At 36.8% G+C, this 72,089-nt stretch overlaps 2 protein-coding genes across 4 annotated transcripts; both read left to right on the top strand.

Moving 5' to 3' along the window:
* The first annotated feature begins 19,699 nt into the window (after positions 1-19,699).
* On the top strand, positions 19,700-31,164 carry LOC104602049 (lysine-specific histone demethylase 1 homolog 3-like). Its single transcript, XM_010265605.3, has 9 exons — positions 19,700-19,863; positions 19,982-22,913; positions 24,761-24,902; positions 25,147-27,453; positions 27,700-27,793; positions 28,269-28,756; positions 29,132-29,863; positions 30,018-30,092; positions 30,324-31,164. The coding sequence occupies exons 2-9, from the start codon at positions 20,107-20,109 to the stop codon at positions 30,387-30,389; spliced, it is 6,711 nt and encodes a 2,236-aa protein (XP_010263907.1). The 5' UTR covers positions 19,700-19,863; positions 19,982-20,106; the 3' UTR covers positions 30,390-31,164.
* A 6,158-nt stretch (positions 31,165-37,322) lies between these two features.
* On the top strand, positions 37,323-46,649 carry LOC104602047 (V-type proton ATPase 16 kDa proteolipid subunit). Of its 3 annotated transcripts, XR_016077615.1 has the most exons (4): positions 37,323-37,525; positions 37,644-37,929; positions 45,922-46,025; positions 46,149-46,561. XR_016077615.1 is itself a non-coding variant. In XM_088890239.1 (3 exons), the coding sequence occupies exons 1-2, from the start codon at positions 37,447-37,449 to the stop codon at positions 37,931-37,933; spliced, it is 369 nt and encodes a 122-aa protein (XP_088746365.1). In that variant the 5' UTR covers positions 37,324-37,446; the 3' UTR covers positions 37,934-37,962; positions 46,149-46,275. The 3 variants fall into 3 exon arrangements, 2 of the variants coding, with proteins under 2 accessions (XP_088746365.1, XP_010263904.1); XM_088890239.1 differs by lacking the exon at positions 45,922-46,025 and having other exon boundaries at positions 37,324-37,525; positions 37,644-37,962; positions 46,149-46,275; XM_010265602.3 differs by lacking the exon at positions 45,922-46,025 and having other exon boundaries at positions 37,327-37,525; positions 46,149-46,649.
* Positions 46,650-72,089: the final 25,440 nt, after the last annotated feature.

Genomic DNA, 72,089 nt, shown 5'->3' on the forward strand with positions numbered 1-72,089 from the left:
TCGAAATTATTGAATAATACTTTTTGTTGCCAAGTTATTTATGGAGTTAGAATTAAGGCTAATGGGTTACTGGGTCAGGTTTCAATATTATCATTCGAACTGGCATTGTGCACTTCTGCATTGAGTTCAATCTGCATGAAAATTGGTACTTTAGAGAAAACAGACATTTAATTGGATTCCTCAAACTGCAACTTCAGATAAACATTAATTCAATCCGATTAGTATATTTATATGCTATAATTTTTTTAGTTGTTTCATGTTTCATATTATGTTGAATACGAAGTTAATTGCTTGCATCACTAAGTATAATGGCTTCCATTAAACGTTGATCAATTGTATTCACTACCAGTTGAGCACACAACCGAACTACTTTTTTGTATTTTTCCTTCTTCCATTCACATTCTCTTCTATTACTTTGAATATTTAACACATATTTTTTTAAATGGGTGATAAGCCACCTTTCTTTTACCTCTCAACGACCTCTGTACGTTTGTTGTCATCGTCTGTTGAGTTAATAGTCGGGTTAAAAATCTGATGCAATATGGATAAGGTGGGACGAGTCTAAACATAATATGATTCCAGATTTTACTTATTATCTAATAGGTTTGGTTTAACTGGTTATATGTATGTAAACCGACACAGTTTCCAAGAGACCCAGGTTTAATGCATTTAAACCAATATACAATGTATTAATGATTTACATTAATTAATAATAATTAACATTAATTAAATCGGTTAGGTATTGAACTAAACCCTGTTTAAATAATTAATGATAATTAATAACATTGTTAATAATAATTATTTAATATTCATACTTAATTCAATTCATTTTCAATCAAACCCAGTTTTAATGTTATATTCACCAATTATATAACTTTATAAATAGTTATATTTAATTAATTGAAAATAGTTGTTGAACATTACTGACTTCAGTTATTTAATTTCAGAATGTGTGCTAAATTAATTATTTAAATAGCAGTAATTATTTCAATAGATATAAATTTAATTTCTTTACTTTTATAGTAATTTTGATATGAGCATTAATTGTTTAACAACAAGTATTTATAAATATTTTCAGTTATTTTGGTAAATTATTACTGGAAAATTAATAATTAATTAAAATGTTAATAAATATAAATTTCAAAACTTAAAAATTATTGATAACTTTTCATTGGAAAATTTATTGAAGTAAAATTAAATTTATTATTCTAATATTGACATTAATGTTGATATTATTAGTAATTTTTTAGCAATTAATAGGTTCTAATAAATCATAAACATTTATGACTAGCATTATTGCTATTACTACTATAATTTTATTATTAGTCATTAATTAATAAATTACTATACATAATTTATGAATTATATTAATTAATTTAAATTTTAAAATAAAATTATAAAAATTAATTCTTTTTCGATAACCATAATCACTTATATTAATTAAAAATAAATATTATGAACATATTAACAATTATTATAGTAATTTTACTAATACTTATATTATCTCACTACGAATACATTTTTTAAATATTTATATAAATTAAATAATCTTAATATTCTAATAATGAATACTTTATGGAAAATATAATTAATTATAATTTACTATTTAACGAATAACTATTTTTTACTGAGAAAAGTTATTACTTATAAGATATCAATAGTATATAAGCACCACTATTTAATATTAATAAAACTAACAAATACATAAATTAATATTTTTTTACTTACAAATAGTTTTCATATATCATTAATAATTATTAGTAGGATTATTGATATTACTATTATTTTTATGATTACTTATATTCATTACAAAATTAATATAATCAAATAAATACTTATACTAATTATACTACCACATTTCTTTATAAAATTAATTCAATTTCAGTAGCCATAATTACTTATATTAATTATAATTGTATATTATTAACATAGTAACAATTATTTATCTTACTTTTACTAATACTTCTATTATTTCACTACGAATGCATTTTTAATGTATTCAAAATACAAAAAATAACCTTAATATTCGAAACGAAATATGTTTAAAACATATAATTTATTATGATTTCATATTTAGATATACACTACATATTTATCAACACTACTTTATTGATTCAACTTATTTGTGTGTTATTATAACAATTTATATATACATTAATGAAACAAGTATTTATTATTTTTTATGCAGATATTTCGATTGATATAGCACTACCAAATTATATAAAATTCATTTTCAGGTACGTCATCCTTACCTATTTATTTAATTAGTGTAATATCTTGATTTTGGTTTTATTGATTGTTAATTATTTGACCTACCAGTTATTTTATATTATTTAGATGCAAATAGGTATATACATTATTCATATGTTATTTTCATGTACAGTTGATATGGATTTAAATGAAAGATAACAGGCCAAGGAGGCTCAAAAATTAAGAAGATTTATTTTGATCCAACGTAGAAATAGAAGAAAATATTTTGATGCTTCTACTACTTCCAGTCGTAGATTATCTATTCCTAATCGTAACATTATTGGTACATAGTTTGACTGTTCATGTTAAATATTACTATACTTTTTTATTTATAGAATTGCAACTAATGAAGTATTTTTCGATAATTTTACAAGAACAAGATAGGAATTCTCAAAATCACAGGAACTTTATATTTACTGAACATAGAAAGGAAGCAAACCAAATTTTAGAGGACAATGCATATGGTACATAAATATTATTTACAATGTATTTAATATAACTACTTTTAATAAATTAATTACTAATTGATTAAGATATGCAGGAGATGATAATAGGAGAAATGAGCATTTGTCTTTAGATGAAACGATAGATGATGTAGAAGAAAGAGGATATGCTCATTTAACTTTATACGATATGCCTGATGATGAAGAGGAAAATGTCATTGATGGCACTCAACACAGTAAGTATTTTACAAAAATTAGATATATAGCCCATTTTAATAGTTTTGATGTCCATCTAAAATATTTGAATTTTACTTTATAGGAAATATAAGAGAAATTTGGGATTTTGGACCTCCTATTGAAGTGTGTACTTACTGTGGAGCAATTGTCTGGTATGAAAAAAAAAATAAAAATGCCAGTAGAACTTCGACTCCCAAGTTTTCAATTTGTTACCAAGTTGGAAGAATTAAACTGCCATATTTACAAGAAACTTTAAGATTTTTTAAAGAATTATTAGATTGTGAAAGATGAAGCAGATCAAAAAAATTTAAAGAGAACATTAGAGTTTATAATTCCTTATTTGCCTTTACTTCTATAGGAGGAAAAACTGATAATAAAATCAATGATGGCAGGGGTCCTTATGCATTTCGTTTAAATGGGCATAACCACTACAAGATTGGATCTTTATTACCATTGCATGGAAAATGACCCAAATTTGCACAACTCTACGTATATGATACATCCAATGAGGTATCAAATAGGATAAATGTAGTAAATGATAATGTGGGTTCCAATGAGTTGGATAGAGAAATTGTTGAAGAGTTACTAAATATGTTAGATAAACATAATGCCCTTTCAAAGGTATTTAGAATGGCGCGAGATAGATTTAATGAAGAAAATCTTATTCCAATTCGATTAAGACTCATTGGTAATCGTCGAAAAGATGACCAGCAATACAACTCACCTACTGCATCTGAGATTGCAACAATTATATATGGAAATGAAGATGAATATGATGCACACTGGGATGTTATTATTGAACAAAGATCCTGTGGTCTCAGGAGAATTAATGAATTGCATCCAAGTTTTATGGCAATGCAGTATCCATTATTATTTTCATATGCAGATGATGGATTTAGAGTAGATTTGTTGTTAACAACTTGGATGAATATGAGTATGCATGAATATTATGCATTTATATTGCAACAAAGATATTTTGAATGACATTAATCCGAGGTGGGCGTTTGTTCTATCAATTTGTTGTTGATGCACAGTCATATATAGAAGAGAACAGATTGACTTATTTCAGGAATAACCAGTCAAATATTTAAGCAGAACTTTATAAGGGTATAAGGAATGTAGTTACCGCAGGAGACACTAATGCATCATTTGTAGGACAATGCATTGTATTGCCATCATCTTTCACTAGAGGCCCAAGATATATGGTTCAAAATTATTAGGATGCAATGGCCATCTATAGATGGGGTTAAACTGCTTAATCTCTTTCTTACATTTACATGTAATCCAAAATGGAATGAAATAAAGAGATTTGTATAAATCATACCTGGGCAAAAAATAGAAGAAAGACCAAATATTATTGCTCTTGTCTTCAAGATAAAATTGGACCAAATGCTGGGAGAAGAAGAATTTCATACGTTTGGGAAGAGTCATTGTAGGTATTATAATTATTTGGTAATTCTATTCATATATATTTAAATCATATAATTTTAGTAAGTATAATATTTTAATTTATTTCTTATTTTCATAGCAATTTATACCATTGAATTTAAAAAATGTGGGCTCCCACATGCACATATTTTGTTATTCTTGCACCAAGATGATAAACTTTCAATACCAACGGAAGTTGATAGAATTATTTCAGCTGAGCTTCCAAATAAGGATAAAGATCCTGAGGCATATGAAATAATGGTTTAGTATATGGTTCATGGTCTATGTGGAGAATTAAACCCAAATACTCCTTGCATGATTAATGAAAAATGCTCTAAACATTATCCTAAAGAATTTTGTAATGACAAACATTTGATGAAAATGGTTATCCTATATATAGGAGAATAAATAATGAACGTATTGCAATGAAGAATGGCCATATTTTGGATAACCGATGGATTATTCCATACATTATTGATTTACTTTATCGGTTTCAAGTACATATCAATGTTGAATTATAAAATCGTTCAAGATCTATTAAGTACTTATTTAAGTACATTAATAAGGGACAAGATAAGGTCACTGTTGTTATTGAGAAAGATGCAGAAGATAATCACTGTGAAATTCGTGAGGTAAGAGAAGTTGATGAGATCAAAACTTATTTGCATTGCTGCTATATTTCATCGTCGGAAGCCTTTTGGAGAATATTTATGTTTAATATTCAATTCCGATTCGTAAGTGTTGAAAGACTATCACTTCATCTCCTTAATGAGCAAACTATTACCTTTAAGGATAATGACAATTTAGTCACGGTTTTGAACATGTTCGATTTGGAGCATACTAAGTTTACTCAATGGATGTATGCAAATAGTATATATGATGATGGAAGGGAGTTTATATATGCTGATTTTCCTACAAAGTGGGTGTGGAATCAACAAAACAAAATTTGGAACAAAAGAAATTCAAGTAAATCAATTGGGAGAATCTACTATGTACACCTAACTTCAAGTAAACGATTTTATCTTAGAATGCTTTTAAATATTATAAAAGGTCCTAGGAGTTTTGAGGAAATCAAAACAGTGAATGGGATCATCTACCCTACCTTTAAGTTAGCATGTTCAGCTCTTAGATTGTTAGATGATGATTATGAGTGGCATGAAGCTATTGAATAAGCCAGGTTGTATTCTACTATTCAAAAATTACGAGAAATATTTGTTACAATTTTTTTATTTTGTAAGATTTTAAACCCTAACGAGTTATGGAATAAGCATTGGGAATTGCTTTCGAATAATATATTATATCATCAAAAAATAATATTAAAAGACAATTCAATTAATTTGTTAAATGAGCAATTAAGGAACTATGCATTACATGAAATTGAAAAAATATTAAACAAGTGTAATAGTTCTCTTAGAGATTTTCTAACACTTCCATTTCCAGATATGTCATTCCAAACTTGGGTTGAAAATAGACTAATTCGAGATGAAATGAATTACGATGTAATTTCTCAAGGATTGCATACATATTCATTGAATGTGGAACAAAAAATTGTATTTGAAGATATCTTATAAACAATCCATACAAATTCTGGAGGATTATTTTTTGTGCATGGAAATTGATGTAGCGCGATTCAAGCACTCCTAGCTAGCGGACGTTTGGCTCCTAGCTGGCGATGGACGGTACCTGAGAAGAGGAAGGTGAAGGATTCCCGGGGAGCTCACCCGGTGGGAATAATCCGATGCTTAAGTTAGAACTCTGAGAAAGTTGTAAGAAATGCAAAGAGAGCTAAGAGTGCAGATACGGCTAAATCAGTTCAATTACCTCCGCCCCTTGGAAATCAGGGCCATTAAATACAAATGTTCTTGTCAAATCGGGTGTAACCGCCACTGGCCCTCTGTTGCAGCCATTATTTGCTAGGGTTGCGCAGGTAACCGTTGTAGAGTACTGCCCAATCAAATGAGAGACACGACCCGGAAAGGACAGGCACGCTGCCACCTGTCGAGAGACGTGGGTGCAGTCCGCTAGGCTGGCAGGGACTGCGCCGTTAGTCAAGAGACGTGGCGCAGTCTGACGGGTACGGTCTTGTCAGATAAGAAGCTTCCTGAAAACGTCACTTCGCTCAATAGCGAGCTGCCTTGTAGCGAGCTATCCCATAGCGAGCTATCTTGTAGCGAGCTCCTGGAGGTATTCCGAGGTGATTTCGCCTGAGATTGCCTTTGAGGCGGTCCTCTTGCCTAAGTATTGGAGAAAGCTGATTACCCCAACTTGTGAGCTGGGATAGACTTAGCTTGGAGTGTTCCCTTTCAGCATACTGGGATCCTTGAGCTCACGCTATAGCGAGCTGACCTGCGAGGACTTTAACGAGCTCGTTACTCAGTTGTAGCCAAGCTATCACGCTGAGTTGTTACTTATGTCGAGTCATGTCCCTATGTCGCCTTCTTAGGAGGTTGGGTCAAATCACCCTCCATCAATTGCCCCCCACTTCTCGGGCTAAGGGTCTCACTCTTTGTGCGGGGAGTTCATGAGGTGACGGGTGGATTTGACCCGAAATTCAAACTGGATTGACTGATCGCATTAAATACATACATAGATGTCCGGCGATTTCTGGACTTCTCAAGTGCCAAAGAGCACGCCAAAACGGCTCTCAGTTTCGGAAGACGTGCAGTCAGCATTACCTTAATCATGGAAGACATGCAGCCAGTCATATTTCAGTTTTAAAAGACGTGCGGTCAGTTTGATTATGAACCGTCGGATAAGCCTTGTTCTGAGCTGTCGGTTTGTGGGATCAATGGCTACAAATAGAAGGGCCCCATGCCTCATTTTTCTCACGCCAACTTGCCTTGCTTTCGGATTTGAGGTCGCACATTTGCCTATACATGGTGATATATCTACATATTTAAGTGCAGACGCAATAAGTCTTTTCTCTGAATCAATTGAGAATCAAGATATTTTATTCCCCACGAAATTCTTAAATACATTGAAGTTTTCTAGAATTCCAAATCATGAACTGAAGTTAAAAGTTGAAATTTCAATCATTCTTTTGCAAAATCTAAACCAAAGTGATGGGTTATGCAATGGAACAAGGTTGATTGTTACTTAATTAGCAAGAAAAGTAATTGAAGCTGAAATAATAACAGGAAATAATGTGGATAAAAATGTTTTCATTCCAAGGATAGTGATGACGCCAACTTATTCAAATTGGCCATTTCTTCTTAAATGAAGGCAATTTCTTATGAAGGTTTGTTTTGCAATGACAATCAATAAAAGTCAAGGACAAACTTTGAATTATGTTCGAATTTACTTGCTGCGACCTGTATTTACTCATGGACAATTATATGTGACAATTTCCTGTGTAACATCAAAAGAGGGTTTAAGAATTTTAATTGAAAATAAGGACAATAAACCAGAAGGACATACACAAAACATTGTCTATCATGAAATCTTTAATAATTTGTATTTAGGTATATTGATTATTAATAGTTACTTCTTAATACTTTTATATATTTTGTGTCTAATAAATTTCTGAAATTAATGAATAGGTGAATGGCAATGTCTTCAAGAGATTATCAATATCTCAATGAAATAAAATCAAATTCTGATTCTTAGAAAATTAAAGTACGACTGTCACGCTTATGAAAGGCACTGGATTTTAAAAATAATGATAAACCATGGAGTTTAGACATGTTATTAATTGATGAAAATGTAAATATACATATTATGCTATATTTTCATCAACTTTAAAATGATTAATATATTTTTATTTGTTTAATTCTTTTGTAGGGAGAACAAATACATGCTATTATATGGAAGAGTTTGTTTTATAAATTTGAGAAATTGTTGTGAGAGGGTTCTTTATATTTTTTCAAAACTTTTAATGTTGTTCAAAGTAAAGGGTCTTACAAAGTTATGAAACATGCATTTATCATATATTTTAAGTGGGCTATCCCGGTTGAACCGATTACTGAAAAAATTGCAGAAATTCTAAGATACATATTTGATCTCATTGATTTTGATAACATCAACATAAATGAAGATAATAGATATCTTACTGGTTAGTAAATTTTTAACATTTTTTCACTTATATATATGTATATATTTATTTATATATTAATTTTATATCTGATAATGTTGTAGATGTAATTGGTAAATTACATGCCATATATGGTGAAAAATCTATTCGTAAACAAAACGGACAAACAGTGAAGCAGAAGAGTATTATTTTGGAAAATAACAGGTAATATTCAACTCCTTATCTATTGTTATTAAAATTACTAATATTGAATTAAATAATTATAGAGGAAAATATATCAAGATCTCTTTATGGGGTGAGACAAGGAGTTTAATTGGGAAAGATTTAATTGAAAATAGATCAAGTGCAAATATTTTAGTTGTTACTTCAATAATGGTAAAGAAATTTCAAGGTAAATTTATTCAATCTCTAAAATTATTTTTCTTATCATTATAATTTTTATTATAATATTGAATGTTAGATATTTTTATAAGTGTTACCTCTCATCAACAAGTGCAACAAAGTTATACATAAATTTGCAAAATGAATGTGTCACTAATTTCTTAGCAAGGTATGATTTGTATATATTGTAAAATAAATTTATTATATTTATTGTTCAAATTAACTTATCTTTTTTGAAAATTTTTTAAATTATTTGATAGTGTTGAATTAAGTTCATTGTCAACAATTGGAGAAATACATACAGCTGAGAATTATTCTTTACCATTAGAAGAGAGAATTTTAAAAGATAGGAAAACCATTTTAGATTTATTTGAATTAAAGACAAATAACACATATAAGGTTTGCATGAATGTTTAATAACATTAATGAATTAGAACTTATAATTATTTATTATATTATTTATTAATATATGATATTTATTGTCATTGGGCATTATTTATACTTACAAAGTATCCATAAACAAGGTTTTACGTGAATGTGGTTGGTATTATATTGCATGTACTAAATGTACAAAAAAATTACAAGACTCTACATCGCATTGCAGTAAGTGTAATATTGATGTTTCGGATCCTGAAGCAATGTAAGTATTTAAATTTTTAAATATAATATTGTATTCTCTAAATATTAATCATTTGTTTTAATTTATTAGATGGAGGATCAAGGTAGAGGCGAAAGATGACACAGGTGTTGTATTTAATAAAGAAGCTGAATTTTTAATTGAATATCCAGTATCACATTTGATTAATGTTTCACTTAAGGTATTATTTTTTCATTTTTTTAGATTCAATATTATCATATCATATAATATTTATTATAATTCCAATTCATTATAGGAAAATGGGGATGAATTATTGTCTGTAATTTTTTATGGAGTGATTGGATCAATTATTGTACTTCAAATCAAAATTTTGTCATTTGATTTGCAATATCAAAATGCAGACCTTACAGTTTCCAAAGTTTTCATACTTGACACTAGTGTTAAAATGAAATATAGTACAAGTGAATCTTCGATTACTGGATCAACTACTACAATTAAAATTCCTCCAAGAACAAAAATTTGTGTGGGATTAAATTCTAATGTAAGATCTTATATGTTATTGATATTACATAGAAACACAACTTTTACATTTCACTGGAATATTAATATATTATTCACCTATTATAACTAGGATATTATAAACAATCAGAACTTTGAAAGTGCAGAGGATTAACCGTTATGTCAGATTGCGAATGGATTTGAAGATTATTATCATTGTTAAAGCAACTAAAAGTATATAATTTCATGAAACCACAATCATATTTGTTAGTAGAAATAGGATACTACAAATGATGTTTATTTTCTTTCATTGTATAACATTTATTCTTCTTTTTTTATCTACTATGCTTTTATTATTTTTAATATAGCTTTATTTAGACCATTTCATGTATAAAATATTCAACCTTGTATGTAAAGTTGTTATTTCTGTAACGAAGACTATGAATTTATATACTGCCATTATCAAGTAGTTCAAAATTGAAAACTAATTCTCTTCAAAATTTATATATATACATATATATATATTGAACTTTCTCGTACTTAATACGGGGTCATTCATTAGTTTTTTATTCATTTTGGGGATTCTATTTTTTCTTTTTCTTTTTAAGTTTTTTTGGTCATATATTTCTTCTATTCACTTTCTTCTTCTCGGCTATTGATTTTGTCTTGTAAATAGTGTCATGGAGGTTTGCTTCTTGTTCAAGTTGATTTTATTTCTAATTTTATATTTTTTTTCCCTTTTTAATGGTTACTTGCTCTTCTTGAACACATCTTACTTGTTCATTCTACATTGATTGAGGCTCTAGGTCATTTTCTTTCTGGAAAGTATTTAGTCTGTATGGGTTTTCTATATTTTTGTTTATATCAACCGAAAATATCTATCTCTTTATCTCTTTTGAGTCCATTTCTTAAATGCTCCTCCTCAAAAAGATCCCTATTTATCTATTTTTTTTAGTTCTTTCAACTTTCTAAACTCTCATTTTTTATCTATAGATTGTAATTTTCTTTTCACTTTTCCTAGGGTAGGATATACATTACTTGTATGTTCTTATGTTGGAGTTTGAAACTCTTAATTCTTAGGCTGCTGGTATTTAGGGTTTGATTGAAGGATCTGAGAAACGGATCTATGTAGCTTAGTACTAAGACTGCTTAATGCTAGTTGAGTTTGATTTCAGTCTTTGTGCTTTGTATATAATTGTGGTTTTCCTTTTTGGCTTAGATTGGTTCTCTAGAATTACCTGAAAGTTTGAGAATCGACGAAATGGGTAAAATAAAATTTGAAACTTTTTGGTTTAATTTCACTTGCAAACATTCATTTACCTAGACATTGTGAGATGCTAGATTTATATAAGTATATTAACCCGGTTGACCTAACATAAATCCACGTCAAACCAAATTGGATCAAACTGATTATTTAGAAACAATTCAAGAGTTAGAATCTTCTAAAATAATAGCATTTAATAATGTTCCAAAATAGCAACTAAGTGCATGCACATTAATTAAGGGCAAAATAGGCAAAAATGAAATATAAGAAGATGCTAGAAGATGGAGGTCCAAAACATTATAGATAGGGTCTCTTACTCATATGGGGCCCACTAAGGTCATAACCATCAGATCTATTTAAGGGAAGAGGAGATCTAGATCCTCTCTTTCTCTCTCTCTCATCGCCACTCTCCACCAAACTTTTCAAGACTATTTGGTTTGAAGGAAAAAGTAGGGAAAGGTAGGGAAATCTTTTCAAACCTTGTATAGGTTTCCCTACCTTTTCCTTCAATCCAAACATAGCCTTAGAGCTAGACCATCCTCATCCTCATTGCAGGCTTGCATACATCATCAAGGGTGAGATTACGTAGAATGTCTTTTATAGTTTTGGTGATTACTTTTCTATTATTAGTTTAAGGATGAGGAAAGCCTAATTGCTCTCTTTAATTGTGCTACTAGTTTGGCTAACAAAAATAAGTTATCTACTAGAATGAGTAAGTAACTGAGACCAATGGGGGAAGGAGGGAGAGAGGGAAGGAGTTGTTACTTGCCATTTGGAGTTTTGGATAATATAATTATAATATAGGATAGTCTCATTATATCTTAACTATTTGCTTTATCCTAAACTAGGCTACTTGCTTTGGCATGTAGTTGTCTAGTTCTTTGGTCTTCTTAGTAGATGGAAATTTGCTTGTAGAACTATTTCTTTCTAAGATGGCAATTTTGTCTTCTTTGGCAGCCAATTTTTTTCTTTTGTAGATGGCAAAGAGGACTGTGTAAATAGAGAGAGAGAGAGAGAGAGAGAGAGAGAGAGAATTCTACAAGCATGGAAATCTTAAAACAAGAAGGGAAACTAGGGGGAAGAAACACAAAAGGTTGCAAAAAATTCAATTAACTCTAATTATTTTCCTACAAAACAAACATGTAAAAAAGGAATTTTCCCATTATTTTCCCTTGTATAGCCAAATGATGGAAAGTGAAAATTTCACATTTTCTCATCCCATCCCACCCAAATCTTCCCACAAACCAAACAGAGCATAAGGGTCCATTTGGTTCATGGGAATAGGGGTCTGGAGTTGGACCAACTATTTGATTGGGTGAAACCGAAATCTGATTCCCATTCCTGGTTTAATGGCATTCCCCCATTTGAAGGAATGGCCATTCCTCCCCCTTCCTTGGGAATGAGATTCCATTCCAGTTGATTTTTCTTCCAATTCTGATTCCCGTATGAACCAAACATGTAAGGGGAATAAAGCATGCTGATTCCGATTCTGGAGGATTTTGATTCCAATTCTAATTCCGACTATGAACCAAGTAGACCCTAAATTCTTAGAGAGGATTTTAAATGGCGAGAGGGTGAGGGTAGTAAATGGATTAAATTTTTTCGTATGGAGGTGTGAACATGAAGCCAAATATATCGACATTATATTAGTGTAGTATACTTGTAAAAAGAATGTTAGTTTCCAAAAAATGCTCACTAGCAATTGTTAATGAACAACAAAACTCAAGGTAAAGTTGTCAATGGTAAAATATATATATAATTGGGTTGGTTCCGGTTCTTGCCTATCTTGAACTGATTCAGATCTGGAATATATATATATATATATATATATGATAGTTTCTTATATTTTTATAGTATTTTATGTTTGAAATGGTAAAATTGATAGATACTATTAGTTAAAAATGTTTAATTTATTAACATATAAATAATTTAGTATTTTTCTATCAATTTTATTAAGAATATATTATCAAAAATTTAAATTATAAGTTATTTTAAATAAACAAATATGGTTTTTAGTATAATTAGATCTAGGACTAGTAGACCTGACTATTAACTAGGAGGGATTCTGGGTCTATGATTTTGTCCTCATTAATAATCAGTTCAGGACTAGGACTACCTATCACAATCCCTTGGCAGCCAGCCCTATGTCAATGGGTTGGGTCTAGTTTGGGAAAAGGTGCATTAGTCTAAAACCAATTATTTAGTTTGTTATATAAATAAACCCCTAACAAACCAATTATTAATGGCTACAAATCTCCTATCCAACTCCAAACTTTTCCCACATTCCAACATACAAGACACTACCATTGTACATTGGAAATATCTTACCATAAATGACAAAGGAGATATTCTTAATGTTTGTAGGTAGGGATGTAAGAAGAATTTGTAGGAAGGAGATCCAAGCTCACTATATGTAATTACCTATGACATCACAACTTGGAACTTCATTTTTGATAATGTAAGAAGAATGGAACCATCCTCGAACTGACCCTACTCGATCTGCTACAGGGTAGGGTTTGGTTCCAAATTCTTGGAACCACCCCCACCCAGGTCAATTCCAGGGTCTAGGGGTTTACCTTACCCCAAACCAACTCGATGAACCAGCCTTGATTGACCTTGGTGGAACCAGCCTTGGAACTGAACTTGCCTCTAAATAAACCCCAAAATATTTTTAAGGATTTAAAGATTTGAGCCCAAGAACTCACGGTTACACAAGCCATGGTCTCACTTGACCATCGAGTTACTTAAGTGATATGATCATTTGTTTTCATTCTAATATTTGTATGTGTATAATAAATAATGTAAAAGGTAATATTTACAAAATTTAATGACAAATTTTCAACCATATATTAATATACTATGATATTATACATATTAAATTACTTAATTTAATCAATAAAGATAATATAAGTTTTAAACTATATATTATCATTATTGAAAAGCAAGGACATGTTTCATTTTTTTTCTTGAAGGGGGAGAGTAAAGAAAGAACAGGTTTATGGGTAGGCCCTAGAACCGGCCCTGGAACAGCCAATGCTAGAACCGATCTTCACAAAGTAAGTTCTGGTTCCAAAATCCTGGAACCGACCCCTATAGGGTGGGTTCCAGGTTCTGCCATGAAACCAAATTGAACTAACCCATGCTCACCCCTAAAAATGATAGTTGTTTAAATGTTTATAATAAGGATGCAAATAGATGAGATCATATTTGAATTGGGATATATCTGAACCCGATATAATAAAACATACCCAGGGTGGGGTGGCAAAGGGGAGCCATTGCCCCCCTATGCCTTAAAAATCCCCATAATATCCATTTAAATCCCTCTTAGATTTTGCCCCCTTCCTATGTTTACTACCTTTTGGCCCCCTATCCATGCTTGCTAGGTTTTGGCCTCCCTTAATAAAAAATCCTAGCTCCGCCCTTGTACATACCCTAGATCCGATCCAAATATTTGATCAGATCTCACAAATGGCAATTAAAATCAGAATCCATTAAGGATGTTAGATATCCAAATTTGATCCAATTGGATTTAATTTTTGAAAAATTTAATAATTATTAAAAGAAAAAAACATAACAATTCATATAAAGAAAAACAAAAAAATACAAGTATTTTTTCAACTATTTTTATCATATATATTAATATAAACATGTATTTTTATAAAAAATACAAAAAGTGCAATATAAGATATTTATAAATAAATAATATATGTCTATATCTATCTATCTATCTATCTATCTATCTATCTATCTATCTATCTATCTATCTATCTATCTATATGTACATATATATATATATATATATAGATATATATATATATATATAAAATAAAACAAAGAAGTCTAGAAATTTTCTCCTTTTTTTGAATTTTTTATTCTTTTAATTCCATGTAATTTTTAAACAAACAATGAGATGCACTTTCCCAATAATCTAAATAATCTCTTCTCCTAAACTACCCCCCCCACCTCCACACTATCCCTCACTTTCTCCAAAATTATCTCTAATTCTTATTTATCTTCTAAATTATCTCTAATTCCTATTTATCCTCTCCCCTACTTTTTACCTATATATATCTAAAGAAAGTTTGGATTAAAAAAATTCAAGAATTATTTAAATATTCTAACAAAATTATATAATAACTAAAATATTTATTAAAAACACAAAAAGTAATTTTATATTTTTACAAAATATATCACAAAATTATAATAATTTAGATTATGCTTTTCCGAACTATCAATTTAAATGTTTTTCAAATATTTAATAATATGTAATAGCTTTAAATAAATAAAATTCAAATATTAAAGAATTTTAAATATTTTATAGATTATATAAATATTTAAATAACTAAATATTTATCATAACTAGATTTTAAATAGTTAAAATAACAAAATTATGTAATAAATTTAAAAGATTTCTTCAAAGTAGAAAAAAAATTATAACATAATATTGAAACTAATAGTAATTTAATATATTACAAAATTAATAATGAAACTATGTAATAATAGTATATATTATGCTTTTATGGATAATTAAATTCAATAAATAATTAATATTTAAAATTTAAATATTTTACATATTATTTAAGTAGTTAAATAACTAAATTTTTTAAATAACAAAATATTTATCATAACTAGATTTTAAATATTTAAAATAAAGAAATTATGTAATAAATTTAAAAAATATCTTGAAAAGTCGAAAAATAATTATAATATAATATTGAAAATAATAATAATTTAATATTTTTACATAATACTATAAATAACTAATTTCACTTATATCAAGTAATAATTCAAGAAAATAACTTTCAAAAAAATTAATATTTATTAATAATAATTTTAAACTCTTAACCTGTATTTATTATATAATTATATATACAAAAATTAATATTTGTTGTATTTTAGTAATTATTTATTACTTTTGTGATAAATGTATTTTCAATTATTATGTATAAATTTATTTTGTTTTTTATTTAATAGAAAACGTTTAATAATTATTGGAGATTAAACTACTACTATTGAAATTTTTAAATTTAATTTATTGTATTTTTGTTCTAACTTATTGATTAATATTTATTAGAGATTAAACTATTATTTAAGATTATACTATTTATTGACTAAGTTAACATATTTTTACTACTTATTGTATTTTTGTAATTATTGTATTTTTTTCATTATTAATATATTTTCAATAAATTGTGTATTTTCGCTATAAATTTTTAATAACTATTGGAGATTAAACTATTGTTATTTATTAGAGATGGGACTATTAATTTAGCTGAAATTATGACTGTTCATGAGTTGGTTCAGTTTGGTCGTAGGCTATTCTGCCAACCAAATTGACTTTGTCAAGTTGGGGAGTTGGTCAGCTGAAACCAACTGACCTTTTGTAAATACCGACCCACTCAGGTTGTGTCGGTTTGGGTCGGTTTTTTGGTTTGGTCAATCAGTTAAAAAAATTTAAACTTAAAAATTAAATTAAATTTTAAAAATTATAGTGCAATTGTTAAAAAATAAATTTAAAAATTAGATATATGATATAAAACATTTTAGACTAAGAAATATGAGAAATATCCCATTTTTTCATATTAAAATTATATTTAAAATATAAAATATTAATATATATCCATGGTTAGGTCATTCAATTTTGGTCGGTTTACAAATAGCCAAAGTGAAACTAATCCAACTTGGTTGAATTGGGAAATTTTTGAACCAAAGCCGACCTAAAATACTAGAAAATTGACCAACTTAAGTCGAGTTGATTGGATTAGTCGATTTCATCAGTTTGATGAATAAACCTAACTGAAATTAATTATTGTTATTTTGTATTATAACAAATTATTAAAAGTAGTATATAAAATTTTAATAATTATTAATTATTTAAAAAGTTGAAAATATAAAACAATTGTACCCTAATGTGTTTCTATTAGGGTCATTTACTAGAACATACCTTATAGTTTTACATATTTACTTAAACATCTCATATATTTTGCAACTTATTTACTTAATCAACTTTTCATTAAGAAGTGTTTGTTTTGCCATTAGGCTCATGATTTTTTATTCCAAAAATACCATTAACACTTTTTTTTTTGTACAGAAAACAAAATTAACCAAATAAAGCCAATAGAGAGGTTGCCATGTCTTATTAAGGGCAAAAATGGTATTTTCATTTTTATTTTCTTTTGACTAAATTTATTTAAATGAACATTAAGTTCAACACTATCATTTTCCACTGTCATGTAATGGAAGATTGGTTAAATCCATTGCAAATTATAAGTAGTGTTTTAGTAAAATGCTAACCATAGGGTAGAATTTTAGTAAATCCATGAAACTATAAGGGGTATTTTAGTAAATGGCAATTTCTATTATTTAGCTTTCGCTTAATAAATCCCGTGCATCACACGGGTCCCCACTAGTATCTATATATAGGTTGGATTAGATAAGATTCTTTCGGATTGCATATATGTGATCCAAATCTTATCTAATTCCAACCAAATCCTATTATCCGATCCGATTTGAAAATATGACAAGGGTTATCCGAATCCAATAAAAATATGATTACATTGGATGATCTACTCCATTTGCACCCCCAATTTATAAAACATGTGTTTTTTTTTCGCTTCGTGGGGCTACACAACAGGGGGTAGCCATCCCCTTTCCCTTAACCCCCCAACCCCTGGTGGCAGCGAGATTTGATCCCAGGTCTCTACTCCGACGAGTCAGAGAACCTACCAACTAAGCCACCATTAGTTGGTTAAAACATGTGTTTTTTAATCAAAATGATCTTATACCTTATCAATTAAATTTTTTTGATAAGTTATATGTTATCAATTAAATTTACTCTTTTAGACCTCAAATATAACATAGTGGTTTGGAAGAGGGGTGCAACTTTTTTGAGTTTGGATTGGGATTTTATCAAAATTTCAATGGGCCCAGCCTGAAATCCGAGCTTGAAATAGTGTAAATTATTAATTTTAGCCAACCCAACTTGCACCCTTAATTTGGTACAACAAAAATCGATCCCAATTCAACAAAAGTTAGATCTAGCATCGATATAATCAGTTTAGACGGTTCGGTTCTATTGGATAAGCTCGACCCATTAACAACACTACTTCAAGGAGACAAAAAAAGAAAAAGAGAGTCATTGGAGTTTGGACTTAGGTGCGGTTTGATTGCACTTTTTAGAGGCCTGAATCTGAAAATGCTACTTTTCAAACCTCACCCCTTGTTTGGTTGTACCTCTTAAACTGGGTCTAAAACTAATTTTCAAATCTAAAAATCACAAACCTTGGGCTGGCTCTTAATGCGTTCAGATGTGTATCAGAGCCAACCTAATGTCCAAAATATCCTTACAATTTTTCGTAAAATGACCTGAGTTACCCTTGATACCCCAAACCCAAAAAACCAAAACATTCAACCTCTCTCTCTCCCCCTCTTTCTCTCTCTCTCTCTCGATCTCTCTCTGCTATGTCTTCTTGCCACCACCGCTACAAATTGCAGCAGCGTCTCTCTCTCTCGCTCGCTCTCGCTCTTCGCCCTGTATTCCCGCCACTGATGCTGCAATCTCTCTCCCCCTATCTTCTCTCTCTCTCTCTCTCTCTCTTCGCCCCCATATTCCCGCCACCGTCGCTACAACTTGCAGCGGCGGTTTCCTCTCCCCATGTCTTCTCTCGCTCTTGCTCTCTCTCTCTCTTTCTTTCTCTCTCTCGCTCTCGCTCTTGCTCTCGCTTTCTCTCTCTATCTCTCTTGCTCTCTCTCTTTGCCCCCTGTATTCCTGCCACCGCCGTTGCAACTTGTAGCGGTGACTCTCTCCCCTCCCATCTTCTCTCGCTCTCCCTCTCTGTCTCTCTCCCCTTCCCTGTCGTCTCTCGCTTGCTCGCTCTCTCTCTTTCTCTCTCATCTGTATTCCCACCACTGCCACCATCGCTGTCTTCTCTCTCTCTCCCCCTAGCGGCAACTCTCTCTCTCCCCCTGTCTTCTCTCTCTCTCTCTCTCTCTCTCCCTCTCTCCCCCTCTCTCTCTCTCCCTCCCTCCCTCTCTCTCTCTCCCTCCTCTGTCTTCCCACCACCGCCACTACCGCTACAACAAGCAATAGTGGTGGTTTGGTACTTCAGTGAATAATAATAATATTTTTATTAATTATTTTAATATTTTTTTATTAAATTTACTTGTGTTATTTATTAATTATTAATTATTTTTATTAAGTAATAATTTTTAATTATTTCATTAAATTTTAAAAATTATTTTAAAATTTATCTGTGTAAATTATTAATTAGTAAATATTAATTATTTTAATATTTTTATAATCATTATTTATTTTTTTAATTTTAATTGTTTCATTTATTAATTTATTATTTTTTATTTATATTGTTTCAATATTATTTTGAGGTTGAAAATTATTTTTTATGAGATAATGTAAATTGAATTCAACATTTTTCGGATCTGAATTTTTAGATTTATCAAACAGCCACGTTAGTTTGGAACGGGAGAAAAAAATTTTGTCTTTTTCCTCCATTCCCCTTTTCCAAACAAACATGATCCTTTTATTTATGAGTCGTTTCGCGCGAATGGAATGCAAATACGCAGTGGCCCTATCCATTTCCATTTTTCCACGCTTGTCTTTAAGCGTATTGCTCAGGACCGACTAACCTAGCTAGAAGTCGAAAAGTACGCTAACGTGCGCACCTCCCGGGTTTCGGCAGATCCATTAACGAAACCAGGGGAGAGCTCTAGCACACAGGTGCGGCCTTTCTTAACCTTTCCCTGTTGTTAATTGTTAATACAATACAATCGAATAAAACTCTAGGGTTTCCCCATTTTTATTTTTCTATTAGTTTGTTCACTCTTGTATGCTGCAGCGAAACAGAAACCCTCGAGAGTGCTTGCGTGGTGAGTTAATTGATTGAGAAGATTTTTTTCCTGATTTTTTTAAGGATTTATGTATCCCTGGAGCGATGAATGCTGAGAATCCGGTTCACCTTTGATGGTTATTAATTGTGATTTTCTATGGTTGAATAACAAAAACTATATGAAAGATGAGGGTTGTTGGCCGGTTAAGGGAGAGATGGAAAGTGAAGTTTTGGGTTCTGAATCGGATGAAGGGTTGCATGCTGGTCTGGGCATTGATGGTGAGTTGAGCTTAGAAGGGAAATCGTTGTGTTTGAAACCTAGGAGGGCAGGTGATGTGAAGATGGATAGAAAAGAGAAGAAGTCGAGTTCTAAGAGAAGATCGAAGCTGATTGAAGTTCAAGCCGATTTGGACGATGATGAACCTATAGGGTCTCTGTTCAAGTTGAAGAGGCTTCGGAACCCTAAGAAAGCTAACTCTGGATTAGATGGTGTCAAGGTCGAAAAAGTACAGATTGAAAAGGCTAAAGCTAGGGCAGATAATTCCGTAGTTGAGGATGAGGATTCGGGTGGGATGGATGATACCTTAGCGAATTTTAGGAAGAAGTTGAAGGGTCCAAAACCGGGTAAAGATGGTGGATCTGGTAAAGTCAAGGTAAAGGATTATGCTTTTACTGTGGAAAGACCATTAGGTCGATCTTCAAATAGGCCCTTGAAGGATGGGGCGGTAGTGGGAAAAGTACCTGCAAAGATGGTGGAGAAAATCCTGCCATCTGGTGTTAATGGCTTAGATGTGCCTTTTGATGGGGGCTTAGAGGATAGGCCAAAAGGTCCAGGTAAGAGATCTAAGTTTGTTTCCACTCCAAAGAAGACTGGGGATTTTGATGGTGGTTTGGATGGAGCTGTTGCTTGGAAATCTCAAGGGACTTGTTCACAGAAAAAGACGAGGGTGTTAAGGTCTGGGGAAATTTCTAATCATTCTTCTGATGAAAATTTAGAAGTTTCTCTATCTGCATTTGCTCGGAAGTCACAGCCTGGTTCAATTACAAAGTTTCGTTCTTCATCTTTACGGAAACAGAGAAGGAGCACATCAGCTACTCCTGATGGGTTGAGCCAGAGTTTTGAGACTTTAGAGGGAGTTCCATCTGCTTCTAATTATTCTGCTTCTGTTTCAAAAATGGGTTGTGAAAACTTAAAACCTGATATTGGGATGGAAGTGATGCATGGCGGGAGCTTGACATCAGAACCTGCTGAAAAGAGTACAGTGGTGTCTCACAAATCTAATGGTTGTGTATTTGAATCTTCTGAACGGATTCAAGACAATTCTTTATCTAACCTGGTTCAGCAGCATGCTTCTGTTCCAGAGGTTAAAGGTAAGATTGTGACTTCTAATGATGGTGGCTGCAGTAAGTTATCAGAAAGAATCCTAGAAGATCAAGTATCCATTTACTCACTTCAAAAGTCTCATATTGGTTCTGTAGCGGATGTGGAAGAGAAGTTTCCAGCAGTCCCTGATATTCATTTTGAAAGACAGACCAAAGGGATTCCTGAGGAGCTGCAAGTGAACTGTAGTTTGGACTCACTTTGTGATGAGGTTTCTGAGAACTTGCTAACTGGCCATGATCACCATTCTATTTGTGCTTCCATTCACACAGTTACACCAGAAATGCAGGGATTCAAGCATGGGATAAAGCGGTGTTCAGATTTGCAGCAAGAAATTTCTGAAACACCAATTTCTTATTCAACAGAAGAGGTTCATATTACTAATGATGGGTCCAGTAGGCTTCCTGTTAAAATTCCAGAAGATCTTCCATTAACCATTATTCCAAGTCATGGTGAAATGAGCCCTAAATCAAATGTTGCTTTTGATGAAACTTGTGATGCCCAAAAATCAACCAGATCTGCTGCACTGGATGGTGCATTAGCTCAATTAACTTCTAATGTTTCAGAACTTGAAACGTGTAATTTAACTGCAATCCAAAAACCTTCCTATGAATCTTTTCTTATACCGATGAAAGAGTTAAACAGAACATGTGAAGAAAGATCAAAAGGCAACGTGGTCTGCCATAGTGATTGTTTGACTGAACCTTCTGAGAATACTGTCAAACAGTTTCAAAGTCATTTTGAGAACAAGGAGACTGCGATACATGATGAGCTGGTACAGCCCTTTGGCACAATTTTGGAGGATCACATGGTATCTCCAGCACAAAAATGCCCTGTTCCAGTGAAGATGGATGAAGCCTTAAAACATGAAGAGGACCATGGTAGATATTCTGATAGACTTTTAAAGGATTTTGAACTTGCTGGACTTGGGCCATCATCTTCTGCTTTTGGTTCAACAAAGAAAGAAGAAACTTGCAGTCACAATGATGCTTCGGATCAAGCTCCTGAGGTTCCTATTGAAGGGTGGCATGATGCTTTGGTACCTAAGAAAGTAGAAGAAACCTCTCCATTTTCTGATCGAATTATGGACTTAACGGTCTCTATTGAAAAGAAAGTTCAACCATTTTGTGATGCCTTAAAAGAGACTGCTGTTCAAAACCAAGATCTACTTTCTGTTAAGGAAGAAGACAAGGGAGACTATTCTCTGTGTGTAACCACGAATCCAGAGGAAAGTTATACAGAAGATGCAGAAACAACATTTGATCTTGAAAACAAGGATAATAAACTATCAATGACACTGCGGTCTATGCGTAAGGTTAAAAAGCGTAGGCATGGTGATATGGCTTATGAAGGGGATGCTGATTGGGAGGTTCTGATGCGTGAGAAAAGTTTTCTGGAAAGTAATCATGTTCTTGATAGACTCAGGCCTTCTAAAATGAAAGACAAGGCAGCAGCAGTAGCAGCTGGGCTGAAGGCTCGTGCAGCAGGTCCAGTTGAGAAAATTAAATTCAAAGAGGTTTTAAAACGCAAAGGTGGAATTCAAGAATACCTAGAATGCAGGTTTGTTGTCACTACTTTGAAACCTTGGCCATTTTTCGGGTGGGGAATGTTATGATCATAAACTCATTTCCTTTGTTTTGTTTATTACATTGTTTTGCAGCTTTTGATTTTTATATAACCTCCAATTTCTGTTTATTAAGAAAATTACCTCTTTAATCCTCACAGGTTTGCTTCTTTATTGATATCAACCTAACAATTTGTGGGATATGCCATTCACTAATTGAAATTTTTAGTAATGACATGGTTTTATCATTTATGCAAAATTTCATTTAATGTTGTATCTTTGGTCAGGCTGTTTTATTACCTTCAATTGGATGAATTTCTGGGGTTGTATAATTCATCCCTTATTCAGTAAAACACAAAAAGGTGTCAGATTAACTCATTTGTATTATGTCATCTTATGCTGATCTCATCCATGATGATGGATGGAACTTCTTAAAGGAAAGTAATTTTAACTTGTATGTGTTCTAGAATTCTAGTGCTGGTCAGAGTCTATGTTAAGTTCTTGACATACCAATTCAGAAATCAGAATATTTAAGTTGATACTGAACCATGGTAACATAAACAGCAAACATTTCATTATGGTCAAAGTGCATATTAATGGAGATGATGGCTTGCCAAGCCCCATGATATTTATTACTACATCTTTCACTGTTTCACCAGGTCACATGATTAGTTTTGCTGATTTATTTGCAGTAAAGATCTATTATCTAGAAGAAGATTAACAAGTTCGCAGGTTTTATCCTTTATGGGCTCATCAGGTTCTTCATTGAACTTTTGTTGCCATTTCAGAAGCTACAGAAGATAACCTTTGATCTATTAATTTTGAATAAATAAGTGACTAGTCCTTTATGACATCATGCTCTGTTTGAGGGAATTATGAAACATAAAGTACTTTGCTTCTCCACAAACTTGAAAATTTCTCTTTTTTCATTATCATGCTCTACTAGCATGTACAGACATATAAGGTTTTACGTCAAATATGTTAACTGGTTATGGAAAATACATGGTATGGAAAAAGTTTTTGTCATGGTATTTTGATTAGGAATTGAAAGTATATTGGATAACAGTGACATAGAAAAAGTGGAATATTGATAGTCTCATCAAAAGGTAAGAAGGTTTCTTAGTAAGTTTCCCCTGATTATTTCATTTGCAGTTTGACATGTTGTCTCCATAATACAATAGTCAGTATGGTCCTATAATTCTTTGATCATTAGGAGTGACTAACTGGTTTTGAGATGAATTAGCTCTAATAGCACATTAGACACAGGGAATAATCATCCATATTTACTTATTGAAAAGAAAAAAAAAATCATCCATATTTCCAGTAGTTGCTTCCAGGAAATTTTAATTATATGCAGTGGTAATTTGCTAGGGGCCATTACTTGGTGTAATGGTAAAATCTCAGGTTGTCATGCATGAAAATGTGGGTTTGAGTCTGAGAATGACCACTTTGTGAAAAATAAAAAAGCAAAAGTTTAGGACCATACCCAGTTTATCCCTCCCAAGATGCCAGATAACTGGGGCTAATATTGGGTAATGGCCCCTCTTTTACTGGTATTTTGCTGATTATATTGTTTAACTTGGGTATGCTTAGATCTTATGTTGAATGCTGCAATAAGTTGGTAAACATTCAATCATCAACTTTTCTGTATATTCAGCGTGTGACTTCTAATGCTTGTTGGTTTTTATGCTTCATTGAGCTTAATCTTGTACTGAGAATTAAAAGAGCAGATATTCAGGAAATATGGATGGATCTAATCTTTATCCTTAGAAGTTTTTGTTGGCTTGATGGTTTGGAGACTAGCAAATTAATGTAAATTTATGTGGTTTCTGCTGCAATGTAGGAATCTAATCTTAGGCCTTTGGAACAAGGACATGACCCGTATTTTGCCTCTCATAGACTGTGGAGTTGCTGATGCTCCTACTGAGTGTGAAACACCACGTGCCTCTCTTATCAGGAAGATTTACGAGTTTCTTGACCAAAGTGTAAGTTTTTAATTTATAAGCTTCATCAGTACTAATTCTGTTGTTTGTATTGTTGTTACAATAATAATTATTGCTATTTTTTCCTAGTAAATATTTGATGCTGTAGTCTGGTCCCTTTCTCATGTCAAATTAGCTTCTCAGTTCCACCATATGGTTGAACCTGTTATTTCTGTGGGAGAAGTGAGTGTTTTGTAGTTTTTCTATTTTAAATTCTTAATTCCAACTATTAACATATTTTCAACAGGGCTATATCAATGTAGGCATTGCTTTGGAAAAGGATAAAACAGAAGCCTCTGCTAATGCTCATTATAAAATGAAGGAAAAGAAAGCCAAGGAAGATTGTGGGACCTGGGATGTTGATTCAGAGGATGGAGTTGCCTTCATTGTAGGTCAGGCTAAGAGTTCTGAAAATCTCACAGAGGCAAAGAATGATCTTTGCTTGGATGGTGGAGAACTGATTGCAGAAGCCACTCAAGGCAAGAAGCTGCTTGTGCCGATTACAGGATCCAAATTATCCACTCTGATAGAATCAGAAGAATTCAGGGTTGATAATGACCGGGCTAATATTTGTGTGGATGCAAAACTACCAGCCAATTTAGATGCTTGCAGTGGTGCTCCATCTAGCAAGATCCTAGATGAATGTGATTCTACCTTGAATCCGGAGCATATAGAGGACTCCCACAGGGTTCAATCTGCTCCAGTCAATATTGTGGAGGGGAACAATAATGAACCATGTGACTCAGAAATCCATAAGAAAATCATTGTTGTTGGTGCTGGACCAGCTGGTTTAACAGCAGCTCGCCATTTACAACGCCAGGGTTTTTCTGTGACAGTGCTTGAGGCTAGGAGTAGGATAGGTGGTCGTGTCTATACAGATCATTCGTCCCTTTCAGTTCCTGTGGATCTTGGGGCTAGCATAATTACAGGTGTTGAGGCTGATGTGGCAACTGAAAGAAGACCTGATCCATCTTCTTTGATTTGTGCTCAGTTAGGCCTAGAATTGACTGTGCTGAACAGTGATTGCCCTCTTTATGATATTGTAACAGGCCAGAAAGTGCCCACAGACTTGGATGAAGCTCTTGAAGCAGAGTACAATAGCTTACTGGATGACATGCCAGTTCTTATTGCACATCAGGGTGAACGGGCTATGAGAACGTCGCTGGAGGATGGATTAGAATATGCCCTGAAGAGGCGTCGCATGTCTCAGTCACTAACTGATGCTGAGGACTTTGCATCCTACACTCATGTGAATTCTCACGCTGATGCTGGAACAGCTGGTGTTGGAGACAGAGATCCCAATAAGACCAGTCCTGAAGAGGATATCCTGAGTCCTCTTGAGAGAAGAGTAATGAATTGGCACTTTGCCCATTTAGAGTATGGTTGTGCTGCTTTGCTGAAGGCAGTCTCTCTCCCTTACTGGAATCAGGACGATATTTATGGAGGATTTGGAGGGGCACACTGCATGATTAAAGGGGGGTACAGTGCTGTAGTTGAGTCTTTAGGAAAAGGTCTTAATATTCACTTGAACCATGTAGTGACGGAGATTTTGTATGGTATAAAGGACTGTGGAGAAGCTGATGAATATCAGAGCAAGGTGAAGGTTTCCACGTCAAATGGTAGCGAGTTTATTGGAGATGCAGTTCTGATCACGGTACCCCTGGGTTGCTTAAAAGCAGAGACCATAAAATTTTCCCCAGTACTACCAGATTGGAAACGTTCCTCTATCCAACGACTGGGATTTGGAGTTCTGAATAAGGTAGTTTTGGAATTTCCAGAAGTGTTCTGGGATGACAGTGTGGATTATTTTGGAGTAACGGCAGAGGAAACAGAGAGGAGGGGGCAATACTTTATGTTCTGGAACATTAAGAAAACAGTTGGAGCTCCTGTTCTTATAGCCCTTGTTGTTGGTAAAGCAGCATTAGATGATCAAAATATGTGCCCATCTGATCATGTGAACCATGCTGTAATGGTTCTTCGTAAACTTTTTGGAGAGGCTTCAGTACCTGATCCAGTTGCATCTGTTGTTACAAATTGGGACAGGGATCCCTTCAGCCGCGGTGCTTATTCCTATGTTGCTGTTGGGGCATCAGGGGAGGATTATGATATCTTGGGGCGATCTGTTGAGAACTGTTTATTTTTTGCTGGTGAAGCTACCTGCAAGGAGCACCCAGACACCGTTGGTGGAGCAATGATGAGTGGCCTTCGGGAGGCAGTACGCATTATTGACATATTCAGAACTGGAAATGATTATACTGCAGAAGTGGAAGCAATGGAGGCTGCTCAGAGGCAGTCGGACAGTGAAAGAAATGAAGTTAGGGACATACTGAAGAGACTTGATGCAGTTGAGCCCTCCAACGCCCTATACAAAAGCTCCTTGGATGGGGCCCCTATGTTGACCACGGAGGGATTATTGAGGGACATGTTCTCTAATGCAAAGACTACTGCAGGACGTTTATACCTGGCTAAAGAATTGCTGAAACTTCCTGTTGAGGCTCTGAAGTCCTTTGCTGGGACCAAGGAAGGACTTGGCACACTCAACTCATGGATACTGGTACTGTTTATGTTTGATATTAATGTTTTTCTTATCTTTATTTTGAATATGGTTCTACCATTGGGTATTCTTGTTCATCTTTTCCTTTTTGTTTTCCTGTCTCTATGCCTTGAAGGTCATAAGTTACAGACCTGCATGGGGCATTCTTGAATATGAATTACTTATATTGTGTCTCTCAGGGGTTTCCCCCTTATTTTGTACTTTCTAGTAAAGATCCGTTTAATTGTATTCTTCCATTTCTAACAGGATTCAATGGGAAAGGATGGGACTCAACTGTTGCGCCACTGTGTTCGCCTGCTTATGCTTGTCTCTACTGACCTGCTTGCTATCCGTCTTTCAGGTATGTATTTCCTTCTGTTGGCTTAGTTTTACTAGAGACAGAGATGTCCGACAATTCCTTGTTTTTTAGGCTCCGTTTTGGAAGGTGCAAATACAATTGTGTACAGTGCAAACCTTGTATTTTGTATTTCTAAACCTTGTATTTGCACTGTACGTATTTGTATTTGTTCTCTTCCCACTTTAAGAACGTATTTGCATCTTTATCTTTTCTGTGTTTCACTTATGTTTCATATTCATTGTCAATTAACTGTTTACTTTCCAAATTGACGTAATAACAATAATATTGACTGAAGAATGTTATACATGCTGTATTTTTCTGGTCAATAACCGTGAATTTCATTAATTTTGAAAAAAAAAAGATACAGTCATGACAAGGTGTAGCAGTCATTGGGAGACAATCTTATCTCTTCCCAAATATCCCTTCTTAACATGTTGTATTAAGGTTTTTCTTTTGTGATTCTTATTGTTTGGTTTAGGTATAGGAAGGACCATGAAAGAGAAGGTGTGTGTGCATACTAGCCGTGATATTCGTGCTATAGCAAGCCAGCTTGTCAACATGTGGATTGAAGTCTTCCGCAAAGAAAAGGCTTCTAATGGTAGACTGAGGTTATTGAGGCAAACTGCTGTGTCTGATTCATCAAAGGCCAGATCATCAAAAGTTTCAAATTATGGAAAGCCACCTTTACGTGCAACTCATGGTGCATTTGATGGTAAAGGAAATGTGCAAATTCCTTCTGCAGGAAGCTATTCTCCTTCCAATGCAAACAACAAAAAAATGTATGGCAAGCCATCCAAATCAGAAATTATGGATGACTCAAAGTCTGAGGTTAATTCATCAAAATCTCAAGTTGTACAGAGCCTGGATTCTAAGGTGGAGGAAAGCACCATTGCAATGTCTGAGGAAGAAGCTGCAGCCTTTGCTGCAGCAGAAGCAGCTCGTGCTGCTGCTCTTGCAGCTGCAGAGGTTTGTCTTTCTTTCTTTCAAACACTTTTTTGTAAATGGTAATATAAATCATTCCTAACTTGTATATTTCTTGATGTATAGCTCCTTGATGTATATGGGCTCAGAAATTTTAATATTTTAGAAATACAACACGGTTTCTTCAAAAATATTTATTGGTATGGAGTATCAGGATAAAAACTAGTAACTTTTTTTTTTTTTTAAAAAGAGCTAAATGCTTATTACTTGTTCTGATATTATAATTGTAGTATGTAGGTGTTACCAAGAATGCATTCTAAATGGAATAATGTTCTCTCTTGCCTTGTTTGTGTTTTCCTAATCTGATTTTCTTGTTAGTGGTTGGATTTATATTTATTTGATGCTCATCTTTACCTGCAGGCTTATGCATCTTCTGAAGCAGAGTGCAGTACATTACGGGAGCTTCCAAAGATACCCTCCTTTCACAAGTTTGCTAGACGGGAGCAATATGCTCAGATGGATGATTCTGATCTTAGAAGAAGGAAGTGGTCAGGGGGTGTTTTGGGAAGGCAAGATTGTATATCAGAAATAGACTCCAGGAATTGCAGGGTTAGGAATTGGTCGGTTGATTTCTCTGCCACTTGTGTGAATCTTGAAAATTCGAGAATGTCAGGTGACAACTACACAAGACAAAGTTACTCAAATGAAATACCATACCAATACCAATTGAATCTCAGAGAGCATTCAGGTGAAAGTGCAGCTATAGATAGTAGCTTTATGAAAGCATGGGTGGATACTGCTGGTAGTGAAGGGGGGGTGAAGGACTATCATGCTATAGAGAGATGGCAATCTCAGGCAGCGGCAGCAGCAGCAGATTCTGAGTTCTTCCATCCAACTGTACATGTTAGGGATGAGGAGGATTCAAACACATCATCAAAACCACTCTCTTGGAAGCATGAAAGTTGGGCTAAAGAAGCATCTGTTTCAAAGGTTGTAGGAAACAAAGTAATGGGGGAACACCAACCAAGAGGAGCTGAACGTATTAAACAAGCTATTGTGGATTATGTGGCAACATTGCTCATGCCTCTGTATAAAGCCAGGAAAATTGATAAGGAAGGGTATAAATCAATAATGAAGAAAAGTGCAACCAAAGTAAGCTTTTCTTTCTGTTTGCATCATCCATTGCTTGTGTCATCAGTAGGAATTTCCTTCTGGTTTCCAGTGGTTGGCATTATTGTGATTTCTTTTTGACAAAGGTTATTATATTGGCTATTGTTTCACTGTTTTCCTGGTTTGATTTTGTTAGGTCATGGAGCAGACGACAGATGCAGAGAAAGCCATGGCTGTTTCTGTGTTTCTCGATTTTAAACGGAAGAATAAGGTTGGTCCTCAATCTGTTATATGATTTTTCCTCCAATTTTTATTTAACCATTCATTTTTAGTACTCTTTCTCAGTAGTATTTTATACTTGTATTATACAATTACATGGTATCTCTTTCTATCTAATTTGTTATTTTGCCCTGATTGAGAATTTTTTTTTTTTTATTTTTTATTTTTTATCAATAACCCTGATTGAGAATGTTGTAAACATGTTCCACTTCTGAACTTGCAGATTCGTTCTTTTGTGGACAAGTTGATTGAGAGGCATATGGCAATGAATCCAGCTGTTAAATCTTGATGTTCGTGAAGATTAGTTGGGCTCTTTGCACTCTTTTTCTTCAGGCATACAAAAGTGGGTTCTGTGATATTTTCTCCCACTATTTGTGGCATTTGTTGGAATGGTGGGCCCTCGGGATGCAAACATGGACCATTTGCTTTAAGTGCTTTGTGCAAAGTGCAAATGCCTGGCAGTGATCCAACAGTGCATTAGAAGCCAAGGACAGGAGCAAGTTGCTTCTGTTTGGATCATCCATGCATTCGGGCAGCACTATGGCTCCTTTGGTGTTGGTGAATGCTCAAGACTGGCAGCGACTTGTAAATTTGACCTGAGTTTCAAACTCTAAGAAGAAAGGTTACTGCCAATGGTGATATTTGCATATGCTCCTTGCATTATGAATTTGAAATATCCTCAAATCAAATGCTGCTGCATTGTCCCTCCTGGATGAGGAACATTGATATTACTTCCATTTCAATATGGCATCACATTGCTGGCAACGTTCTTCACCCATTGGAATTTTATTTTCTTGGGTTCAAGATTGAACCTTATTCTTTGTTCAGGGATTCCATATGGATGAATAGTAGAAATTAACCCCTCCCCCTCCCTCCCCCCCCACCCCATTTTTTTCTAGATTGATTTTTAATTTATTTTTTTGTACAGATCAAGATTGTTTCTCCCATTAACAAACTTACAAAACCTGTTAACCTATCTCAGCTCATTAAAGAGCCCAAGTTACTTTTTTTGATAAATTAATGGCTGCTAGATGTGAAGGCAGTTTAATACTTAAGCTTTTCCAGTGGTTTTCCTTCTATTTTTGCATAGACAATCAATCATACATTCTGCACCAGCATCTGCATCTGTAAAGTTAATTCTTTATTGTGTAACTGTCTGTATACTGGCAAGAATAATTTCTTATAAGGTGGAAGCGTGTCTATCTGATGCAATATCTCAGGAATATATTTTCTGCACTACAATCCTCAACTTTCATATAAACAAATGGACCATGGTATTGGTTCAAGAGATGCTTGCTTTTCAGAGTTGGTTCCTCAACACATTGACATGTAAGACAAAATTCTTTCCTCTTGAGTAACTAGATTTATTACTTTTGTTCAACACCAACGAAACAAATTCTATGAAATATATTCCGAAGCTCATAATACTTTTTTTAAGTTGAAGTGACTTGAAGGGCTTGATATGTTACATTGCCATGAATTTCATACCACCTAGCCAAGTATGCTGTTTAGAACTTATTTTCAGGAGTTGGTGATTCATTTTGAGGGTTTTGCTTTCTTTTCTTGTGAATGCTTGTCAAGGCACACACTATTCTGGCTACTTATGAAGCAAGAAATGAAGGTTGTGTCTTATACTTGGGTATCATTCTTGTACTTTTACTTGTCAGTTTCTTGTCCTCATTGTTGCTCTTCTTTGGATATGGATGTGTTGTTCTATCATCACTCCCTGATGCATTTATTGAATTTCTTTGGTGCAGGGTCTTTGTGCATCTACATTAATCTGGTAAATCTCTGATTATTGTCATGAGTTCATGTTTTGTGGTCCTATCTGCTGTTGCATTCCATTGTCATGTTTTGCTATTGATATTATTGGTTGATCCAGTGAGCAAAAATGAAGGAACATATGAACTGAAGCGGCATGTATTTTTTGGACAGATTAACATCACCCCCCCTTGTGTCCAGGTCAATCCGGAATTGCTTTGTTGTGCAGCAGTAAGGGCTATCCAAGATATGGTGTGGTGTGGTAATAAACTTCCATTGGTTGTTTGAAAATCATTTGTTGGTGTACTTGCTCTTCACCTGGCTCATGAATTGGTTTATCAGTAAACTACATTACATGACCATCACATAGTTGATTGGTGGGCAAGTATAATTTAAGCTATTATAGCTTGGACTATCACCATGTGGCAATTAACCTCTGTATAACTTACTGGATTCCATTTTACTTTACGTTGTTAACGGTAGGAGCTAAAATGCAATATGTTCATCTGTTGCTTGAATAATCTATCAGTGTCCAAGGCTCTAACTTGTCAACTGAATCTAGATGAGTAGCCACTTTTTTCTTTTAAGTTTGTATTGAAAATGGCACCTTGTGTTTTCAGATTGAAATTCCATCCCATGATGCTGGAAAGAGATAAAAACAAGGCCCTGAGCCCCTGAGCCCCCAGCCTGAGTTGTGCATCTTCCTTTTTGCAACATTACTGCAACTATTATTTTATGAGATCTTGGGCCCTTGCCAACTTTAGAGGACAGGGTTTTTCACAAGGAGATTGCTGAACTGCTAATGTAGCAGGACTAAGGTATGCAATGTGATCTATTAGTCTCATACATTACCTGATTGCCATCTCTTTATATCCTTAGTGTGGTAGAAAAATGGTCTCATTCTGATGCTACTACTCTCACTACTAATCCGATCTATATAAAAATGACTTTCCTAACTTCTGTGATTTTGGGAGTCGGGGTGAGACGAGGAACGTTGATTTCGGTAACCTTTTCATAAGAGAACTGCCTGGTTTATATTGAATGATAAATTACAAGTTCTCCACAAGCTTCTCTTGAGGCTTTCCCTTCTGGTCTTATTATGAGTCAGCATTGCCAGCACATGATTGCTTTTCCAAGTGCCAAACAAGATACATGCCACAATACAGATTTATCCGTGACATGTATGTGATGTGGCAACTTAGGTAGCATGTGAAGGGCCCAGGAGGCCCCTACTTTTGGATTGCTGAAACTAATCTCTTTACTGGTTTATATGTAAATAGTTGTGCCAAAGAAACATACTCAGTGGTTCAACTTAAGCAAATTATCCATTTTATGCTTAATATTGTTTTAAGATAAAAGCCTAAGCTAAAACCATGCAATCATGGCGTTTGGAAAGATCATTAGTCATTACACAGCGGAAGTTCCGTTTTCCAGTTGAAAATCTAGAATGCTCCCACTCCCTTCGGTCTTATAAGTTGAGCATCTTAAAGCAATTTTCGCCCAGGCATTTTATGCTTTGGTGTTAAGTCGCATTAAGGATCCGTTTGGGAAGGCTCGTCTGAAGAGCTGAGTAAGTGGAGATACATGTTGATTGGGCGTTTTAGTAATTTTAAGAAAAACCATCAGATTTTTCAAATTTTAATGTGCCACATCTGAGAAATAACCACGGTGATGCAAGAAATGTCAATTTTTATGATCCGATAACACCATCTCTTGAAAATCCAATACTAATCAAATGGCCTGCCAAACATGATTTAATGGCGTGTGTTTTCCTTTGATAATGGCAAATTAGTGAAAGTGTGAAACTGAGCAGTCAAACGCATCAATGCCAAATAGAACCTAAGCGGCTTAAAAGTTAAAAAGAAATAATAGGTTTAGACTATCTGGAATTTTTACCAAGCAATGAATGCTTATAAGCTTTTTGGATCTCATCTGACAAAGCTTAAACTAGACGACTGGTAATGTGAAGCCCTCCCAAAATTTTCCATATTTTCTGTTACCCTACAACGGAAGTAAGCTGTAAACGGCAGCTGACGTGTAAAAACCTCTTCAGGCCTCCACTATCCCTTTATCGCCATGGGTGTTTGGCTTTGAAAAGCACGAAAAAAAATCAAATTTGGTAGAGATGCAAGTTGGATGGGCATTTAAAGTGATTTGACTTATTATTATAATATGCTTAGAAAATAAATTAGCTATATATAATTTTCATGTATCACATCACCTTAGTGATTCAAGATTATCAAGGTGATTCAAGAATCATCAATTTAATGATTCAAGAAACCCCTCTAATTATTGTAAAATTGATTTTTTTTTTTTTTGAAAAAATAAATTGCCCAATGGGATTTTCTTACCCGATTCCATTTAATTGCTGATGTAGCGTGTGGATGGCACATCAACAAAACCGGACCACTTGTGAAACACTCCAGTCCCAAATTCGTATGGAATTGGTCAATGGGAATGCAGTAGGGCGAATGATGGGCTTGGACAGCCCCCACCCAATTCCGGTTCACCTAAAATCCCATTACATGTTAAAACATTAATATAGACTATTAATTGAAAGTTTGAAACACTTGGATTTCACAAACGAAAATAGTAAATTGATTCAAAGCTAAGGAAAGCAATAGCTTCCCCTCCCCATGGAGCTAAAATTGAGGTAGGATTAGCTGAATGCAGTAGCTGTAGAACTAATAATAAGGCTCCACACCAGTCATAAAATTATATATAGGGCCTGCAACAATTCAACCTCTCCCAGTCGTCCCAGCTAATCTGAATTGCTAGCATGAGACATTATCATTGGTTCTACAGGTTGCTATATAGCTAACAGCTTCAGCTAATCTGAATTGTTAAAATTATAGTAATGAAGGAGTAAATTGCAGTTTAATACCTTGTACTTTTGGGGTAGTGGCAATTACACATCCCTTGGATTTTCATTTGGGACAAAAGGCCCCCTTGAACTTTCAGGTTCCGAGTTTCGACAAAGACCCCTATTTAGCATCTCTGTTGAGTGATAGAAGAAGTTAATTTACCAAAATACCCACTCAAGAAACTTCTCTAAAATGGAAATTGCAACAACAAAAAAAAAAAAACCAAGAAACTTCTACAAAAAACTGGATTGCAACAAACACAAAATGTAATAAATATCAACTAAATTAATAACAAAGAGAAATAAAAAAAAACACTAAATTGAATCTCAACACTTATTTTAGAAAATAGTGGAGATTTAGAAACATTTAACCAGTCACATGAGAATCTTTGTCGCAAATGAAAATTCAGGGGGTAATTGCCACTACCCCCAAAGTATGGACTAAATAGTAGTAATCTGTAATTTACCAAAACAAATGCTCAACACATGGGCCTATGCTATAAAGAGTCTTACTTTATCTCTTCTTAAAAAAAAAAAAAAAGGCTCAACACACCTCCCGTCGGGCCATGGAGCAGGATCTGGAATAAGAAAACTAAGGAATCCAATAAAAGTATAAAACAATCGAGTCCATCACCCATCCTTCTACCGATCATGAATATTTCTTGAAGGACTGTCAATTATGCAAGGAGATTGTTAATTTCTAATCCTCTGTTTTACATATATTCATTTGAGACAGATTGGTCTAGCAAAAGGTGACCCATCTTTGAAACTAACGAAATGGACAAAGAAGCATGCACATATTCGCCAGAAGGAATGAGCTTACCAGATGCTTTTGTCTCTGTCAGTTGTTCCGTTGCTAGAGTTGCAATGCTTTGACAGAACCATGTTCTAGGTTGAGGATTTCTGAAGATGAAGAAGAGAAACCCTTCTGCAGGCTTCTTCGTCTAACCCAAAACTAAAACAAATCTATGATAGAATCATATATGGTCGAATCCGGAACTTGGGAAAATCTATGATGCGGAAAAGATATGGTATTGAAGGAGTTTTGATCAATCAAAACCCACCCATTAATTTTCATAAATAACACCTGATTGGCTATCACATTTAGAATTCCAGTTGATTGGTCGAAAGTTTTTGGGATATCATATTTTTCTCATATCATAGTCGAACCCATAATACTTAATTATTTTAGATATCCACGACTGTTAAGACTGACAATTTACCTCCGTTACTTTTGGGAGTGTAAATTCTGGTTTGCTTTTGTTTCAAATTTTAGTTTATTTCATTTGATTGCAGTATAAATGAATTAAATTAAGACATGAAGTGGAATAAAGTAAAACTCAAAACAAAATTAAATGAGAATTTGCATTTTTTTTTTCATTTGCACTCCCATGTATTTGTATAAGTAAAATTACACTGCAACCAAACACAGCGTAACGCTCAAATCTGGACCGAGCCTGAGGTCAAATCTGATCTTCTCAATTATACTTTGAATCTTGAACCCAGGGACCAAAAATCCAAGTGTAACCCATGTAAATATTTGGGTTGTTCAGTTCAAGCTTGGATTTAATCCACCCAAGTTGCACCTAGGGGTGAGCAAGAAAGACTGAAAAACCGAAAAGCTGAATTGAACAAAAAATTCTGGTTAATTGAACCAATTTCGGTTAATCAATATAAAAAACCGATGGTTAACTAAACTGACTGGTATACATACATAATATATATATATATATATATATATATATATATATATATATATATATATTATATTTTTCACATATATCTTGTATTATCTATATATTATAAATGAATATATATGTATTATATATTCTAAATATATAATATATAATTTATTATTTATAATATAATATTTTATATATATTTATAGTCTTTTTATAATATAATATAATATCATATTTTATATTTATTATATAATACTATGAAAATAAAAAAACCGATGAACTAAACCGATCAACTTCGATACGGTTTTGATTACGATTTTCCAAAAACCGGTACCACCGGTCGATTTGAAAAAAGGCCCACCGTGGGCACCTCTACTTGCAGTCTTGCGCCCCTATTCAATGGGTATCACAACAAACTTTGTCTGACGCTGTCAACTATGTGGGTAATTTCGTCATTCTGTCACTAATGTTAATTGATTCCAACGGAGGGGTCTACTTGTAACGTTGTCAAAAACGTTAATAAAAGAGGAGATTTCAGCAATGGACAGAAACTTCAAGGATGTTTCATCAATTTACCAAAAAAACAGGTCCATAACCATACTTCATATCCTTATTGGGCTAAGAAATCAAATACGGACAGTAGGCCCACGATGAGGTCTTAAGAAGCCCATTATTAATTCATTTAATAATATAAAACCGATTTAATTTAAATCATCAAATGTCCTTTCATCACTTTCGCTCATCTTTATAAAGAGCAAAGGCTCCTTTTTACGGTGGATGGAACAGCCACACCACCCTTGTTATCAATTGAGGTTTAAGAGTCTATTAATGTGATTACGTGGCGTTAGTATCCACCGTCGAAACGTTTCTCCAAGACCGGAACCCGATTAGCTCTAATTATAAATGTGATCATTTCAATCTACTTCAGTGTTAGGACGCGGGAGCGCGTGAAGGAGAAGGAGAGAGAGAATCAGAGAAGCAATTCCTAATCTCTCCACTTCGTAGATCCGCTAGTTGTAACTGTAGATTCAATCTCGAAAATGTCTTCTACATTCAGCGGCGATGAAACTGCTCCGTTCTTTGGCTTCCTCGGCGCTGCAGCTGCCCTAGTTTTCTCATGTAAGCAGAAACTTAGCCCTAATTTTTGATTCTTTATCTGCTTCTATCGATTCCCAATGTTCCAATTATATTTTTCTGGGGTTTTGGTGTAGATCTAAGGGTTTTGTTGCTGATTCAGGTATGGGAGCTGCTTATGGAACGGCAAAAAGTGGTGTTGGCGTGGCCTCCATGGGTGTTATGAGGCCAGAGCTGGTGATGAAGTCAATTGTTCCCGTCGTTATGGCTGGTGTTCTGGGTATTTATGGATTGATTATTGCTGTTATAATCAGTACTGGAATTAACCCTAAGGCCAAGTCTTATTACCTTTTTGATGGTTATGCACACCTTTCATCTGGCCTTGCTTGTGGCCTTGCTGGGCTTTCGGCTGGAATGGCAATCGGTATCGTTGGTGATGCTGGTGTCAGGTAATGCTTTTGATCTCGACTTTATTTTGATTGGTAAGTGGTCTCTTTTTCTGTTTTGCGATTGCCTTGGATATTAGTGATCTTAATCTTTGAGTCTGTTCGGATTGATGTGCCTTGCCACAATTTTCTAACTTACAATTATAATTACCTTCTTTTTTTAGAGCTTTGATCTGGATGAGCTGTTCGATTCTTTTTCTTTTTTAATTTTTCTTTGGGTTAAACATTCTTCTTTTTGGATTTGATATATGTGTACTTCCTAGCTTGAGTCAGTCTTGACATGAAAATCGTGCCTGTAGCAAATTTTTATGGTTAGTCTCAAGGAAGTTATGGTGGAGAATTATGTTGAAGATGTTGAAATTTTAATCCCCCTAGCAACAGCTCATATGATCTTTCCATTTTGCTCCTAATAGTTAACAACGTTTTCCTGTTTCTTCCTCTCTGGGTCTATGTGTTGCTCCGAGGGCTCTGAGCCTCTGAGATAGCTTCTCATGATCATCTTCCCTTCGAAAGACTATCCTCCACTTAATTGATTAGCAATGTACAAGAAATTCTGACTATACAATTCACATCGTCCAAAGTAAGAGCCCTCCCCTCCTCCACCAAAAGAAGGAAGAGAAAAAAATAGAAATGAAAAGCTATCATCAACAAAAAAAAAAAAAATGAAAACCACACAGAAACTCTGTTGCTTCTCAATCTGCTTGTTCTTCTTAATAGTCTCAATATCTACATGTCCTTAAGCTATTAGGGAGTTGAAAGAAGTGCTTCTAACTTGTCCGAAAACTGGAAATGTTACTGATAGGGGGAGCTCGCCTGATACCCGTGATCCTTCACACGAGCAGCAGCGGCCTGATAACCGTGCTCTGACACAAGGGATGCAACGACCTCGAAGGAATATTACCAGACCCATACGGTTCAGGGAACAGCTTTAGTTAGTTATGCATATTGATCATTGTACCTCTGGCATAACCGTTTTCTGTTAAGCATTTCCTATATATATCATTACAGTAGGAATGAAAAAGGAAATGAAAAGAATTCACCCTTTTCCATTTCTGTCTCGTAGGGCTGTTCATAAGAAGACCCAACCCGACCAAACCGACCAACCCGGACCGACCCAACCCGAGTCGGCCGGGTTTTCTTCAGCACCGGTTGGTTTCGGGTTTTAAAAAATCATAAACCAATGATTCGGTTTGGTTTCGGTTTTCATGTGTGAAAACCGAAACTGACCCGAACCGAACCGACTTAATACTTAGTTCCTAGTTAGTAGTTACAACCTACTTAATTACACTATATTATCTCTCATCTCTATAGTGTAAGTGGCCACCAGTTGGCAAATAGTACTCTCAAACTCTACTCCCTCCACAACTGGATCCATGGATGGGCCACAAAACATTAAGGAAATGCTGGTTTCCTTTGGGAATGTAGAGGCAGAAATGAACACTTGAACAACAACTAAGTCACTACTAAGTAGAGCCGAAACCGACCCAAACCGACTCAAACCAATCAGGTCGGTTTTGCTTAACATAGGGTTGGTTTTGGTTTCAATTTCAGGTAACCCGACCAGGTAGGGTCGGTTGGAAAAACATCAGTAAACCGACCCAACCCGACCCGTGAACAGCCTTACTGTCTCGTCTTCCTCTTGGAGCTTCCCTCGCGCTCGAAGTGGGGAAAATTCTCTCGAAATCCTATCAATTGGTGCTATCATTCTATGCTTTGCCTCCACGGCCGAACAAGTCGCAACTCATGTTCAAACCAGATACAAAGTGTTAGAAGATGCCATTGAAGAACTATGTACTTCTCACACAGACCACCATACCAAACTCGACAACATCCAGTCAAACCCTCAATGAATTGGTCCTTTGCCTTCCTCGCCCTGACAAGCCCACCATCATTCTTCCTCCTCAGTCAACTTCCTCATCTTCTGTTGCCAACTCCCCCATCTCCATTCGTTCCCTCTGTTGCGAAATCTCACACTTCGACGGCTCCAAACCCCATGATTGGATCTTCTAGGCTGAGTGCTATTTCAACTTCCATCATACCCCAAATGAGCAGCGAATCGACATTGCCTCTTTCTTCATGACTGGTCAAGCTCTTAGCTGGTTTCAATGGATGCACAACAACCAACAGTTATCCATTGGACCAATCTAACTACAACAATTGAAGAACGATTCAGGCCATCTTCCTTTGTTAATCACCAGGCCACTTTGTTCAAGCTAACCCAAACCTCCTTAGTCTTAGATTACCAATCCCGCTTTGAGACCATCTGCAATCACATCGATGGCCTATCCCCTCAAACAATTCTTAACTGCTTCATCTCTGGGCTCAAACCCGAAATCCAACGGGAGCTTGCAGCCGTTAAACCTTCCACCATCAACTCCGGACCTCCGCCCTCTCTTTTACAAAACTAATAGAGGATAAACTATCCATTGCCCCTGTTATTCACTCCCCAACCAATCAGCTCCCTCAACCATCTTTCCCTCCCCCTCCCTCCATCACTCTCCTTCCATCTCCGAACACCAACCTGCGACCCGCTACCTCATCTTTACCCCCCTCTACCAAATCACCACTACTGGGCCTTCTACCTCCACTTTCGAACTTACCACCCAACATTCGTCTCCTTACTCTTGCTGAACAACAAACACGACGGGCCCAAGGACTATGCTTCATCTGTGATGAAAAATTTTGTCTCGGACATAGGTGCAAAACCCCACAGCTCCTCCTTCCTGACGAGGATTCCGATCCCCTCGACCTTGATTCATCAGTTTCACCTACCCTCGACATCAACTCCCAACCATCACCTGAAATCTCACTTCACGTCCTCCAGGGTAACGATTCACCCTGTACCCTCCACTTACTTGCGTTCATCGTTTCCCACCCCATTTCCGTCCTTGTTGACTTAGGGAGCACATATAACTTCCTACATCCCCGAGTCGTCTCGTTTCTTCATCTTCCTGTCAACCCCTCCCCTTTCTCCTCAATGACCGTCGGTAATGGCGATCAACTACAATGCATAGGAACGTGCCCCTCCGTCACCTTGCTCATCCAAGGTACTCCGCTCCCTGTTGACTTTCATCTCCTCTCCATCTTGGGTGCTGATGCCGTCCTTGGCATTCAATGGCTCGATTCTCGAAAAATTGGGGCCAATTACCACCGACCATAAGGCGTTGATGATGTCCTTTAGCCTCAATGGTGAACCCATTACTCTTCATGGAATCCCCAATTCCATGAAGACCATCATCCTAGACATTCTCCACCTTCTTCAACAATTTGCAACCGTTTTTGCCACCCCCAATCACTTACCCCCCTTTCGCCCCATCGAACATCACATTACCCTACAACCTAACACCCTCCCCCATTAATGTGAGGCCCTACCGATATCCCCACTTCTAGAAGGACGAGATAGAGTGGCAGATTCACGACATGCTACAAGCAGAGATTATTCATCACAGCACCAACGCCTTCTCATCGCCGGTGCTCCTTGTTAAAAAGAAAGATGGATCGTGGCGTTTTTGTGTCCACTACCGTGCTCTCAATGTAGTGATTGTGAAGGATCGTTTTCTCATTCCAGTTGTTGATGAACTCTTGGACGAGCTCCATGGTGCGAAATACTTCTCCAAGATCGATTTACGCTCGGGATATTTTCAAATTTGTGTCCATGAACTAGATATTCACAAAACCACATTTCGCACACATGAGGGTCATTATGAGTTTCTCATAATGCCGTTCGGGTTGTCCAACACCCCTGCTGCTACCTTCTAGGCTACAATGAATTCTCTGTTCTGACCATTTTTGTGGAGGTATGTTTTGGTTTTCTTCGATGATATCCTCGTTTATAGTGCTTCATGGACTGATCACCTCCAACATTTACACTCGGTGTTCTCTGTTCTTCACCAACACCAACTTTACGCAAAATTCTCCAGGTGCTCTTTTGGTTAGCTTGAGAATGAATATTTGGACCACCTTATCTTAGTTGATGGTGTTAAAGCTAATCCCCAGAAGATTGACACCATGATTTCATGGTCACAATCTTCTTTTGTCACGGCTTTTCGTGGATTCTTGGGGCTCATCGGCTATTATCTCAAGTTTGTCCGCGGCTATGCTTCCATTGCCACTCCTTTGACTGATCTCCTAAAGCACAATCAATTCCAATGGAGCCTTGCAACAACGGAGGCATTCATCGCTTTCAAAACTGCTATGGAAACAATCCCTGTACTGGCACTTCTTGATTTCACCATTCCTTTCACAATCGAGACAGATGCATCCACTGTGGCCATTGGGGCCATCCTCTCCCAAGCCCATCATCCAATTGCTTTTTACAATGAGAGACTTCGCCCTCGACTCCAATCTGCCTCCACTTATGCTCGAGAAATGTATGCTATTACTGCAGCAGTGCACAAGTGGCGGCAATATTTACTCTCAGTAGGAAATTTACTGTTGTCACCGATCATCGCAGCCTTCGAGAGCTTCTTCACCAAACAATCCAAACACCAGAGTAGCAAAAATGGTTGACAAAGCTATTGTGGTTTGAATTTACAATCCAATACAAACCTGATACTTCAACACAGCCGTTGATGCACTTTCCCGGTGGTCCAAACTGGCTCTCTCTCTGTTCATGGTGCTTTCCTAGCAATGGGTTGTTTTTTTTGATGACATTCACCAAGCCATAGCCACGAACGTTGAGGCCCAAGAAATATTACAGAGGCTCCATGACCAACACGGAAACCAAACAAGTTATGTTGTGCGAGATGGCCTACGAGGCGCTCCCAAAACACCCTGGGGCGTATGCTAGAGGCGCTAACACCTCTGAGGCGTACACTTCAGGTGCAAGAGGCATACGCCTCATGCACATCTTATATAAAAAAGACAAAATAAAAAAAAGGAAAGGAAGGGAATGGAAAAGAAAGGGAAGGGAAAGAAAAAGAAAGAGAAGAAAAAAAGAGAAAAGGAAAGAAAAGGGAAGAAAAGATAAGGGGAAAGAAAGTGGTTTGCCCCTTGCCCCTTCGGCTGGGGGGCAAAGCCCCTCCCAGACCCCCGCCCCCTTTTCAATGCAGCCCAATTTGTTTATTTTTGAGTTAGGGGGGTCTTGTTCTGCTTTGCCTCGCCTCCGCTTCAACAAGACTTCCCTTTCAACTAATGTTATGCATCTTTATTCTTGTTAATATAAAATATTTTTATTAAAAATAAAGAAAAAATGAGATCCCCCCTTCCTCTTCATCCTCCTCCCCTTCATCCTAACCCCCTCCTCTTAAGGAGGCTTATGCCTCTTTGTGTTTGGGAGGCTTACGCCTCTTGCGTTTTGAACTACGCCTCACGCCTCTAGGTAGTGGAACGCCTTGCGTCATGCCTCCGTGTTTTAAAACATTACTGAACTAATACTTTAACTTGCTTCATCAATGTGTTTCAGATAATGAGGTAATTCTCTCTCTCGCTCTCTCAAGTGCACACAAATCTATACTTACTATTATTAAAAGTGTGAAACTTTTAATTGACTAAAATACCACAATGTTTTAGTTTGGTTGCTCTCTAAATTGTAATGACAAAAAAAAGTTATCAAAAAAAAATTTTAAGGACAAAAATGTAATTTGAATAACCACTTTTCTCTTCATTCAAATCCCTCTCATTAAGTCTTATATTTAAGGTATTAACTCCCATTAATATTCATTGGATCCTATTATTGACTAGAATACCCCTATTCCTGAATTTGGTCCCTCTCTAATTTTGAGGGCATTAAGTGTAAATTTTTTTGAAATTCCTGAAGGCGCCAATGCATTATATTTTCCAACAAAACAGAATTAATACAATTAGGTTCATTAGACCACGTAGTAACTCGATAGAGGTTACAAGCAAGTTTGAAATTAAGTGTGCAACTCTGTTTCTTGTTCGTGGAATGAGGGAGACAACCAGATCTCGAAACCTACATAGTAACCTCCTGCAATCTGCGACCAAGGTATGCAACCACCAAGGGACGTCTAACGAAGAGTCCAACAGGAGTGGAATTACTAATTGCACATCTCCTTCTAACTTGATATTTTCAATATTAAGATGTAAATCCAGTAGAAGACCTTGATAATCCTTTGCTTCAATCACTTTTGGATGATCATTTTCACAAGGGGTACCACTTCTTGCAAAGAACTACTGCATTTCTCCTCATTCAATTCCCTCTCATTAAGTCATATATTTAGGGTATTAATTCTCATTTGTTCATTGAATCCTATATGAATTAACCATATCAAAGAAAAATAAGTGTGACAAATAATAATTGTTTTTAGACTCGAAACCGGTAATAGGTTGGATGCAAACAAATAGCTTAGGCACCTGGTCCCTTAGACAACCTGTAAGGGAGATTATGCAACTAACAAGGGAGCATGAAGTCAGGTTTAAATGGACTAAGAGATCAGCCAATGCAATGATTGATACTTTAGCAAAGCAAGGAGTTAGTAGGCAGAACTTTTTTTGGGCCTGTTTGTAATTTGATGGGGAGTCACCTTGTTTTTTGAAGGTGACAGTTGTACTAAGTTTCTTAAAGAATCAATGAAAGTTACCGTTTTGAAAAAAAATAATAATTGTTTTTATTGATGATAGAAATAAAAGACAAATTTAAAACCAATACAAAAATGGAGTTGTTTTCCTGTTTGATGGCGAGTCAACAATTCAACTTTGATGTCATAATTAAATATTAAATATTAAATAATAATAAAAAGGGAATAAGAAAGATGAAAACACAAATGTGTATAGAAAATACAAAAAAAGATGTAGAAAACATTTGGGCACATCTCTAATATCATATATTCATCATATTAAACAAAATTAAGAGTGACAAATAAGAATACTTTTTATAGACAGAAATATAAAAATGTAGAAAATTTTGGAAACATATTATTTACTATCATTGGAAACTTGTGAATTGTCAATTGTAATAGCATGTCACTTTGAAAAGCTTGGAAATGTTTCAAGCAATTGCTATTAGGAGGTTATATAGTGGTCTTCTTTAAATGTTTTTTGTGCAATCATCATTTTAAAAGTGAAAAATACAACCAAGTCCAAGGGTTTTTAGAGATTGAGGCATAAGGTGCAAAGTAAGGCACACACCCCAATGAAGTGAAACAAGGAAAAAATTAATAGACAAGAATATGCAAATTTAATTTTTGAAAGAAATACAATTCTTCAAAAGACTTATAGATCAACTGGTTAGAGTATCATATTATTAATGCAAAAATTTTAGCTTTCAGTGAACACTGAGGCATGACATGAAGTGTTCTATACTTCTCAAAAAATTTGCTTAATAATTTTTTTTGACAAAAGGTAAAGTATGGTTGTTTTAAAGCAAAAAAAAAAGTCCTGTGTACAATGAGAAGCTGTACAAGAAACTGCCAAGTAGGACCTCAAAAAAAGGCCACCCGCCACCCTCAAAAAAGAACAATCAAGAGTATCTCCTTTAAAAACATCATGTATAGACAACCAATCTTTAGTAACCCCTAAAGCCAAATTGATGAGCTTGGCTTCAGAAGAAGCTGTGTGCTAAAAAATTCTATTGTTCCTCTCTTTCCAAACAGTCCACAGGATTGCCAATGGAATGGAGGTCGCACACTTCCCCTTTCTTGGTCAACCCAGAAATGTGCCATTCCTCTAGCAGAGCTTTCATTGAAGCGGGCATGCACCAGCTCAGGTTCAGGACCTTCAAAAAGTGATTCAAACTTTTCTACTAAACTTGCAATGTAAGAACAGATGTCTTGAAGACTCAACCTCCACATTGCAAAGGCAAAAATTCAAATCATTGCAAATAAAACCTTTCTTCAATAGCATTTCTTGGGAAAGGCATCTCTACGAAGCTGCCACCCAGGTAAAAAACTTGACTTTTGAGGGAGCTGCTGTTCCCCAAATGGCCTTGCTAGGAAAAGGGACTTCTTGCTCTCCCACTAGAAAGTTGTAAAAAGATTTAACTGAGAACACTCCTGACTTATTCCACTTCTGAATTCTTGCTTCCTGTGCTTGTAGATTTAAATGCTGGTTTTGTAGTAGAGTAAGGAGGTCTGCTGTTGTCAGCTAGCATATAAGAGTTGGCTACCAAGCCTTCCTTGTCTGTTGCCACATTAAACAAGGTTGGAAGACCTTTTAGGAGTGGTTTCATAAAATGGTCATTACCCAATGTTGCTCCATTAGTGATTTTTGGTGATCTTATGGATATCAGAAATTCAGGCTTCTGATTGGTTGTATTTTTGCAGAGCAAATGCACAGCAACCAAAGCTCTTCGTTGGGATGATTCTTATCCTTATCTTTGCTGAAGCCCTTGCCCTCTATGGACTCATTGTTGGAATCATCCTCTCCTCACGAGCTGGCCAATCCAGAGCAGACTAAGAGAGGTTTATTGCCCTTTGTTCTTGTATGGTCTACTGCAATTGTTTCGCAACCCATTCTTCTTATGGTAGTTAAGCGTATACTTAATAGACTCATTCTGGATGTAGATTGTTCCACAACCTTCATTAGTTAGTTGCTTTTTGCTGGTTGTAGATTTGGGAATGAGTTGCTTCCCCTAAATAAAGCCTTCGGATCTGTTTTTGTTCGTTCATCTATTGCACTTTGCAGATGTAAAACCTATACTGGTGAAGATACTATCATTTCCGACTTGGTTTCCATACGACAGTGGTATTTGTATTTAGTGCAAGCTACATGCTTTTTAATTTTGAATTGCTCAATCGAAATGAACAATTGATGTTTTGATATCATATCGATATTTTGATGATGGCTGAACCTGGGGTCTATCGGTTGTCACGTTTTTAATGCTGATGGCTAAGCCTGGGGTCTATCAGAAAAACTTTGGCTGCCCAGTCTGGATAGAAATGGCAATGGGTATGGGTATGGTACCTGAAATTGCCCTTTCTATTCCCAAACCTCTTTAGGTACCCTTGTTTACCTTTTTCTCCTAATTTTCCAAATTCGTTTCGTCCCACCTGATTATTATATGACATATCTTATTATTGTTATTATTTTTCAAATTTAAAATTGAAATTTAATTACCTTAATTAATATCCATTAAATTATCATAATTGACTCTATTAACATTTCATTTTTCATAATTGACTCCATTACTAACCTTATTTAACACGCCACTTATAACATTAATTCACTTCATTAATTATCTTCATCTCATAAATAAATCAATTAATTTCATTTAAGTATATTTAAAACCAGTATTATATAGAATTGAGATATTAGAAGGATTTAAATCTAGGTTTATTTGAAAGATGAGTATTTTAAATTTTTAACCACTAGGCTACTTCATGATATCTTGTTAAATTAGCAGTGATATTAAACCATGTTATATCCATGCGTATTAAAGTACAAAAATATTTATTTGCAAATACCAAGGTTTCTAGTCATAAATCCCATAATCAAATCAACTCTGAATGCTTTTGTCTTTATAATGAGACTTTTTCTTGACAACTAACTTCTTAGGTGAATGTACTTTTTCAATTACATATAACACCATTATTTATTAAACTTTGTTTATTTTAAATTTTGTAACATCTTACATGAGTATTAGTTTGTTAAGATATGCATATATGTGTATATCAATGTTTATTTGGGTCATTCGGATGATTTATACATTCCATTTTTTATTGTGAAATTACACTTCAGATAAAGTTATAAACTATTAAAATACATATTTCTTATGTATAGAGATTTTAGAGCTGTAGATTATATAAAATTCATATATTTTTAATATATTAGTAAATATGTACGTGCGTTTGCACATGGATAGTTTCTCAACAGTTATAAGTGGGCAATTTCTAAAATGAGAGTAAAGGACATATATGCCCTCTTTATGCCCATTGTGTGTTAATAGAACATCCAATGAAAATTCCATAAAGAAGGGACAATCGCTCTTCTATAGGTAGTATAGATCATGGTTTTCAAAATCGGACCGGATCAGAAAAACTAGGAATCGGTCACCGGTTCCATTTTCCCCAAAAATCGGATTCCCCCCAAAACCGTTGATTTTGGTCAGTGAACTGTTGGACTGGGTGATTAACCATTTGAACCGTTCGAATGGTTTTGATTGTTTTTTTTTTTTTTTTTGAATTTTTTGAATTTTTTTATTTTCTTGTTAGAACGGGTTGAGTGTTTGGTTCGAACGGTTGGACTGTTCGACCCGATAACCGGACCCTTGACCGGTTTGGTCACCAGGTCGGTTTTAAAAACCATGGTATAGATATAGATATTTAAATTTTCATGATGTATCCATTTGTATCTTAAATTTTCCATTGTATCTATCCATATCCAAAGGATATCCAAAATCCAAATACATTTCTTTTAACTGCATCTTCAATATTCTTTGCATTTTTAGATACTTTGAACCTTGCACCCGATTTTACATCACTAAGTAAAATGTGATGCTCCTCTTAAAAAGAAATAGTGTGTTATGCCATGCTAAAGATGCCTATAATGGGATACAAGATAGATAGATAGGCTTATCCACGTTAAGTATAATTGGGTTTGGGTGCCAGTACCCTTAGGTCAAAACACAAATATATCCCAAACCCTATAGGGTTTTGATAAATGGGTCCTATTAAGGTTGGAACAGGTTGGATACCTTAAAATTTCTGCAAATTTGCCATCCTTAGTCTAGGCATGAATTCCTACCCAGAGTGCATAACTTTGTGCCACGTTGAAGCTAGGAATGGACCCAAAAAAGCTGGCGCTACTTTCTATTTTTCAGTTTTTTAGTTAAAAAAATACAAATTAGACTTTGGGTGGGGAAATGTGGTAACCTTGCAAAACCCATTTTTGCTTTTCGTTTTCTTCTTTTCGAAGTCTCACCCTCTCTCCTGTTGTTTCACCCATGGTTTTCAAAACCAGATTGGACTGGATGGTTGGACCGGAAAAATCAGGAACCGGTCACCTGACCGGTTCCATTTTCCCCCAAACCGTTTTTTTCCTAAAACCGTTGATTTTGGTCAGCAAACCGCTGAACTGTCTAGTTAACTGTTTGAATGGTTTTGACCGTTTTTTCAAATTTTTATTAATTTCTTTAAAATATTTTATTTTTTTGTCAAAATGAGCCGGTCATTTGGTTGGACCGTTTAAACCGATAATGGGACCCCTGACCAGTTCGGTCACCGATTCATTTTTAAAAACCATGGTTTCACCTAATGCAGGGACCTCGCCATTCACCCTGCTTTCTGTTTCCGTTTGTTGGTCACTATTCCTAACTATACTTATCACTGGCAGTTATTATATATAGATATATTTTTTTGGAGGGGGTGGGGGGTAAGATACAATTGTTCAAAAACAGTTGCAAATTCTTTAGGTAAGAGATGAATTCAATGCATTTGTTCTTATCACTGGCAGTTATTATAAATCCAATGCATTTGTTAAATTTGCTAATGAGTAATGACCGAACTAATTTTAGAGGGGTTAGTAGAAAGATACATTGAGAGAAGTTTTTGATTAATTGAAAGTTGATAGATGGACTGTGCATATTGCAGTTGTGATGGTATCTGCGACCATTACAAATAAATGGTATCTGATGAGGGCAGATTTGGCCCTCTAGTGAAATTGCGACATGTGGCACCTCGTGACAATTAGGCAAGCCCCCAGGCAACAACTTACCAAGTTGGTCCCCCCCCGGGCACCGGTCTGGCTGGCCTGGCGCGACCTGGCGCGGCCTGCGCGCGACCTGTGCGGCCCGGCGCGGCCTGCACGCGACCTGTGCGGCCTGGTGCGGCCTGCATGCGAACTGCGCGCAACCTGTGCGGGACCTGCGCGCGACCTGGCGTGATCTGCGCGCGACCTGGCGCAGCCTGCGTGCGACCTGCGCGACCTGGCGCGACCTGCGCGCGGCCTGTGCGCGACCTGGCGCGACCTGCGCGACCTGGCGCGACCTGCGCGACCTGGCCGGATCAGCCTGCCACATGCGCCGACCTGGCAACCTGGCCCGAACACAGGCGCCGACCTGGCAATCTGGCCCGGACACCGACCCGCCGACTGGCAGGCGCCGGCCTGGCAACCTGGCCCGGACACCGACCCGCCGACTGACACAGGCGCCGACCTGGCAACCTGGCTCGGACACTGACCCGTCGACTGACACCGGCGCCGACCTGGCAGCCTGGCCCGGACACCGACCTGTCAACAGACACAGGTGCCGGCCTGGCAACCTGGCCCGGACACCGACCCGTCGACTGACAGGCGCCGACCTGACAACCTGGCCCAGGCGCTGACCTGGCCGCCTGGCACAAGCGCCAGCCTGACAACCTCGAGGAGTTCATCACCGTACCCCGGTTCTGACGGGACATGACGTCTTACCATTTGAAGTCTTTTTCACCCACCTAACCCGCGAGGGCACCACTATATAAGGACTCCGACCCCCAAAGCCAGAGGAGAAAAAAGAGTATGGTAACCCCCGCTCTCTAGCTCTCTCATTTCTCTCCAAGCCCTTTGTAACCAGAATGCTAACTTAGGCACCGGAGAGTCCCCGCCGGGAAAATACCCCCGGGTCCTCTGATTCAGTTCCCGTAGGTCCCTCAGCTCCCGCCGTCTACAAAGGAGAGAAAATCACCTCACGCGGGGTGTAGTCGGGTAGCGCTGCACCAGGGAGCTCCACCATCCTCTGAGTTGTAGACCGCCTAGGAGCAAGTCAAGTGACGAGTTCGCCACCAGGGAGCACTACCAGGCAGTTCGCCACCAGGCAGTTCGCCATCAGGCAGTTTGCCACCAGGGAGCACTGCTGGGCAGTTCGCCACCAGGAAGTTCGCCCCCAGGCAGTTCGCCACCAGGTAGCTCGCCACCTGGCAGTTCGCCATCAGGGAGCACTACCAGGCAGTTTGCCATCAGGCAGTTCGCCACCAAGGAGCACTGCCGGGCAGTTCGCCACTAGGCAGTTCGCCATCAGGCAGTTCGTCACCAGGCAGTTCGCCATCAGGCAGCGCCACCAGGCAGTTCGCCATTAGGCAGTTCGCCATCAGGCAGTTCGCCACCAGGGAGCACTACCAGACAGTTCGCCACCGGGCAGTTCGCCACCAGGCAGTCCACCCCTAGGCAGTTCGCCACCAGGCAGTTCTCCCCCAGGAAGTTTGCCACCAAGTAGCTCATCACCAAGGCACGTCACCACCAGGTCAAACACGAGGTACTTAGCCAAAAAAAATTTATACATCCCAAAAAATGGTACATGACAAAAAACGGTTACATCAATTGGCGCCGTCTGTGGGAATACGCTACAAAAAGCTAAGTTCTCATCCTACAAAAGCTAAGTTCTCATCCTACCAAAGCTAAGTCCTCACTTTTTTGAAGATATCACTTTATAGTTTACATTTTTTATGAACTCAAAAACTATGCAGGGGGCTAACAGACTAAGTAGCTCTACTAACCTTACTTTCGATTCAGATGATGCCTCATCAGTCCTCTCCGCAAGGTCCCCCTACAAAGATGAGCTCTTCGTGGCTTCCGCGGGAGTTGACGGCCAACAGACTACATAGGCGCCCTTACCGGTCGAGCCTTCCAAGGTTCCCGTGTGAGCTGGCAACCTAAAGTTAGTAGTGCTGCCCCCGAAGGTCGAGCCCCTAGTAGCTTCTTGTAGGAGTGGGTGACCGGCATTACGAAGCTGATGCAGCACAATCATAGCTCGACACCTCACAGGCAAAGCCTACGGGCCACATTACTGCTTAAGACCCGGTCGCCTGTCTGGCACGGGCAAAGTCAAAAAAGAGTAGACCACGAGTCACTACCAAAAGCCTACGGGCCACATTACTGCTTAAGACCCGGTCGCCTCTCCGGCACGGGCAAAGTCAAAAAGAGTAGACCACGAGTCACTCCCAAAAGCCTACGGGCCACATTACTGCTTAAGACCCGGTCGCCTCTCCGGCACGGGCAAAAGTCAAAAAAGAGTAGACTACGAGTCACTCCCAAAAGCTTACAGGCCACATTACTGCTTAAGACTCGGTCGCCTCTCCGGCACGGGCAAAAATCAAAAAAGAGTAGACTATGAGTCACTCCCAAAGCTTGCGGGCCACACTATTGCTAAATATCCAATCGCTTTCTCAGCAGGAACAAAATTAGCAAAAGTGAACTATAAGTTGCCCTAGAGCCTAAGGGCTACACTACTGAAACCGGCGGAGACCCCCTTGTCTTACTGGCAGCTCGCCACATACAGGCAGCTCCCAAAGCCTAAGGAATTGGATTAAAACTTACTAGCTCGTCGACTTACGGGCCAAAAGAAATCTACTCCCTTCGCTGAGTTACTCTTAGCTCGGGAGTGGGGGGCAATTGATGGGGGCAGATTTGGCCCTCCAATGAAATTGCGACACGTGGCACCTCGTGACAACTAGACAAGCCCCCATGCAACAATTTACCAAGTTGGTCCCCCCCCGGGCACCGGTCTGGCTGGCCTGGCGCGGCCAGCGCGTGACCTGCGCGGCCTGGCGTGGCCTGCGCGCGACCTGGCCGGATTAGCCTGCCACATGCGCCGACCTGGCAACCTGGCTCGAACACAGGCGCCGACCTGGCAATCTGGCCCGGACACAGGCGCCGACCTGGCAACCTGGCCCAGACACCGACCCGCCGACTGACAGGCGCCGGCCTGGCAACCTGGCCCGGACACCGACCCGCCGACTGACACAGGCGCCGACCTGGCAACCTGGCCCGGACACAGACCCGCCGACTGACACAGGCGCCGACTTGGCAGCCTGGCCCGGACACCGACCCGTCGATAGACACAGGCACCGGCCTGGCAACCTGGCCCGAACACCGACCCGTCGACTGACAGGCGCCGACCTGACAACCTGGCCCAAGCGCCGACCTGGCCGCCTGGCACAAGCGCCAGCCTGACAACCTCGAGGAGTTCATCACCGTACCCCGGTTCTGACGGGACATGACGTCTTACCATTTGAAGGCTTTTTCACCCACCTAACCCGCGAGGGCACCACTATATAAGGACTCCGACCCCCAAAGCCAGAGGAGAAAAAAGAGTATGGTAACCCCCGCTCTCTAGCTCTCTCATTTCTCTCCAAGCCCTCTGTAATCAGAATGCTAACTTAGGCATCAGAGAGTCCCAGCCGGGAAAATACCCCCGGGTCCTCTGATTCAGTTCCCGCAGGTCCCTCAGCTCCCGCCGTCTACAAAGGAGAGAAAATCACCTCACGCGGGGGGTAGTCGGGTAGCGCTGCACCAGGGAGCTCCACCATCCTCTGAGTTGCAGACCGCCTAGGAGCAAGTCAAGTGACGAGTTCGCCACCAGGGAGCACTACTAGGCAGTTCGCCGTCAGGCAGTTCGCCACCAGGCAGTTCGCCATCAGGCAGTTCGCCACCAGGGAGCACTGCTGGGCAGTTCGTCACCAGGAAGTTCGACCCCAGGCAGTTCGCCACCAGGTAGCTCGCCACCTGGCAGTTCGCCATCAGGGAGCACTACCAGGCAGTTCGCCACCAGGCAGTTCGCCATCAGGCAGTTCGCCACCAGGGAGCACTGCCGGGCAGTTCGCCACCAGGTAGTTCGCCACCAGGGAGCACTACCAGGCAGTTCGCCACCAGGCAGTTCGCCATCAGGCAGTTCGCCACCAGGGAGCACTGCCGGGCAGTTCGCCACCAGGCAGTTCGCCACCAGGCAGTCCGCCCCTAGGCAGTTCGCCACCAGGGAGCATCACCAGGCAGTTCGCCACCAGGCAGTTCTCCCCCAGGAAGTTCGCCACCAAGTAGCTCATCACCACCAGGTCAAACACGAGGTACTTAGCCAAAAAAAATTATACATCCCAAAAAATGGTACGTGACCAAAAATGGTTATATCAGTATCTATCTGAAAAATTGAAAAATTAGGATTTATGTTAGATGCAGGAATTCTAAATCCAATGGTTAAAAATAATCAATTGTGATGGAACATGATTTTCTTGGACTTAATATATATATTAGTTCAAACTGAAATCAATGAAAATAGGTCTCCAGATTGGTGAAGGCAGATGCAAAGGAAGAGGAGAGGGAGACAATAGATGAGTGGGGAAATTGAGAGAACTTTTGCTCCTATTCAATTGTAGGTACAATTATTTTCTCACGGTGGATTTATGGCTACTTCATCGAGCATTTAAAAATTTTGACAACTGCATATGCAAAGGAGGCGTAAATTCACCATCCACCGTTAAAAGCAATTGTGTAGACCAAAAGCTTTTTCTCTTTTTTTGGGAAAATCATGTATAGTTTGATTTACCCTGATTTTGGTTTAAACAAAACAAAGAAAATTAAAGTTAACGGGGACAGAGCCACCGTTAGTAGCTTTGAGGTGGCATAAAATTGTGTAGTTTGGGCAGGAAATTGGTGCCTAGAATGGGGTGCAAAAGTTTCCCCGGGGTGTCACGTTTTTAATGCTGATGGCTAAGCCTATTGTTGCTGACCCCAGAAAATTGGGATAATAGCTGAGTCGAGTTGAGCTAGACCCATCATTCAACAATCAACATTATACATGAAAATGAAATAGAAACAGATAGCTCCCAAAAATGTTGCGTCGTGTAAACCAAGGTTCTAGATATTGTATCGTGTATCTTGGTAAACTTGGAAATGAACACGTATCAGATTCGAATCAAGTGTACATCCGAATCTGATCCGATCTGAAGATTTAATTGGATTTTATAAGTATAGATTCAAATTCGAATCCGATGAAGAAGTCAGATTTTTGGATTTGATTTGATCCGATTTAAATTTATTAAAAAATTATTAAAAGAAAAATAAAATATAATAATTTAAAAAAGAAAAACAAAAATATAAGCATCTTTTCAATTATTTTCATCATATATATACATGTTTTTTATAAAAAATAATTAATATAAAAAATTTACAAAAATGCAATATAAATAATGTATTTATAAATAAATAACATATATCTGTTCTATATATTTATATATATATATATATATATATATATATATATATATCTTACGCTGACCGGAGGTCATGCTTGGTTGTTCACAGTTTGGCATATCGGAGTGATGTCGAGGTCATTGATGTGGTTGTGAAGTGTCCGAAGTGCTCTTAGGGTTTGCTTACGTGGTGCCGAGATGTCACTCTACTGTTCTACAATGCCGCGTGTCGTGATATCATTGGAGGACCAAATTACCCATCACCAATTGCCCCCCCACTCCTGAATCCGACATGACTAATCCGGTGAGGGAGTAATCTTAACTTGAGGTGATTTGGTCCGAGTTTTGTCCTCGATCGTGGTCCGACCAATGGCTTGAGATTGGGTTGGTTCGATCGGTCCCGCTTAGGTACAAGGTAGAGTACCGGGGACGCACGGATGCCACACAAGCATTAGGTCGCGTGGATGTAAAAACGTGCTAAACCGATTTCTCCTCGGAATACGAACAGTCTTCTTAAGACACCACGTCGGCTTCCCCTAGATATCAAGACCTTCACCGACATATGCCACATAAAGAAAAATCCCTCCAGTACTCCCGAGATGTATAGCTATTGCCTGTCCTGTCGACCTGGGTGTAAGTTACTACATGGCTTCCCTTCCAAGGTACCGAACTAGAAGAGGAGGTATTTCTTTCTCAATTGGAATGGTGGATGTCCATTCTCAACAATCTGGAGAGTGGGGACTAGGGACTTCGGGGAGGATACACTGAGTGAGCGGATGCAGATTAGGGTGTAGCTCTTAGTGGATAGGAGGTCAAAGCTAAGTGAATTCTTGGCCGAGGAGAAATTGATCTAGGTTAGGCTGAGTCCTTTGGGTAGGTTGTCATTTCAAGTTCTGGCATATTTCTTTCTCTCTTAGGTCTTGACTTATCTTTGAACTTCTCAATTAGGAAACATGTCGGGTGTGCCAACTTCTAGGCTGCTCCAAGATATGAGGAGAAAGAAGAGGAAGGTGACTCCCCAGGAAGCTCCTCAGGTCGTAACTTCCAAGCCCGTTGGATAGAGTGCAATCGAAACTGTACTAGTGGTTGATCTCATCGAGGAGGAACGGCTAGAGGGGACCTCGCTCGAACCTGAGGTTGCCTGAACTTTTGAGGAGTCCCTTCCATAGCTTGGAGTCTAGGTAACTACTACTTCAAACACTGGGGCCACTTCCGAGGAGAAGTGCACCATCATGGACTTCTAGACAGCCCTAGTAAAGAGCAAGGATGCCATCTTTCTAGAGGAGGTCGCAGAGCTCGGTGAGTTGCATCCCGACGAAGTAAGAGGGAAGCTTATGCACTGTTGGGGCAAGTCAAGAAAGGAGTTGCCAGAGCCCAAGTTCTTGAGGAGGAGGTGACGGCGTACCGATCTCACCTGGAATGAGCTAGCCATCTTGTCCATGACTTGAAGGCCGAAATTTCCCAAGAACAAAGTTATAGTGCCGAACTAGTGAGCACCATCGAGAAGTTGACTGACGAGCTAGAAGCCAAAGGTCGCGAGTTGTGAGAGAAGGAGGCCGAGCTTGCCGAGCTTCAAGACAAACTTCTTGACGACATCCATGGTGTTGAGGAATTCAAGACATTGCCTGACTTTTTGAAGGAGAGAGAGGAGTTTGGGATAGGTGCTTTTCGTCAAGGCTTTAAACTATGCCAGATGTTGGTGGCCTCAGTGTGCCTCGACTTCGACCTAGCCAGGCTGAAGAGTTCGGCGTGCACCAACGAGATGATGGACTGTGTTGATGAGGACCCTGACTCTGAGGAAGAAGACGAGGTTGGCGGGGGCATTGAGGGTGGTGTAGATGGCAAAGTTGGTACTGGTAGCAATGGAGCCGACGATGTGGGCCTTGAGGAGCCTATGGACATTTAAACTTCTTGCCTCTTTTCTTGGACCCCCTGTGTATATGTTATACGCTGAGCCTCCGAGCTCGTTGATCTCTTAGAAAGATCTGCTACCTTTTCTTCTTTTCTTTTTTTTTTTGAGCTATGTATGATGTACTTTTTTCATTGTTAATGGAAATGCTTTTTTGCATATAAAGTGTCCCTCTTTCTTGTCTTCTATTTTCAGTTACTAGAAAATAGGCTTAGTGTTAAAACACGATTCAAGGTTATTAAGGTGCACCCATGCCCAGCTGTTGACATCTTTTAGGTCAGCATAGTGGGCCTTAAAGTTGAAAGCGGTTTGGCTTTCCCTTGTTCACTTGACTAGGTCATCGTAGTGGGTGGTCTATACTTTTGTTCTTGCGGGCAAACATAGCTCAAAACTTCTGAACTCCTTATAAGTAGTATCTACTTAAGTTATCAATGTTCCACGCACGAGGTACCTGCCTCCCCTCCAACGTTTCGAGCTTGTACGTGCCTTCGCCAATCGCCTTGAATACTTTGTAGGGGCCTTCTCAATTTGGACCAAACTTTCCCACACCGGGCTCAGGTACCATAACCTTCTTGAGTACTAGGTCGCCAACTCGAAATTGGTGTCTCTTAACTTGGGCATTGTAGTACCAAGCTACATGTTGTTGGTATGCCGCAGTTCGAGTGTAGGCTAAGTCACAGACCTTCTCCATTAAGTCGAGGTTAGTCCTCAGTTCATCCTCGTTAGCCTCCTCGTCGTACATCTTAGACCGCAAGGTCGGCACTTCGATCTCGCTTGGGATGACAGCCTCCGTCCCATAGGTTAGGTTGAAAGGAGTCTCGCCGATCGCCATCTTGATAGTAGTTTAGTAGGCCCAGAGAACATTGGGCAACTTATCCACCCACAAACCCTTAGCTCAAGAAAGCCGAGCTTTCAGTTTGTAGAGGATCACCCTATTCATCACTTTGGTCTGACCATTTGCCAAGGGGTGGGCCACCGAGGTAAAGTTCTGCTTGATTCCCATATCGGCACACCAGTTCTAGAACTTGATGTCTTTGAACTACTTCCTATTGACCGGTATCAATACCTTGGGGAGTTCGAATTTGTAGACGATGTTCCTCTAGAAGAAATTCTAGACATTGCGAGCTGTGATGGATACCAGTGGCTCGGCTTCCACCCACTTAGTAAAACAGTCTACCGCGACCACCAAGAACCTCCTCTGCCCAATTGTAGGTGGAAAGGGACCGAAAATATCTATCCCCATTGTTTGAATGGCCATGGGCTAGTGAGGCACCTTAGGTTGGCGATGGGCTGATGTGGTATGTTAGCATGCCGCTGACACTTGTCACACTTTCGAACTAACTCCACTACGTCTGCTTTCATTGTGGGCCAGTAGTAGCCTTGTCTTAGAGCTTTTTGGGCTAGTGCCCTGCTCCTCAAGTGTCCTCTATAAAGATCTTCGTGGTTTACGTGTAGCACCTGGTTTGCTTCTATCGGTTGCAAGCAGCGCAATTTGGGGAGCGTGAATGACCTGCGATATAGTTGTTCACCAGTGATAACATAGAGAGCTGACCGCCGCTCTACCCTTTGAGTTGCGTTGCGTTCCTCTAGTAGGGTCCTATAGCGTAGATAGTCAACGAGTGGGTCGATCCAGCTTACTTCTGCAACCAAAGCAGGAGCAACCTCTTCCACCACACTTTCTATGCTACGTCGTGACATGTCATTAATGTAAACTGTCCTCTTTGTAATGCCTATCACACCAGCCAGTTTTAAAAGTGCGTTGGCTTCAGTGTTTTCAGACCTCGAGACTTGCTGGATGTACCAAGAGCGGAAGCTGGGTAGGAGCTCTCTAACCTTAGTCAGATATGCCGACATAGCGAGCTCCCGGGCCTCATACTACTCACTTACTTGGTTCACCACTAGTTGTGAGTTGTTGCAAATGACAAGATACTTCACACCAACCTCCTTTGCTAATGATAGCCTAGCTATCAACGCCTTGTACTTAGATTCATTGTTTGAGGCTCAGAACGTGAATCGGAGAGCGTACTCCAATTTCACTTCTGTAGGTTCATAGAGGATTGGTCCAGCTTCACTTCCATGCTGGTTGGAAGATTCGTCCACATGGAGGATCTAGGGCTCCTCATCTCAAGTCGGGTCGGTTGCTGCATTGGTAATAGCCTTTGGGGTGGTCATAGGCTCTACAACCTCAGGGGTTGGTGTGCTGAATGTACACTCAACGATGAAATCTACCAAGACCTGCACCTTGATCACTAGGCGCAACTCAAACCGGATGTCATACTCAATGAACTCGATTTCCCATTTTGTCAACCTTACCTAGACCTTGGGCTTCTGAAGAACTTGTCTTAGAGGTCGATCGATTAGGACTACAATGGTGTGGGCTTGGAAGTAAGGGAACAATTTGCGGGCTGCTAGCACCATCGAGAAGGCCAGTTTCTCGATATTGGGGTACCTAGTCTTAGCGGCGTGCAGGGCCTTTCTTACATAATAGATAGGTCGTTGCACTCTGCCCACTTCGCAGATTAGGACCGAGTGGACTGCCTTGTCACTCACGGAGAGGTAGAGTTTTAGCTTGTCTCTAGGTTCCGATTTGCTTAAAAAGGGAGGTGAACTTAGATACCTTTTTAGCTTGTCAAAGTCTTGGTTCTTTTTTTTTGGCTTTGAAGAACGGAAGGCATTGCCTAACCAACTTAGACATAAACTAGTTCAGAGCGGTTTTGTTAGCCTTTGGACCTCTTTAATAGACCTAGGGGGTCTCATATCTAGGATGGCCTGGATATTGTCTGGGTTGGCCTTGATGCTACGTCAATTTACTATGTACATGAGGAACTTGCCCGACATGACCCTGAAGACGCACTTGTTTAGGTTGAGCTTCATGTTGTATTTTCTTAAAATGTCAAAAACGCAATTTAGTTCAGAAATTAAAGAATTTGAAAACTGGATTTTCACAACCATATCATCAACATATGCTTCTATTTTATTTTCAATTAAATTAGAAAACAATTTGTTTACAAGGCGCTGGTAGGTCGATCCAACAATTTTTAAACCAAAGAGCATAACTTTATAATAGTACAAACTTGTTTCAGTTACAAAGGCGGATTTTTCTTGGTTGGCTAGATCTATTTGGATTTGATTGTAATCAAAGTAAGCATCCATGAAACTCAACAGCTCGAACCTTGAAGTCGCGTCTACCAGGTGGTCTATCCTAGGGAATGGGAAGCTATCCTTTGGGTAGGGTCTATTGAGGTCGGTGCAGTCGATGCTCATGTGCCATTTGCCGTTAGCTTTCTTCATGAGCACTAGATTTGCAATCCAGCTTGGATATTGGACCTCTCTAATGAAGACTACTGCAAGGAGCTTCCCTACCTCCTCATCCACTATCCTCCACCACTCCTAGGCGAGGTTCCTTTTCCTCTACCAGATTGGTCTGACTAAAGGGTCAACATTCATCCTATGAGTTATGACAGAGAGGTCTATGCAGGACATTTTTGTTGTCGACCAAGCAAAAGCATCTAAATTATCAATTAAAAAACTTACTAGTTTAGAATGTAGAGGATTTGTGAGGCGGGCTTCGATCTGCATCGTCTTTGCAGGGTCAATGTCTGAGACTGGCACTAGGACAAAGTCAATGTCGATGGCCTATTTTCCTTTCCCTTTGAGCGTGATCACATAGCACTTTCGTGACTCGAGCTAATCTCCTCGCACCATTCCTACTCTATAGTTCGTCGGGAATTTCATCGACAGGTGATAGGTTGACACCATGGCTCTGAGAGTGTGTAAGATTAGTCGACCCAAAATGGCATTGTAGGGTGAGGGAGTCGTGACTATTAGGAAGTTATGGTTGAAGTGCACCTGATTTGGTGGCAAGCCTGCTGTCACTAGCACTCTTATACAGCTTAGAGGCTGCACCACTTCTCCGTTGAAGTCGACCAAGGGAATGTCGGCCGGTTGCAGGTCCTTCCTCTCCTGCTCCATCTGCTCGAACACCTCCAGGAAGATGATGTTCGTCGAGTTGCCAAAGTCGACTAAAATCCGTTTTACCTCGAAGTCATTTATCACTAACTTGACCACGAGGGCGTCATCATGCGGATATTAGATCCTATGAACGTCATATTCGGTGAAGTAAATTACTTCCTCCACACGAGAATGCTTGAGCGGATTCTCACCCTCATGCACGAGTTCCTGGATTGATTTCTTTCCTGTCGAGGTACTGCATCCTGCCACAATGGACCCACCCGTGATCATGTTGATCACACCACAGATGGGTTGCTTTGTTGGTGGTGGGTCTTAGGGAGGCTGGTGTTGTTGGTGCTACTGCGGGTGCTGTTGTTGCATCCATTGTTTTAAAAAATGACCCAGAAATGGAACCATTTTGGCCACCGGTTTCCAAGTTGACGGTTCGACTGTCTAGTTTGAACGGATGACTCGTTCTAACAACAAAAATTAAAAAAAAATTAAAAAATGACCAAAAACCGTTGAACAGGTCAACGGGTCATTGACCGATTCAATAGTTTTTTGGCCAAGGACCGGGTTTGGGGTAAAACGGAATCGGTTGCCTGGATGGTTCCTAGGCCGAACGGTCTAACCATCTGGGTCAACGACGGTTCGAAAACCATGGTTGCATCCCTACTAGTGCTGCAAATTGACCTTCCCACATTCTCATCTGTAGGTCAATCCCGCGGACGAACTACACCAGCTCATTGAATTGGTGACCATCAATTCCAATGTGAACCACAGAGGGCTCGACTAGTGGAATTGCCCGATAGGGATGCCTGATAAGGTCAGGGGCGCAGTGAATTGCCCGATAGTAACAAAGGGGATGTTGGTATGCATAGCGTGTTGGTCTTGCCTCCCTGTGACTGCTCTATTAGCACATACATTGTTGTTGACGGGGTTGTTACTGGAAGAGAGCTAGAGTGCTTAGAGAGCTAAATCGCGTGTACCTTGTAAGGTTGGAGGTGAGGCCTTTATATAGGCGAGCTGCTGTGAGCCTCACGAAACGTGTCCAGGATATCCAACCCGTCTGGTTCGGAGGTGGTTTCACGCCTGGAGGTGGACTTCGTGTAAGCGGGTAACGTTTATCCAATCCTGCTCGAAGCGGTTGAGGTGATAACCATATCTTCCGACGTTGCATCGTGATCCCGGGAATTTGGAGGCAATAGCCTGCTTAAGGGGGAGGCCGCTCGGCACGTCAGGCAGGTCGCTAACCAAAGTCGGGTCAGATCGGTGGAAGCAGGCTGCCTCTTATATCGACCTGAGGTCCTGCCTGGTTGTTCATAGTTCTGCCTACTGAAGTGATGCCGAGATTGTTGATGCGGTTGTAAAGTGTCCAAAGTGCTCCTAAGGTTTGCTTACGTGGTGCCGAGATGCCACTCTACTGTTCTACAATGCCACGTGTCATGATATCATTGGAGGACCAAATTACCCCTCATTAGTTGTAATGCAAATACACTTGCACTGATGCAAAACTATGACAGTGCAAATGATTCAAGTGTAAATTCTGACCTAGTTTTATTTCAAATTTTAGTTTATTATGTTTAATTACAGTACAAATGAAGTAAATTAAGGCATGAATCATAACAAAATTAAACGAGAATTTGCATTTTCTCATTTGCACTCCCATGCATTTATACTTGTGCAAACAAAATTGCACTACAACCAAACATAGCCTTAAGGACATTCTAACAAATCTTACAAATACGTTAATAACACTAAATCTGAGTTTGAAACAACTATGAACTTGATAAAAGCACATAAAAAATCCATATTGAAATATTTCATATGAAGAAATGCATTACTGTACCGTGTCTAGAACAAGTAGATATCATACAATAACTTTACCAATAAATAGTCAATGTACAAGTTTTGGATAATTTATTCTTTTTAATTTTTAGTGGTTTTTTAGTAATTTTAAGCCAATGGGTTAACTTTTAATTTATTTTTTTAATTTTGGATAATTTATTCTTTTTAATTTTTAATTTATTCCTTTTTAGTGATTTTAATCTAATATTATATTTTAAATTTTAGTGATTTTTTTATAATTTATTCTTTTTTACTTTTGTAATTATAAATTACCAAAAAATGTAAGCCAATGGGTTGACTTCTTAAAGATTAAGCCAATTTTGTATATAATATTTTTATTTTTGTAAATACGCAACATGTTGTTATCTTATTTATTGTAAAATAAATTATTAAATAATAATTTAGAGAAATACATATTCTTAATTTTAAAACTATCATATCTATTAGAACTTTCTAAGATACATATCATATCATATGCAATTCATGAAAATAATTATTTTGTTTTTATTATCTTTATTTCTCTAAATTATCAAAAAAAAACATTTTTTGACTTAAAATTTGGCAAATTTTGATCAATAATGACCCCCTTGCAAATTTTGATGAATACTAGCTGATTAGTTACCACTTTTGGATTTCCTCAAATTTGGCAAATTCATAAATTTAGGGCTTGTTTGTTCCCTCTTAATTCTTACCTCTTAAGAAGAATCTCACAACTTTAAGAGGAAAATGGCTGTTTGTTTCCTCTTATCTCTTATCTATTAAAGAGGAATCTTATATTTTTTTTTGTTTACTAATCAAAACACAAAACACTTCTCCTTCCTTATAACTCAAGGGCCTTATATGCAATTAAAAGTTATAATTATTATTATAATTAAACATTCATTAATAACTAATTAATAATTAATTAATACTTATTATTATAATAATTTATCATTATTATTTAATAATAAATAAAAATTAGTGATTATTATTAATTAATTAATAATTAATCATTATTATGAAATAATAATTAATTATTAATCATTATAACAATTTTAAATATTACTTCTTTATTAAATTACAAAAAGTTTATCATTAATTATTAATTAATAAGAAATATTATTATTAATTGTTAATAATTAATAATTAATAATTCATTATTATAATAAATAGTGTTAGTATGAATTTATTATTAATGAAATATTAATTATTATTATTTATTAATTTATGATAATTATTATAATTTATTATTAATTATTAATTATTTTTCATTATTATAATAATTATTATTCAATATTAATTATTTATCATTATAAAATTTTAAATATTATTTCTTTATTGAATTACAAAAAAATAATAATTAACAATAATTATTAATAATTATGAAATATTAATTACTATTGATCAATTACAATGAATTATTAATTAATAAGGATTATTATAAGTAATTATTAAAAATTAGGAGTTATTATCATAATTAGTAATTAATTAATACTAATTATTAATTATTCATAATTAATTAATTATGATAATAATTGGTATTATTTATAAGTGAATTATTAATTAATTATTATTAATACAGTAATTATTATGAATTATTAATTTGTAATGATTACTACAATTAATAATCAATATTTAATTAATAATAATTATTAATTCATAATATTAATTATTGATTTTTTAATTAACTATTATAATAATTAGTATTAGTTATAAATGAAATTTTCATGAAATAATAATTATTAATTATTAGTTGTTAATTAATTATTAACAATTATATTAATTAGTATTAATGAATAATTATTAAATTATAATTATTATTAGAATCAATTATTATTTATTAATAATTAATAATTGTTATTAATTATTTATTAATCATTATAATAATTTTTATATTATTTTAATTGAATTACATAGACAAACAAAAATTCTCATATATAGGATTAAAATGGACATTTGACAATTTTCAGAATTCAGAATTAAGAATAACATTCTTTGCATTAAGAGTTCAGAGGAATGAAAAGTTCACAATTACTAATATACCTCTTAATGTAATTATTGCACTTTCAGATGTTAAACATTAGAGCAAATGAACAGGCCCTTACTAATACAAGCAAAACATCGCAGGTTCAACATCAAATCAATATATCATTGCATCTCAAACTAAATATCAAAATATTGACATGCCTGATACCCAAAGTTGGGTATTAGTGCATATCAATATGATTGATACTCCGTTTCTTTTACTTTTTTAGTTTACAAGGATATGGGATCAACCCCCCCCCCCCCCCCCACTCCCAATAAAAATAAAGTTTTAAAAGTTTTAAAAGATGTATGTTTTAATTTATTTATGTGCATCGATATAGATAGATCATATCGATATTTTGACCTTTGTCTCAAACATTGAAATATATACTATTGAAGAATTAATTTTTTTTAAAAAAAAAACTTACTCTTAAATCCAAATTTCAATGAGCAATTTTCCTTTTTCAATGCAATATTTCTTGTGTTTAGAGATGAAAACTCTCCCATAGGGATCTAGGAAGAAAAAAATGCGTTGGAAAAAAATAAAACCATAAAACATAAATAATTCCATTGCACATGGTCCATATAAGTCTGTATCAACCCATAGAAGCCCCCATACAGGATTGGAAATGGTGCTTAATATGAATGATACTGACTGGCATGTGCGGAGTGAATGGGCATCAACCCCATTCTGCCCATGCCATGTGCGGGTCAGTTTAGAAATGGATAAGAAGATATGCCTTGTACAAAGCACATTGTATTGCATTCATACTTCAAACCTTTGCTCATAACAATTCTCCTTTTATATATTTTTTTTTACTCCATGAATTTGGATGATGTAGTAATTAATCTTAGTTATTTTGTGCAGATCTACTCTTACAAGTTACAACCCCATGTCCACCACTGTGCACCCTAGACACCCTTAAATGACTTTATGACTTTGTGCAGGAGACATTGGCATGATTACTGGACTAACAAATAGCTTTCAGCTTCCTAACTTTCATGCTTCAATGTGATCCGGACCCACAGCTGGATGGGGACCAACCAAACAATAATTTAGCATCTATATTTTGGATATTTCTAGCTAGACTATCTTGGCACTACTAAGCCCCGTTTGGTTCTTGGGAATAGGAGTCTGAAATCGAAATTGGAATCGGAATGGCCTATTCCGATTCTAATTGTTTGGTTGGGTGGAATTGGAATTCATTTCCATTTCTGCTGGAATAATATTCTCTCATTTGAGGGAATGACCATTCCTTGCCCCTCCCTTGGAAATAAAATCTCATTCTTACTGATTCTAATTCCTATTCCTATTCCTATCTGAATCAAACAGACTATGAGAATGAATCATTCTGATTTTGATTCTAGAACCAAACGGATTCTAAGAAGTTTTTTTTTTTTTAAGTAGAAGAGAATGCTTTTCAATCTCTAAAGTAGATGCAATTTAAATTGGCTCTTTTCATTTGGATGAAGAATAAAGGAAAGCAAACTGTTAAATTTCCTGAAAATCTTTATTTTATTGTGTATTACGTGAAAACAAACCTTTTCCAAAAACGTGTGTGCAAAGTGATATTCATTGTAGCTATTATTCTGTAATTCATGGATGATGGCTCTGTCAATTCATATATCTTACTACACTCACATTTCTCAACTATATTCAGGTTTATTTTTTAAGATAAGACATAAGAAAGTTAAGAGTATGATTCATTGCATGTTTAGTCTGTGAAATCTGGTCCATAAGTGCGATGATCAGTCTGGAAAGTGGAAATAGTTCCTAATCTATATATAGAAAAGAGTCTGTGGAGGCCAAGAGTCAGAATTCAGATTTGGTCCTCACATCCTTTCTCAGCTGTGTATTAAGAATATCTACTTAAGAAAACATATAAGTATGGAGATGTTCCCAATGTACGGTTGCAAAAAACATGAAGATTTTGCGAGGATCAAATCTGCTCCCAAGAGTCTTTTCACCACAGGCCTCACACAGACATCTTTTACTTCTCATAGAAATCATTTCTTACATGTAGATAGGAATGGCAACGGGGGCGGGTTCGGGGTGAGGATTACATTTTCTCATCCCCGACCCCGATCCCCAGTGGGGAAAGGAATCCCCCCTCCATCCCCGATCATGGCAGGGATTTCATCCCCGTCGAAGACCCGAATCCCCAAATTCCCCATCTTCTCTCTTTTCATTTTAATTAAAATTTTCATGTACTACTAAAAAATTAGGAACTCTATTGTATCCAACAGGATATAAAGAAGATATACAAACAGCTTAAATGCTGATTGAACACACTAAGTTGGTGAAATGGGAGACGGTTCATTTGAGGCCTTAAATCTCTATAACTGAATATGTTGAAAACGTTTGATGAAATTGATAACCATGAGATCTAATAAGCTGTAATCACTTCAAAACAAAATGATTGAAGAAAAACAGGTTTGGGAAAAAAAATCTGAATCGAAACTTACGGGTGTCAATGTTGGACAAGGAAGAGAAATTAATCAAGGCTGCTAGAGAACAACAGAAAGGTGATGAGAGAGAGTCCGAAGGGCGATGACGATGGCGATTGGCGACGATGACGAAGGTTGAAGGAAGATCTTTGAGTATCTCTTCTCTGTCCTCTGTCAAGACTCGAGTATCTCTGTCCACTCCTCTGTCCGATGTCCGACGGGCGAGTGACGACAGTCACAATGGCGGTTGGCGGTCGATGAATCGGCAACGAAGACGAAGCTAGGGTTTTTAGTTGTCTCTCTAGTCTCTTTTCTCTGTTGAAGACTCAAAGTTGATTTTTAGTCGAAGGGTTTTACTATTTGAGTGTTTTAGTGTTTCACTTTTTTAAGTTTTAATCTTAAAAAAAAATGAATAATAAATTAATAATTATTATAATTATATAAACATATAATATAATATTATATTATATATAATATATATAATTAATCGGGGCTGGGTCAGGCGGGGATCGCATTCCCCATCCTTGTCCCCAAACCCGATCAGGGATTCAGGGATCGCCGCATCCCCGGCCCCGACCCCACCAAAGTACCCCCATACCCGACCCCATCGGGTCGGAGACGGGAAAATTGCCACCCCTACATGTGGATGTCTATTTTTAAATTAAATTATTAAAAATATAAGAAGTCATAGTAAAACACTTTTGCATCTTAATTTCATCTATAAAATCCATTATTTGTCTTTCTAATAATATATTCTTATTAACTCTGCTCCATCTGCACAAGGCCCAGATCTCTTCGACTTGGACCCACACTCAATGAAATGGAATACCCGTCACAGCTTAATGAAAGTGCAAGAGTTCTCTATTCTTGTTCAGACTCAGAAGAAAAGAGAGAGTAGTTTAATCTTTTCTCTAGGGGTGGATTCGAGCGAAGCCAAACAAATATCTAACCATTCGATCTTGGCTGGCCAATGAAGTATGAGGCTTGAGCTTGAGCTCGACTTTGGCTCTTGTTAAAATCTCATAAGTTCAAGTTTGGCTTAATTTGAAGTTGACTGTGAACTAAATATTATATAAAAATAAAAATTATACATATAAAAATGATTTTTTATTTGACATAAAAAATTAAAAATTATAAAAATTAGTTATAATTATATAAAAAATAAAAATATTATACATACAACATTTTTCGGTTTAGACTGAGCTAAATCGAGCTTTTCACGAACTGTTGAATAGTTGTTAAAAAACATGGCTCGGGCCACCCCTACTTTCCTCTTTGCATTTCACTGTTTTTGACAAGTATTATTTACTTCTAGAATGACTCCGCTAATACCTGAAAACCGCCAGAGGTTAACCACTTTATCCCTACAGTTGATACACCTATTCTATCACAACCAGTGCAGCTCGTTAAAGGACCGTGATGGAAGCATTACTCAAAACAATAATTGAAGAAAGGTGGTTCCTAGTTCTTAATCCACTAAGAAAAGAAATGAAGAATCCTTTTAATTTCAATTTGGATTGAATTGGATTGGATTATTGTGCTTTCTATGCCCCCCAAAACAAATGCTGTGGTCCATCAATCAAGGCCATGTATTTATATGTATACTTTCATTCTTGACAGTTGACATAACATAATAGTTGAAGATAAGCACGCATCTGTCCATATCCATGGACAAGCCCGTGGCTCGTGGCACATAGCATGGCCCAAACACAATGAAAAGTAAGAATCTAACAAAGGATCAGGGCCCTCAAGTTTTGTCTTTAGTGGACATATGTGTCTTGGGAACTGCAATATTCATGCATGCTATGTTCCCATCCCTCCACCCAAAGACATCACCTCTACTTCATAGTATGGTTTTCTAAAGAAAAAATTTGAACACAAATAATGCTTTAATAGTGAAGGAAATACTCCATACCATGAAATCTCAAAAGAAAGGTAAGGATTCAAGCATATAATAATATCATGAAGTAAATTATGCCTTGGTGGTCTTGGTTTTAGACAATGGGCCCCATGAATAAGGTTTTATTTGGTAAGCAAATTTTCTGCCTTTTTAGCTTCTCTAACTTTGAGGGTGTTTGGTTATTTTTATGTTTATGGTGGTAGTTCATTTGTGTTTTTTTTTTAAATGTTTATTTATACTTTTTTATTTTAAACGTTTCTTATTTTTGTTGTTTAGTTAGGCTTTACTTTAAATGTTTTTTTATTCTCTACCTCAGATTAATATCCATTAAAGTATGATACATCATCATTTGATTTCAAGAAACGCTGAGGCATTGGGAGAAGAATTTAATGTTTCCCTAAATGCTTCATACACAAAAATCAAAATGTTTCAATTTTTACCGTTTATTTGATAAATGGTAAAACCAAACAGTTATTTCATTTTACTTCATATACAATAAAGTCAAAGCCTATATGACATTGATGTGACAGCGTTTTTCCAATAAACACCAACCGAACCAAACACATACTTTGTTACGAGCTTCAGTAGTCAAAGAAAATATTTTTCCCATCGCAGCATATTTTCTGCCAAAAGGGTACTATAAACTTCATTTGGTGGAACCAAGCACACTCTCACTACTAAAAAACGCTCAAGCCGGATCTCCTGTGGTCTGTGGCTGTGGCTAGTTAAAGATGGTCAAGCCATTTCAGCTTTTCATGACCCATGGGTCCCATCACTCAGTCTCCAGTCTCCACCCATTAATCAACTCTCCAAGTGTTCATTATCTTCTATAGAAGTTGTTGAACTTCTGTCTAGCTACTGATGTGTCGTGGAACCAACAATTGCCGAGGCCACATACTATTTAGTTAATCCAAACGCTCACCTCGACTCAATCATGTAATCAACTGCTTGCACTGTAGTGGCACGGTCCATGAAGGTTGGGGTGGGGCCCAACATGAGCCTAGGCCTGTAGCCTGTGAGTCTTGGGCCATGTTGGCCCGGCCCGGCCCGTATTATTTCATTCTCAGACTTTCAATCTTTTTGTTTTCACTAAAAAAACCAAAAACTCGAAAATATATAAAATGATAATGAAAATTTGAAGGAAAAATGGCAAATTCAATGATTGCAACAACAATTTAAAAATATCATCAATTCATATAATAAAAATATGAAATGATTAAATGAAAGTGAAAAAAATACAATGAAATTGAAAATTGCTATAATAAAATTGAAAATAAAAATTTTAATTGGAATTTAAAAAATTTACAAATAACTTGTAAGGTACAAATAAAATTTATAATTTCAAAATTCACATTAATATAAAAAATCTGCTTCAAGTTAGAGTTGCAAATTGGGTTGTGTCGCCTACAGGTTGGCATGGCCTGGCACGATGGCACACGGGCCATGTCGGGCTTGGGGTTCCAAGCCCATGGGTCGGCATGACATGAACTTTTTTTCAATTAAAACCATGTTTAAATGGTAAATTATTTCATATTAGATGTGCATGTTGCATCTTAAATTTATGTGTTCAGGATGCTTTAAACATTATTTCTTATATTGTTTTTAAAACTAGAAATTGTATTTTATATATTAGAAGTTTTGGAACAGAAAACAAGAATTTAAATATTTATGTCAAAATTATGGTTTAAAATATAAAATTTTGTATTAGATGTTCAACATAGATGGAATTCTACTTATTCTATGTTGAAAAGTTGTATTTCTTACAAAAAAAATTCTTTTTGATTTTTATAATGCAAAAATGTCACATGATATAATATTTGAAGAAGATTGGGAAATGCAATTTGTATAAAAGATTTTTTTACAAATTTTTTATGGTATAACTAATGAATTTTCAAGTGTTTATTACCCAACTAGTTGTATTTTAGTTAATAATTTATTTATAATTAGTGGATGTTTTGCAAAATATAAAAAAAATCCACAATTCAAAAGTATTATTGAAATAATGGAAAATAAAATTAAAAAATACTGGTAAAAAATTTCTCCTCTTTATTGCTTAGCTACAATATTAGATTCTACGATTAGGAAAGATGGTTTATATGTTTTACTTGAATCATACTGTGCAAATATGAATGTTGAAATTAAAAATAAAAAAAGAAGAAATTAATAATTTATTATTTGAAATATACAATTTATATGAATCTCAAATGGTAGAGCATAAGAAAATTGCAACTTGTACAAGTACAACTTCATTTCCGAAACATCTAGTTCCGGTAGTGGAAAAGAAAAAATTTAGTCTCTAATAAGTAAAAGGTAGAAATCTACTACCACTTCATCAACAGGTTTATTTATTAAACTTAATTTTTATTTACAAGCAAAATATTCTAATTTAGGTGATTCTTCGACTTGGAGGATCTAAATAATTTTGATATTTTATCCTGGTGGATTGAACATGGAAAAAATTATCTAGTTCTTGCTGCCATGGCATGTGATATACTAATTCCTCTGGTGTCTACATTTCTACCAAAGTCTTGTTTTAGTGCAAGTAATAGGGTGTTGGAAGACAAGAGAAGTTGCATGAGTGATGAAAGTCTAGAGATGCATATGCTTGAAATATTGGCGGGATGCTAATGGCAGATTACAAAGTAAAGGAAGGCATGACATTTCACCTGATGTTTTACCATAAGTAGATGATTAAAGTCAAGAAGATGCAGGTGGAACTTGAAGAAAAATGATGAAGTCAATATTTTTTTTTGTATATACTCAATAACATTTTTAAAATTATTATAAGTTTTGTTTTTAAATTTTATTTAAATTATTTGTTATTTCTTCAATAATGTAATTTTTTATTTTCAATTTATATATTATTTTTATATTTTATTCCATTTCAATTATTTCATTCATCCCTTATATTATTCAAATTAAAATGAAATAAAACTTCTATTTTTTCCATTTTTGTCTATTTTGTATTTTGTTAAAAATTATTTTCCCAAAGTTTGTATCACTTTGACACTTAGCAAAAAATGAAAAGAAAATCAAAATATCAAAAAAAAGTAAAAAAAAAAGACTAGCTCGGTTTGTTTCAGGCCCAAGGTTCGGCCTGTCTGGGCATGACCTGTAGCCCGCTTGACCTATGCCCACGTGGGCTTGTGCTATGGGCTGTATTGGGTTGACCCTCTATAGTAGCCTAGAGGTTGGAAGCATGGCCCGCAGGCTGGTATGGTGCCTGTGACTTGTGCAAGTTGCTCGCACTGGCATGAGCCAATTTACACCT

Source organism: Nelumbo nucifera, chromosome 6 (assembly GCF_055504915.1).
Source record: "Nelumbo nucifera cultivar China Antique chromosome 6, China Antique-T2T, whole genome shotgun sequence".
Classification (NCBI taxonomy): Eukaryota; Viridiplantae; Streptophyta; class Magnoliopsida; order Proteales; family Nelumbonaceae; genus Nelumbo; species Nelumbo nucifera.

Excerpts from the sequence above, each read along its gene's own strand:
- LOC104602049 (XM_010265605.3), top strand. The coding sequence starts at position 20,107 with ATGGTTATTAATTGTGATTTTCTATGGTTGAATAACAAAAACTATATG. Across the intron at positions 24,903-25,146 it reads ACGAGTTTCTTGACCAAAGT|GGCTATATCAATGTAGGCAT; the intron begins GTAAGTTTTTAA and ends TATTTTCAACAG. Across the intron at positions 27,794-28,268 it reads GCTTGCTATCCGTCTTTCAG|GTATAGGAAGGACCATGAAA; the intron begins GTATGTATTTCC and ends TGTTTGGTTTAG.
- LOC104602047 (XM_010265602.3), top strand. The coding sequence starts at position 37,447 with ATGTCTTCTACATTCAGCGGCGATGAAACTGCTCCGTTCTTTGGCTTC. Across the intron at positions 37,526-37,643 it reads AGCTGCCCTAGTTTTCTCAT|GTATGGGAGCTGCTTATGGA; the intron begins GTAAGCAGAAAC and ends TTGCTGATTCAG. Across the intron at positions 37,930-46,148 it reads GTTGGTGATGCTGGTGTCAG|AGCAAATGCACAGCAACCAA; the intron begins GTAATGCTTTTG and ends GTATTTTTGCAG.